Source organism: Lactuca saligna, chromosome 3 (assembly GCF_052625555.1).
Source record: "Lactuca saligna cultivar CGN05327 chromosome 3, ASM5262555v1, whole genome shotgun sequence".
Lineage (NCBI taxonomy): Eukaryota > Viridiplantae > Streptophyta > Magnoliopsida > Asterales > Asteraceae > Lactuca > Lactuca saligna.
In genome coordinates this window covers 34,969,590-35,025,000 of record NC_136419.1, presented here as the reverse complement: position 1 = coordinate 35,025,000, position 55,411 = coordinate 34,969,590, and the positions used below count along the sequence as shown (strand labels likewise).

At 36.3% G+C, this 55,411-nt stretch overlaps 1 protein-coding gene, 1 non-coding gene and 2 pseudogenes across 2 annotated transcripts; 3 read left to right on the top strand and 1 right to left on the bottom strand.

Annotated features, from left to right (window-relative positions):
* Positions 1-1,487: 1,487 nt before the first annotated feature.
* LOC145035200 (riboflavin synthase pseudogene) lies at positions 1,488-2,674 on the top strand (annotated as a pseudogene).
* Positions 2,675-34,703: 32,029 nt separating this feature from the next.
* Positions 34,704-40,640, top strand: LOC145035197 (callose synthase 12-like). Its single transcript, XM_078983786.1, has 3 exons — positions 34,704-40,066; positions 40,135-40,209; positions 40,296-40,640. Exon 1 carries the CDS (start codon positions 34,783-34,785, stop codon positions 40,051-40,053), a length of 5,271 nt encoding a protein of 1,756 aa, XP_078839912.1. The 5' UTR covers positions 34,704-34,782; the 3' UTR covers positions 40,054-40,066; positions 40,135-40,209; positions 40,296-40,640.
* Positions 37,742-37,822, top strand: LOC145038023 (small nucleolar RNA J33). Its single transcript, XR_013679126.1, has one exon. It is a non-coding gene; the product is annotated as a small nucleolar RNA J33 (small nucleolar RNA).
* A 316-nt stretch (positions 40,641-40,956) lies between the features above and the next one.
* On the bottom strand, positions 40,957-41,846 carry LOC145035349 (F-box protein SKIP2 pseudogene; annotated as a pseudogene).
* Between the last annotated feature and the right edge of the window lie 13,565 nt (positions 41,847-55,411).

Below are 55,411 nucleotides of genomic sequence, written 5' to 3'. Positions count from 1 at the left end.
AGAGAGAGAGAGAGAGAATTTTCTTTTAATCATAAAAATATTTAAAAAAAAAAAAAACTAAAAAACCAAAAAACAATGGTAAAATCGTCATTACAAATTTTTTTAAAGTAAATTAGATCAAACTTTTTGGACCAAAGTAGCAATTTTCAGCAAACCACAGGGACCATTTATGCAGTTTTGTCTAGTAACAATTAGGTCATCTCCAATGAGAGTTTAATGGGAGGTTTAACATGGAGTTTAATCTCATTAAACTCAAAATTGTCATTGTAGGAAAATGATTAGGATTCAATAGAATGGGCAATTTAATCCTCATTGAACTATATATTCTCTTTCCTCTCTCTCTCACACACACACACACACATATATATATATATATATATTAAAATTATTTTTTATTTTAAATTTTAAATTAATATTAATTTTAATTGTAGTTTTTAATTTTTAGTTTCATGCTAATTAATTTTAAAAAAAAATAAAAATAAATAAAAAGAAAATGATAAATGATATGACAATTCATTAAATTGTAAAGAATTTAATGGAGTGTAGAGTTTAATGGGTAAGTTGTATAGTAAGTGGAATGTATCAATCCATTAAAGTCATATAAATTCAATAAGATGAGGGTATTTTTTTCGTAATTTAGATATTTATTTTGTTAGCATGATAAGATGGAAGCAACATTATAGCCCTTGAAGGAGATGTGATGCTCTGGTTTCAATGGGAGCACCAACGAATGCCCAAAGGGGATACCATTGGGCCATTTTATAAATGGGCTAAGGAAAGATATAAGGGTTGATGTGAGAGTGATGGGCTGGCTATTAAAATCTAATAGAAGCTTAGCCCTAATGATTAAGTTAAATCTAGTTTTTAGAACGTTATATTTACTTCAATGCGACGATAAAATAAAATGTTGGAACTTGGACAAAATCCAATAGAGAGTCACAACAATGACAATGGGTGGTCAAACTATCTCCAAACGATTTAAATAAATATGAAGGCTAACTGAAAATGAATTGCTAGATAAGAACGAAAGCAGCTTAGAATTCATGTGTGATGAAAAGTGGCATATTACTATATTAGCCACCATTGTAGATGCAAATAAATGAGATTATACTTAAAATTTTATTTTTCATGTAAAAATTAGAATGAAAATATAATATGATTGGAGATGAATCACTATTAACTCTCTTTTTTACTCAAAATATAAAGTAAAAAATAGAGTGGTTGGAAAATACAAGTAAATATACTACATTGTTGTTAATATGGGTAAAAAAATAAAAATACATTGTCTAAATTGATAGCAATAGCAAAATACATTGTTAAGAATCTTGCATTGATGGTAAATGGTACATATAACAATTGGGTCAACAGCAAATCTGAAGATTCTTGATGAATGGAACAGTTGGAAATTTTTGAGGTCTTACATTTGATTTTGATCTCTCTTTAGTTTTCTATGAATTTCGCATTTATTTCAAAGAAATACAACTGCTTTCGAAGTTCGAACTTAGCAATTGCAGAGATAAAACTGAAATTAATTTCAGATCCAGTTGCTGTATTCGGATTCAAGAACTAAAATGTCCATGGCAGCAATGGCCATAGCTCCACGGCCGTTGACCAAAGTCAAATCAAGATTCTGATGAGCATGATTCGTTGATGGTATTTATTGGTTAAAATAGTTTTAGGGTTACGAAATGGCGACAAGGGTTTTTCCTATAAAAGGAGCCACCACCGATTACTGTCGAATCCGAATCACAATAATGGCGATTTCATCAACCTCGATCCCCAAATTCGCATTTTCCAACTCCCTTAGATTAACAAGTCTCAAACCTAAACTCCCTTCGTCTCTCATCTTCAAATCCCAGACACCAAAACCACTTACCCTAAAACCCAACCGAAGAAACCAGATAACATCCCTCTTCACCGGAATTGTGGAAGAAATGGGAAAAGTCAGGGAACTAGGTTTCGACGAATCCGGCGAATCATTCGACATGGTGATCCATTCGCCGACCGTCCTCGAAGACGTCAACCTCGGCGACAGCATAGCGGTAAACGGCACCTGTTTAACAGTCACAGAATTCGACTCGGAGCGATTGGAATTCAAAGTCGGGTTGGCTCCTGAAACATTGAGGAAAACCTCGTTGATCGAATTGGAAAAGGGTTCGGTTGTTAATCTGGAGAGAGCTGTGAAACCATCGACACGAATGGGTGGGCATTTTGTTCAGGGGCATGTGGATGGAACAGGGGAGATTGTTTCAATGGAGGTGGAAGGGGATTCGTTGTGGATCAAGGTGAAAACGTCGCCGGAGATTTTGAGATTTATAGTGGCGAAGGGGTTCATTGCGGTGGATGGAACTAGTTTGACGGTGGTGGATGTGTTTGATGAAGAGGAGTGTTTCAATTTCATGTTGGTGGAGTATACACAGCAGAAAGTTGTGATTCCATTGAAGAAAATTGGGCAAAAGGTGAATCTTGAAGTGGATATATTGGGGAAATATGTAGAGAGGCTTCTTAGCAGTGGATTTGTGGAGAGTATAAAATCAAGATGATGAGGTGCTCCATTTTTTTTTCCAGGTTGTAGTTTGAATTTGATCTTATAGAATGTTTGTTTTCTGTAACAAGTGTGTGAGTTTCAAAATAAAACTTGTATTTCTCAAATGGTATCTAGAAATTTTGTTCACATTGACTATAATGAGGATAAAACTTTTGTTTCTCCAAAATTGGTGATGAGAGATTGATACATCATAGCAATTTTGGTATGATGTATAATGAGGATAAAACTTTTGTTATTCCTGTTGGATTAGTGTTTAAGTCCATAACTATTTTGGTATGTACTTGATCCGATAGTGTATGGTTCTTTTGGGTTGCTTTCACCAAAGCAACTTGATTGGAGAAATGAATAAAGAGAGAGAGGATAATATGATTTATTAATATGTTATAAGAATAATATATTAAAGGAGAAATCATATTTGTTTAATTAATATTGGTCAATAATTAATTAAGAATTAGTTTTGTGATCAAATGTAATTAATTAAACTAGAGGGGCTGATTTGTAATTATGTGATAGTTACAAAATAAGGTAAGGATTATCTAATTTATATGGTGGACGAATTTAAGGTTGGAAAGCCTTAGAATTCGAGTATGATAAGGATTCAAGGATTATCTTATTGGTTGCTTAATGGATAATCAACTAGATAAGGATAATGACTGAAACCCTATCTCTACACCTATATAAACACCCCTAGGGTCATGAATTCGTGTATCCCTTCCCAAGAGGTCCTAGATACGAATTCTAACCTCTCACCTCTCACTTTATACCTTCTCCATTTGCTTATGGTGTTTGTAAGCCATTAGAGGAGTGACACTTGTGACTCTAAGCATTCCAAAGTCAATCCAAGGTGGAGTTGTGATTGTTATTGCTATATAACAATCAAGGTATGTTCTTAAACCTAATTATATGTTAATGTCGATTTCCATATGTTAGAATTAGGGTTTATAGTCTTGGATTCAAAGCATGTACAATAGAGAAACCTAGATCCAAGCATTAGGGTTTGTATGAGCACATAGGATGTCTTATGACCAAAACCCATCATTGGTATCAGAGCTTAGCTTGGTTTCAATTGTATTGATGCATTGTATAACTGAAAAATTCGATTTTTTGGATTGTGGAGGCTGGACTCGCCGAGTCCATGGCTGAACTCGCCGAGTCCATGCAGACTCGACGAGTCCATGCCTGACTCGACGAGTCAACTCGTCAGATAATGCTTATCTCGGGATTTCTTGCTGTTTTTGCATATGGATAGTTACCTTATCATGTTAGATCAATATAAATCCGATTTTATGATATATATGACTATATTCTTGATCTAATTAAAGATAATTATCAATTAACAAGATAATTGTTTCCTTATAAGATAATTGATTAATTATTTTGAGTAAATTGATAAATTGTTTTGCAAGAAATCATTAAATAAATCAAATATGGATAATTATGTGATTAAATGTTAATTTAAAATTATTTGTTATTTGATCCTTGTTGTTATGAAAGGTTTCATATTTTCCCCTTTAGGTTTTATAGTTTAAATTTGAACCCAAAAGTTTTGGAGTTTTGAAATTTAAATAGTTAAAACCCTAATGTTTTGAAAAAGGTTTCAAAATCTGCCCTCAAGTTTTGGAATTTAAAAGTTGATTAAAAGTTTAATTAGAAATGTTAAATTCTAAAACCCTAGTAATGTTTTGAAAAGTTCAAATCACACCTTGTGGTTTTATTAATTAATTAAGGAGTATAATTAAAAGAGGTTTAATAAATCCATAAAAGTTTAGGTTAACCATTTAATCGAATTAAAAGTATAATTCTTAAAGTTAACCATATAGTATTTTAAAAGTATAAAATACACCCTATACTATATATATAACATTAAAGGTCTAACATTATATATATATGTATGAGTAAAAGTCAGTCTTACCGTTCGTAGGCCTCATTCACGAAGCCGGTCTATAAGGGGTGTTTAAGTAAATTGCCTATAAAATGGCGATTGAATGGGTATCCACTCTTACCCACCGCACTCTTGACTAGTGGAGGGTCGTTAGCCGAACGGGTAGGATAGGACGAAACCTTCCATTATAAGTATAATGAAATACAAAGTAACTAAATGTTTTTCAAATTCCCAATCTTAGTTACTTAGGCAAAAATGAATTGATGCAATTCCATGAAATTACACTTTGTGCCCTTGCGAAGACGTTAGTGGAGCGTGTGTGGTTTACCGGCACACTAAATGGTTCTAAGCAAAGGTAGCAAAGGGTGACTCAATGTTTGTCATAGTTCGGTGGAGCGTGTATGGTTTACCGGCACATCGAATAGGTGATTGTAACATGTGAGGGCACCATGTAGTTTACATGGTTATTTACACCCGCTTTGTGATCCTCGGCATCCCAGTCACAAACAAGAGGGGCATATCGAGATTTAAACATGCCATTGAAATGTTCAATGAATCTCAAAGGATCTAGGAGTTTTCATAGATTTAAAACTTAAATTTCTTTTTCGTTCTTCATGGTGGAAACTAGTGAATCGTCATTCACTTACCTTTAAATGTTCTGCAATTTGGGTTACGGCATCCCTCTCCCGAGTTGTAGGATATTGTGTTGGGTCCTAGCCTTGGAATTTCATTTGGGTGATTTACCAAGGACTCAATCAATCAACTAACTTGAATTTGTTTTTTCTCCCGATGTCAAAGTTCGACAACTATGGTCTTCTCAAGTCCCGTGGAACAAGCATTCCACATGAAGATGATATTCCACGATTCGATCGAGGAACAAGTAATCATGCTTCACTTCCTCCTCCTCCTCCAATTATTCTCCCTAACCCACAAGATTGTAAAATTGAAAGGTTCAATATCACTCAAGCCCTTTTGGCAAGTAAACATAAAGAGGGCAAGTTGGTGTGTGCACACGTCTTAGGGATGAAGTCACACATTGATAGATTAAGAATGATGGGATCCGTTGTGGGTGAAGCGATGGCTGTTGATTGGGTTCTTCAGTCACTTCCTAACTCGTATAGTGAGTTCGTAAGAGAGTACTATATCATGAACCGCGACGTGACACTTATAGATCTCACCTACATGCTTATTGCTGCTGAATCAGCAATGGTTTGGCGCAATAGAAAAGCAAAATTGATTGGTGAATCTGCCTTCAAGACCTCTATGGATATAGACAATGGCAATGAAAAACATGCAATGATCGAAAAGTTTGATCATAAGAGAAAGGTGATGTCTGAAGTAGTTCCATGTGTTGTTCCAAAGGAGTCAATTTGCTTTTATTGCCAAGAGAAGGGGCATTGGAGACGAAGTTGCCCTATCTACCTAAGAGATCTAAGAGATGGGAGAGTCAAAAGTATGACTACGCTTTAGGTAAGAATCCACTATCTAACTCCATTAAGTTCCTATTCATTGATTCTTAATACATGATGTGATGAGATTGCATTTGAATGTTTTGAAGGATCGGTGAAAAGAAAGGAAGCTTGATAAGAGAGCAAGATGAATCTAATCACAAGAGATGGATCTCGATCTCATGGACTTGAAGATTGGATTTTGAGCTTAGATAGTTATGATAGAGTTGTTAGAAATTTTCTTTTTACATAGTTTTCAATAGATTGTGCATTGTAAGGACAAATGCTTTTCCGCTGCTTTTATAAATAAAATAAATTTTGTTTGACTTATTTATTTATTTGTTTACTTCCTTGCAATGAAATCGTTATGTGAAAATTGATGTTTGCATATTTCTACAACGAATGGATATGATTCTTAGTTATGTTATTTATGGAAATGTCAAGAATTTACCAAATAGGGAGAGTTTCTCATCGCCCAAGTTTCAATTGGACAGAAACTTGGAATCATGCAACGTGGATGCACGATGAATGAGAAATTTCGTATTTGGAAATTGGACTAATTCATTGACAAAGTGTCAAGTGAAGGACTAGGAGATCGAGTACACAAAGTTGTATGTTGATCAAGTTCACCTTAAGAGTAACAAAGATATTCGTCATGATTTACTAAAGGCTTAGTAAATATGATTACACTTACAAGATTAAGTGTAATTTTTAATTGATTAAAGGGTTTAGATCAATAACAAAACGAATAAGAAGAATCAAGTAGGCAGAAAGATAAGAGTTTCTCCATTCTAAGAAGAAGGAAGAGTAGCTTTTATGCTTTATGATAGGTCTTAATGATTAAGAACCATATCTCAATTGATCCTCTAATGAGTCTTGGTACAATTGTATGTCCAAGAAGAGGAATCAAAGATTGAAGAAATGGTCAAATCAAGAAGTCAATCATACTTCGTTCCAAAACAAGTCTTAAAGTCAAGATTGTGACATTGAGTGAATAGTATTAAGAAGGTTTATAACATTCATCAATTGTGGAAAGTTGTGATGTCTTGGATAAGACAAAGACCAACTAAGACCAAAATTATGAAGTGTTTTGTTTTGATATAAGCTACACTAACTCTTGAATATTTGTTTGTCAAGAAATGTTTTGATAAGAGAATCGTATATGTCAAGGAGTCAGTGGGAGTCTTAATAGTCTTGAAAAGTTTCAAGAACAAATCAAATAAGCCTTATCGATCATCACTAGCACACGAGTTGAGGTTTACAACCTATCGTGAAGACATTATTTTGTTTCTGTGCCAATCCAATCGAGTTAATTATACATGTGAGTCCTATGAGTTCTCATTTGAATGCATAAAAGGCAAGGACCTTGATCAATGGAAAGTACATTGATAGGAAAAGGTGAGCTACTTAACTACTTGGAAGACGTGGTGGGCAGCTGTGCTACCATAAGACAAGAAATCAAGATTAAGAAAGTTCGATCCATATGAGTTTGAATTTGTCGTAAACTTTGGTTTTTAACAAATTCACATGGATAGGAACACATACACCGTTTAAATCTAAGTGTCATAAGAAATCCTCCTTCATGAAAATGATTGTGAGAAAATGCTTTCACTAAGAAAGATTTTAAAAGATAGTGATTGTAAAAATTGCATTCTCGAATTCGATCATGGTTACGGCATCCCTTTCCATAATTTGAATTGTGAGGTTTGGCAATTAGTCTTAATTGTTAAGACACACATATGAACTATCTAAGGCAAAAGTGCATAAGTTCAATATGTCTTGATAAAAGATTATCAAAGCACTAAGTATTAGAAACATGAACTTAAGAAATTCAATAAGTATTGTTTTTCTGAAAGTTAAGAAGTTTATGAATACATGTCGAAGCTAGTGGGAGCATAAATGTTATGTTTTATAATAATCATCATGATAGTGGGAGCATAAATGTTATGATTGTATGATTATTAAGGCAAGTATTGCATAGTTGGCAATATTAATTATAGAAAACAAGAGTCATACTTTGCAAAGTTGTAAGAGTTGAAAGGTTGTTTTGCTATAATTAAGGGAGAGAATATTATGCTTCATTTCAAATCTAAAGGATTAGGTTGTGAAATGTTGATAAATTTAGTCAAAGGTACATAGTGTGTTCTTAAAGTTTCGATTATGATTACGGCATTCCTCTTCACTATTCGAATTCTGAGAACATAGAAAATAAAACATTGTGCGTCGTGTCCCATACGCTTCGGGTATAGGATCGATTGCAAATGCTTTAATGTTTGACCATTCTAAAATTTTCCAAATGTCTAGCGCATTTAGAGGGAAAAGGGACTAGAATTGGTTCTGACTAAAATAATTAAACAACTATCAAAGGACGATTCGAAGTTCGACGAGAATTGGTCGCTTGTGAGTAGTTGGAAGTATAGCATTGGAAATTATGGAAATGTTTCCATATTGGATGGACAATATCGACATCATTACGAATAGATAAGATTCTATTAAGAAATTAGTTGTCATATGGAAAATATGGAAGGGTGTCCATATTGGAAAGTAAATATTGAAAATCTATGACTAGATTAGAAACATTTATGCAAAAGGATGTTCAAAGGAATGTGCTTTGAGTGAGAGACATCGTATCTAAGGAATTGCCATGTAACAATCTCCGATAGATGACTTTGTAATATCATTGGCAATAGTCTTTGAGACTTTGGTGCAATGACATTACAAAAGGATCGTTGCATAAAGTGTTAGAATCTAGTATATTCTATAAGTAACAAAAATTTGATATTCTTACACTTAAGAAAATGGATTTGGAGTAAATGAGAATGATTGGAAATGTGTTCAATTTGTCTATTTCACAAAAGTAAGAACCATAGGTAAACATTGTGTGCATGCTAGGAGCATGGGACAAGTGTAATAATTCAAGTAAGAAGTTGATTACCCGAAACGACAAATAATGAGTAATCGATATGGTGATAAATAAAACGTGTTTTGTTTATACTCAAAGGTTTGAGGCCATATGGGATTAGTATTATTCTTGTGTTTCACCTTGCATGTTTTGACTTCCAGAATAATTGAGTTTATTAAGAATAATCGAATTATTCAAACGGGCCACAGTCGTTCATATGTTGGAAGTAGATATGAATGAAGACTGTCATGAATTGGTGTGTGGATTGTCTAAAAGAGTATTAGACATAAGCAAATGTTTGCTGCAATGTTCATGAGTGCTTATGAATATGATTTGAGCATTGGATTAAACCCACACTCACTTGGATCACTATCTCGAGTGATTAGTGAGACGATAACATCTTATATTCTTGAAACCGAGATGTGTGAGTTGTATCTTGCTAATCGGTTGCACATTGATAATATGTAAACGCACTATTAACTTGGTGTTATAAAACATATTGTTGTGTGTAATTCGGTGAGTGAGTGCAAGCAAGCATTGTATCAAAGTTTATCTGTTCCTTTTATTCAAAGAATAAAAGCGATATCTTTGGGCCCCTTGATGGTTTAGTGATGACATACGTAAATGCTCGGCCGGGCTAGGGCTAATTTGATTTGTTCAATTAGTCTGTCGTCATAAATCGGAAATCGAGATATAGTACAAAGAGAATGATTTGAAATCATATCTCATACGATATCTAGAATGGAGGAATATATGATCCCTTATCTAAGGACACGCGTATCTGATATGATCAGAGTTGACAGCGGCTTTGGAAAGCTACGATTGCAGATCAGGATCTGAAGTCATATGCAGAATAGTTGTTAGACTTATCCAAATGGGAGACTGTTGGATTAGTGTCTAAGTCCATAACTATTTTGGTATGTACTTGACCCGATGGTGCATGGTCCTTTTGGGTTGCCTTCACCAAAGCAACTTGATTGGAGAAATGAATAAAGAGAGAGAGGATAATATGATTTATTAATATGTTATAAGAATAATATATTAAAGGAGAAATCATATTTGTTTAATTAATATTGGTCAATAATTAATTAAGAATTAGTTTTGTGATCAAATGTAATTAATTAAACTAGAGTGGCTGATTTGTAATTATGTGATAGTTACAAAATAAGGTAAGGATTATCTTATTTATATGGTGGACGAATTTAAGGTTGGAAAGCCTTAGAATTCGAGTATGATAAGGATTCAAGGATTATCTTATTGGTTGCTTAATGGATAATCAACTAGATAAGGATAATGACTGAAACCCTATCTCTACACCTATATAAACACCCCTAGGGTCATGAATTCGTGTATCCCTTCCCAAGAGGTCCTAGATACGAATTCTAACCTCTCACCTCTCACTTTATACCTTCTCCATTTGCTTATGGTGTTTGTAAGCCATTAGAGGAGTGACACTTGTGATTCTAAGCATTCCAAAGTCAATCCAAGGTGGAGTTGTGATTGTTATTGATATATAACAATCAAGGTATGTTCTTAAACCTAATTATATGTTAATATCGATTTCCATATGTTAGAATTAGGGTTTATAGTCTTGGATTCAAAGCATGTACAATAGAGAAACCTAGATCCAAGCATTAGGGTTTGTATGAGCACATAGGATGTCTTATGACCAAAACCCATCAATTCCATCTTATTTGTTTCAATCCATAATTAAAGTTATTTTATCCTCTGCAATAAACTGGCCAAAAAAATTGACGGATTATTTGAAAAACTAATCTTTGCATGATAATTTTGCCTTTAGCTAATAAAATAATAAGAGAAATTAAATTGGTTCCTACCTTTTATGCCTACAAATGTTACTACCCAATAAAATTATGACAATTATCATCATTCCATATTCTTTTAACTAACTCATTAAGGTTATATTAGGAATATATCAATTACAATTAAATTGAATGGTGATTTGTCATAATTTTAGTGGGTAGGAATAATTGTAGACATAAAAGGTAGGAGGTAATTTAATTTCTCAAATAATAATGTCTTTTCTTTTTAAAACTTGCTGACAAGATCAAGCTAATTTCTTTTTTGGTATTTTCATATCAGAATAGAACCTAGTTTCCGCATGATGACCTGCACAAATTAAAAAATAAATAAATAAATAAACAATTTCTTTGTTATTTTCTGCAAGTGTTTATTGTAGATCTAAGATCGGTTTTGGGAACCAAAATCGAAAAATGAAAATTTAAGGAACCACGAACCAAACCATCTGATGAGGGTACCTGTGCTGATGTTCCGGTATGGAACCGAAAGGGACCGAAACTTATAAAAAATTAGCTCCAACAGCCTGTGTAACTTAGTTAATTTTTTACTAATTAATTTGTTTTTTTAGCTTAAAATGTAGCCAAGATATATAATTAACTAAGGTGATGTTTGCTTTCAAAAAAGGTAAAACAATTGCACTATAAGAACCACATTGTAGAAGAAGAATAGTGCTAAACATATGCAGCCTCTAAGAAAAAGATTGATTGGTTTTTTAAAATCTAAGACTACATAAAAATACACACACACAAAAAAAAAAAAAAGACCTTTATTTAAAGAATTAAGAAAATAATAATAAAAATGAAAAAGGTAAGCAAATGCATGATTTTACCACTTTGATTTAAAAAAGTACATGATTTTACCACTTTGGTCATACTACATGTTTTATTTAGAGTAAATTGCAGAAATTGTTCGTATGGTTTGGTCAGAATCGTAAGTTTGGTCAAAACTTCAAAATCCCTAATTTACAATTTCTTTACCGTCACCGTTAAGGAAATCCATATGCTCATCTTCTTGTTGCTACCCGTCGACATACACCTCTAGAAACCCTACCCTCGGTAATCAATGCAAATATCAAGTCAAAGAACAAGTAGGTCAAAATTAGCATCCATTTGTGTCGAATTTTGGTCTACACACCTTCTTGAAACCAGATACACATCAAGGAATAATGGAAGAAACTATTGTCGAGAGGTAGAAAGAACCAAACTTGTTGAAAATTGAAGATATGAATGTGGCCACTGTGTAGTGCTATTTTTTATTCTAATGTCTCATTAACGACTAGTGGTATGAGCAAAATCCATGTTTTGTTGTCATAGAAAATGTATATTCCCGTTAACTCTGGCGAAAATGGATCACCGCCCTCTCACTCCATTTTTATTCACCTGAAAAATAGATTTCACTGAATTTTTATAAAGTTTGTTTTACATTTCTTTATACGTATTTACCATTTCTCTATGTTGGAGGTCTAGGATTTTGTTTTTTTTTTTTTTTTTTATTTTCTGCTACTAGTAGTTTAATTTAGTTTCTTGTTGGTTTCAGTTCGAGTTTTGTGCGTGGATTTTGTATACTCTAATTTCTAAAGTGATTTTCTTGGATTTTCCTCGTATCGTGCATATTTGAGACAAAAAAGAAGGACGAAGGGTTGATCGAAAGACGAAGGAGGAAGAAGAGGGGTATAATGGTCGCGTCTGATGTGCAAGGATGATATACAAGAAGAGAATAGGGTAGACTGGGATGGGGTGGGTAATGGCTTTAGTATATACAAAATAGATAAATAATGGGAAAATGACTCTTGAGGGTAATTAACTTTTGAGTTTGTACTCATTTGGTCCTTTTTTTTTGTATTCAGTATACCATCGAACTTGTTGTTAGTGTTTACCATAGCCCTTTTGATCGGCTTTTGACCTGTGATAGCCGGTCAAAGGGTTATGGTGAACACAAACAACAAGTTCGATGGTATATTGAGTACAAAAAAAGGAAATGGACCAAATGAGAACAAACGCAACAGTTGGTTACCCTCCTGATTCATTTTCTCTTTACTCATTTACAACAAATCTCACATCATCTCCTACTAATATTAATGACTTTATGAGATTCATTCTTGCTTCTCTTCAAAACATAACCTACGAAAGGACATTATTCATACATGTACAACTTTGTAATACACTTGAATATTTATTAGGGGAATCTTGAATAAGTAGGCGCATTTCATGACTACATTTACATTTGCAATCAAATGATTTATCGTATCATGGATTCTAGACAAGTCTACAAACGAGTGGAATCACAAGTGCTGTGATTTTGGAGTTTACTTAGCTTTAAGATCGAACTCATGGGATAAGATAAAACATCAATATGTACAATATTATGGTGATGTGTCTACAAAAACAGCATGATATTGTACATATTGATGTTGTATCTTATCCCATGAGTTAGATCTTAAAGCTAAGTAAACTCCAAAATCACAGCACTTGTGATTCCACTCGTTTGTAGACTTGTCTAGAATCCATGATACGATAAATCATTTGATTGCAAATGTAAATGTAGTTATGAAATGCGCCTACTTATTCAAGATTCCCCTAATAAATATTCAAGTGTATTACAAAGTTGTACATGTATGAATAATGTCCTTTCGTAGGTTATGTTTTGAAGAGAAGCAAGAATGAATCTCATAAAGTCATTAATATTAGTAGGAGATGATGTGAGATTTGTTGTAAATGAGTAAAGAGAAAATGAATCAGGAGGGTAACCAACTGTTGCGTTTGTTCTCATTTGGTCCATTTCCTTTTTTTTTGTACTCAATATACCATCGAACTTGTTGTTTGTGTTCACCATAACCCTTTGACCGGCTATTACAGGTCAAAAGTCGGTCAAAAGGGCTATGGTAAACACTAACAACAAGTTCGATGGTATACTGAATACAAAAAAAAAAAAAAAAAAAAAACCAAATGAGTACAAACTCAAAAGTTAATTACCCTCAAGAGTCATTTTCCCATAAATAATTATATAAGAAAAAGTAAAACAATTAAATAAAATAAAATAAGGGGTATGTTAGTAACTGACAATGCTTTTAACGGAAGTTTTCTAATACAGTTAGACGAAAGGACCAATACTGCAATAATTAGAAACCATGGGGATGAGGCATAACAACTTTTCAAAGGTTAGACTAAAACTGAAATTTTGACTACGCCATATGGAATATTTATGTAGTTTACTCTTTTATTTATTTATTTATTAAAAGATGTGTGCAAATTTTAAAAGAGGCTTGTGATTGTATTATAGGAGAAAATGAATTGCAAATCTTTTAGGTCAATGGTTTTTTAAAAAACGCCAATTTGCAAACAAAATGTCTAACTGCTTGTAGATGAAAGAAATCAACAAATCGTTGGAAAAAAAAAAACAAATAACACCTAAATGTTTGAAAAAAAACAAATCATTCAGAGCTCATACGAAAAAGTTATGGTAGTTCAGTGTTGATTAAAATTACGTACAAACTAAAAGCAGCTCAATGGCTTAACGTATGTTGTTTAAGGATGTATAACTTAACCAATTAAGGTGGTTCTTGAGCCTAAGGGGTAACCAAGGCAAAGAATTAAAATAAAATAAAAAACAATTTAAAAAGAAAAAAAAAAACCTCAGATTATTCAGAGCTCATATACAAAAACGTTATGATTGTTCAAAGTTGACTAAAAAATCTGCATAACCTAAAAACAACACAACAACCCTAACAACCCTTGGTTAAGGCTCTGTAATTTAGCCAATTCGCATCCAATTAAGGTGGCTCTTAAGCCTAAAGTATAACCAAAACAAAAGAACTAAATATTGAAAAAATAAGCTCATTTCAACCTTGTACGAAAAAGTTATGAGGGTCAGAAAGTGGCACTTCAAATTCCGGTTCTAAACCTGAAAAAATCAAGAACCAAAGATCGGACAAAAACCAAAACGGGCTTTTAGGAATATGGGGCGGATGAACCCTACAAGATTCGTGGGTAATATGCATATTGTTGCAAAGCCTAACACCAACATTGTTTGTAATTTTTTGTGATAGGTTTTCGGAAATTGGATTGACATAGGCATGCTAATTCCTAGGGGTATGCGTGGTGCGGTTTGGTGTGGTTTAGAGTCAAAACCGTAAACCGCACATCATATGCGGTTTGAATATTTTAGAAACCGCAAACCGTACCACAGATGTTTAAAACCGCGTTATGTGTGCGGTTTGATGCGGGCGGTTTATGCGGTTTGGTTGCGGTTTGATGAGTTGTTCAACAATAAATCTATCAAAAAACCAAAATACTAACCGGGTTAAAAAGATTGATTGCTTTCATTTTATAAAAACAAATACAATTTCCAGTTAAATCGTTTTTAATAAATTGATTTATGCTACTATAGTTTTGTAAGTATCATTGTTATTGTTTGATATTACCTTGTATAGTAAACCGTGAAATCTTGATCCAATAGTAATTTAATGTTACGTTATAGATATTTGGTTATTGTAAGAAATATATTTATATACATCGTTTCTAAATCGCGATTTGAAGTTATAACAAAGTAAAGAAAAAAAAGTATGTATGTATGTATATATATATATATATATATATATATATATATATATATATATATATATATATATATATATATATATAACATGTAGTGCGGTGCGGTTTGAACCGCAGTTTTATAAATACAAACCGCAAACCACACCGCATAGTGCGGTTTGATAAAAAGATGAACCACAAACCGCACTACGAAATTTTAAACCGTATTATACGGTGCGGTGTGGACGCTTTGTGCGGTTTTTTGCACACCCCTAAATTGCTATGATGCTACATCAGATCCTTCCATATGAATGTTTAATTGCCATGGAGAGATTAAGATTTTCGGTAGTGTTTAAAAGATATGAGTTATGTATTGTCTTGGATTTTGATTAGTGTGTGTTCTAATTATCGACCATACCATCTACATAGGGCCGGCTCGATGTAGAAGTTTTTTAAGTTAGGACTTAGGGCCCCCAATTTTAAGGGGCCTTATATTTTCCAAAATCCAAAAGTTTATTCCATTATAAAATCCAATCCGGTAACCACAAAATAAATGAAGCGGAAGAATAAATCAATGATCGTTGCATTCATGAAACTGAAACGACATTGCATTCTTCTACCGATTCTATTTTTTGCGACTTATTCATCTCATCTATTTTTGATTTCCAAGTATAGTAAAGGTTAAAGGGCTCCAAATTTTTGACTTGCTTAGAGCCCCTAAAATGATTGAACCTCCATACATCCACACTATCAGAAATAAAATCATGAATATGCTCTACTTTGATCTACACAATCAAAATTCTACAAAAAATATAAGACATAACTTCACAATAATTTGATCACTTTTCTTTGTTAATACGCTACTACTGGAATTCGTATAACACTGTGATGATCCGATGAAGAATGACAAAATGGAAATATTTATTGTATAACTAAATGCACTTGTTCTTTGAAATTATTCCATAATCAACAGTATTTAATTTTGGTTATTAAATTATTAGTTCACAAGTCACAACCTTCTTGAACTACCGTAGAAGTCAAAGTGGAAATATTCATGATTGTACTTGATCTTTGAAACTATTTAATAATTAGCGGTATTTTATTTTGGTTATTAAGTTATTAGTTTGCATCCTTCCTAAACTACACTAGAAGGATTAATTAACATATTAATCTCATTTCTCAGCTAATATTTTGATCAATTGCTATTAAATGTGTTTACACAAAAAGTAGGAAACTATTTAATTTCTTATTTATATTTTAAAGAAATTAAATATATTCTTACATTTTATTTCTACTTATCATCGTACCATATTAAATGTTGACATGTGTCATATTTAATGATACATTTAATGAAATTTGATAGTATTTTAGTCCACTTGTTACCATTTAATGTGGGTAGGAGGATAATAAGAATAAAATATAGTAGGATTTTTAGTTTAACATTTATATATATAATATTTCTTTATATGTGTGCATCTTCAACCATCAACTTGTGTTTGAAAATTGTAGGTTGTGGGATCTTGACATCTTGTTAGAGCTCTAGGAAATCAACTTATAGTGGGGAAAACTTTAAGAAAAATGAAGGTAGAGAAGAGTTGTAAGGTGAGGAGAGAGATACATGGATAGATAGAGAGAGGTGGGATGAGGTTATGGATCCATTGTATATTAATTAAATATTAAAATATTAAAGAACAAAAAAAGAAAATTAAAAAATAAATATATGCGTGGTGAAACAGTGTTCCAATTTTGATAAGGACCAATGACATAAATAAACTAAATAAAATGAATTTTCTTTGAAATTTAACCAACCAAAAAATTGACGAATCAAAGAGACTTTTCGCATTTTTTTTCTATTTTATCGATACATGAACGTCGTGAACAAGCGTACTGAGTCAACTTGTTGATATGTTTGACAAGTCTGGACGGATGAGTTACCCACATTTTTATAAGGATAATAATTGATAATTACAAAATGATTATAAATAAAAGAAAAATCTTCAGAAAAATCTTAAAATTTTAGTTTAATTTATGAAAAAAATCGTGAACTAATTTTTCTTTACAGAAAAGCATAGAATGCCGGTTAAAACTTCGAAAAAAACCCTTTTTGACCGGTTTCGTAGATTTAGCCGGTATTCTGTCATTTTTCGTTAGTTTGCTCAAAATATTATGACTTTTATGAAAATTACCTGATAACTAAAATATTGGAACTTTTTTGAAAATTACTATGAAATTAATGGATATTATTATTAACAAGTCATTTATAAACATAAAAAATATTTTTTATTATAAATAAAGGAAATATATTTGTTGCTAATTTCTATGAATAGAATGGTCAATTATGTACTTCTCTATTGTTTGTTGACCACTTCAAAGCTTTATGTTCTTCGTATGTATCGTAGTGGGTGTCATAGTAAAAAATACTTTGTTAGGCTTGACCAATACAATAGTTGATAATATTTATTAATACACAATCAATAAGTATCTACTTGTTATTAGGCATGATGCTATATGATCACGTGTTATTAAAAAATATCATTACACGAACATATAGATCTTTTATTATGTTCTTTAACCTAACTACCACCTAACCTCCAAACATTACCCGGTAACAACCATAAAATTAGACACATCTATCGATAGTGAAAAATAAACTTTGAATAACAATTTAGATAGATAATCAACATTCACTTGTTTCCATATAAATTATCATTCACGGTTCACTTTTCTAATTTTATAGATGTGTGTTAGCCAATGGTTGTTAACATGTAAGGTATGAATGTTGGTTGGTAGTTAGGTTAAACAATATAAGAAGAACACCAACATTAGAGGAATGTTAACTAAATTCATCTCACCATCATACCCACAAAAAGGCATAGGAATAACGTAGAAGGTTTGAGTGGTCAGGAAGCAATAGAGGAGTACTTAGACCACCAATTTATTCATAGAATTTAGCAATAAATGTATTTCCTTTTTTATAATAAAAATATTTTTTATGTTTATAAATGATTTGTTAATAATAATATCCATTAATTTCATGGTAATTTTAAAAAAAAAAATCACAATATTTTGGTTATTATGTAATTTTTGGAAAAATCCCAAAATTTTGAGCAAACTAACGAAAATGACAGAATATCGGTAAAATCTGTGAAATCGATCGGAAATGGTTTTTTCGAAGTTTTAACCGGTATTCTGTGTTTTTCTGTAAATAAAATTTAGTTTGAAACTTTTTCATAAATTGTACTAAAATTTTAGGATTTTTCTGGAGAGTTCCCTAAATAAAAATTATTTATTTTTAGACGGCTAATCACAAAAATAACCTATATAACGAATGATTATATTTCACAATTTACAATAACCAAGGTCATTTTGTAGTTACAGCAAAAAAAATCGTCTCATCTTAGCATTTTTGTGATTATTATTATTATTATTTTTTTAAATATTATTAAACCACAACTTAAAAGAATAAGATAGGACAGAAAAAAAAAAAAAAAAAAAAAAACAATCACTACATAATATGGATACACTATTTGCCTAGTATCTATCAATAATTTGATATATGTAAATAATGAAGATTATTTTTATTTTTATTTTTAATTTTATTTAAATGGAACTATCCAAATCTACTTCTAAATATCATTTATAACTTTGAACCTTCTAAACCATGACTTGAACCTATGATTTAAATACTTTTCACAAATATAATGCATAGAAACAATAACCTACCTTATTATGTAATCAAGTTTATACTAGTCGACAAAACGAACCTAAACAATAAAACATCATTTATATATTTAAATATGATGATCAAGTCAAATGTCAATGAAATCAAACATTATATATGAATAAATCTAATCTATTAAATCTACCGTCATATTCATTGTATATTCTTCGACATTTCAAGATACCTTAAATAGAGATGATATCATAATTAAGCTTACCTCATTCTTAATATACATCTAGTAGGCTACACCGTTTTTGGGGTAATACGGGAGAAATCGGCAAACTTTAAAAGATATGTGCTGAAATTGTAAATCACCACAAACAGGGGAGAAAGTCGACAACAACTAAAGTTAGATGTCAAAAGTGTACAACCAATCTTTATGATGAATCTCCTTACAACATAATCCCAATCAACAATTTACTAGCAGATCACCCGTCCCTCCGTTTCCCAGAAGTTCGTGCCATCACCGCTGCTCTACAGGTTGTTGGTGACCTAGGCAGACCGCCCTTCATTCCATGGCAGCCTCACTACGACCTCCTCAATTGGCTTGATGCCTTCTTTGGTTTCCAATCGGACAACGTTTCAAACCAATAAGAACACCTCATGCTACATCTCGCCAACGCCCAGATGTGGCTCCAGCCACCGCCAGACAATATTGATACTCTCGAACCCTTCGTACTACGCCACTTTCTTCGTAAGTTACTCAGTAACTACACCCACTGGTGCTCCTTCCTCGGCCATAAATCTAACATCTAGATCTCTGACTCCCCCCGTTAATTCTTCGCCTCCGACCACCTTCGTGAGCTTCTATATGTTTTACTTTATCTACTTGTTTGGGGTGAGTACGCAAATCTACGCTTTATACCTGAGTGTATTTGTTATATATTGTCTCATATGGCTGAGGAGCTGAACAAAATTCTAGGATATTACATCAATGAGAACACAGGTAGGCCTGTTTTTCCCTCAATTTATGGGGAAAATGCATTCCTGAATAGCATTGTTAAACCAATTTACGATATTGTTAAGGCCGAGATAGCGAACAATAAGAACGACACAACACCACATTTAGATTGGCAGAATTACGATGATATAAATGAGTACTTCTGGAGCAGATGGTGTTTCGAGAAATTAAAGTGGCCTATAGATATTGGGAGAAATTTCTTCACAAAAACAACCAAAGGGAAGAGGGTAGGGAAGACATGTTTTGTGGAGTAGAGATCCTTTTGGAACCTGTTTAGAAGCTTTGATAAGCTCTGGACTATATTGTTTCTGTTTCTACAAGCTATCATCATTGTTTTTTTGGAGAGATCCAGACCCTCCTCCATGGAAGGCGTTAAAGAACAAAGACACCTAAGCAAAAAGTTCTAAGTGTGTTCATAACTAGGAGTTGTTTACGGTTTCTGAAAGCTCTTCTTGATGTTGCGATGCAGTATAAACTCATTTCCAGAGAGGCGTACTGGCTTGGTGTAAGAATGGTGTCGAAGATGCCAGCATTAATAGACCTCCTTTTGAGATGCTTTATGGGAGGAAATGCATAACCCCAATATGTTAGGGTAAGGTCGGTCAGCGAGTTATGGGGAGTACCGAAGTGGTACTCAAAACTACCGAGTTGTCAGCCGGTTCAGAGTAGACTCCAGACATCTCAGAGTCGGCAGAAGAAATACGCCGACAAGTGATGATCAGCTCTGGAGTTCCAGGTTGGGGATATGGTTCTCTTGAAGGGGTTACCTTGGAAAGGTGCCATCCGATTCAGGAAGCGGGGTAGTTGGGCCCCAGGTATATTAGTCCTTTCAAGGTTATAGCCCGTGTGGGCAGGGTTACGTATCGTTTGGATCTTCCAAATGAACTCAGTCAGATTCATAGCACATTTCATATCTCTAACATCCATAAAATGACAGCCAATTTAAAACTTTTTAAATCATTCAAAACCATTCAGTTATTACAATTTGTTTTCAAAATAGTCATACGTTATATAATTCAAGTGGGGGAGAGTTGTAACGCCCCATTTATTTAAATAAATTAATAAAGGTAAGTCCTAGGCAAATTGGTGAAGAATTTTAAAAGTCAAGGGTTAAAAGTGTTCGTTCGGGACTTAAATTGAAAATATTTGAAGGCTTAAGGGTTTATTGGTAAGTTAGGGATTTATTATGAAAGGAAATCATAGAATCAGGGGTAAAAGGGTAAATAATGGATTAAAAATGACAAGATCCCATGGGGAAGGACCATACTTGTAATTATGGTAAAGTTGTCATATGGGCGGGTATATTGTAACAGCCGGAATTTCAGGTATTTCTTTAAATTATTTTTGGGGCATATTTAGGAGGGGACTCGGCGAGTTGGTGCCTGACTCGCCGAGTAGGACCACGGTCTTGGTCACAGATTCGCGACGGGACTCGGCGAGTCGACGCTGTTCAGCTGAAACCCTAGCCGTTTTGATTCTGAATCGTATATAATGTCTTTAGGGCCGTCATGTCTCGTCTTTTGGCCGATTGAAGATAACTCAGGAGTCTGTGGGCATCTGGAGCAAGGGTGTGGGCTAGGGGAAGCTTGAAGAGGTTGTTAGACAAGGAGAGGCAAGGTGGTGATCAAAGGAGGTTCAAGGGGTCGAGTTCTGAAAGTTGGGGACACAGGGAACACGTTTCCAGGTAATCTTCGGATCATATCTGTAGCTTTTACGTTGTATGCGAATCTAGGGTTTAGGAAACCCATTTAAGGATTTGATAGATTATAGTGTTGTTACAAGAGTTTAAACCCCTGAAATAGTATATGTGAAGGTCCAGGAAGCCCCATATCTATATATTATGGAATCATGCGAAGTACAGGAGGCAGTTGATTGATTGCATGGCGAGGACTCGCCGAGTCCAATGATCAGACTCGGCGAGTAGCTTGAAGATTCACTAGGACTCGCCGAGTTGTTCTTCAGACTCGGCGAGTAGCTTGAAGACCTACTGGAACTCGTCGAGTCGTTCTTTAGACTCGGCGAGTGGGGTCGGGGTGTCTAGACTCGCCGAGTTGCCTTTGCACTCGACGAGTCCGGTCAAGTTGACCGTTGACCTGTATGTAATTTAGTAGGGTCAGTTGTCTTGTTTGATAAGATCATTAATAAAGGTATGTGGTATTATAGGGAGCCTGCAGATTAGTGGATCGAGTGCGAGTAGCTCGAAGGGTTTATAGCTTGCATACTACGAGGTGAGTCTTCTCACTATACTTCACCCGGAAGGGTTTGACTGCGTGACCGGAAGGTCGTATGTGTTATATTTATGCTATGTCTAGAGAGGTAGATGCTTTATATGTGATGTATGCTTATACGGGCCGGAAGGCGAGACTTTATGTGATAGAAAGAACGGTATGATGTATGACTTATGTGTTATGTGTGATATGTTATATGTGTTATGTTTTATACTACTATGGGCCGGAAGGCAAAATACTATGGGCCGGAAGGCAATGAAATACGGGCCGGAAGGCGATATGTTATGGGCCGGAAGGCGATTATGTTACGGGCCGGAAGGCAATGTTATGTGGACCGAAAGGTCCGGGCCGGAAGGCGTATGTGGGTAAGTCGTATACTGGGGAACTCACTAACCATTTATGCTTACTAGTTGTGTTTATGTTTTTCAGGTACTAGCGATGACCGTGGGAAGGCGCCGGCGTGACACGTACACACTGCCATTGCTGAAGATCTTGAGGACTTATTATTTATACTTTTGCAATAAACTTGGAATAAACTCTTTTGTCGAATAATGATGTTTTATTTTAAATGAAAAATTTATTTGAAAATCTGAGCTGTTACAATTGGTATCAGAGCCTTGGTTTGAGGGATTCGGGTGTACTTTCGGGTGCAACTGAACTCAGACCGGGGATTTGAGGAAAAACCTTTTTAAATAATAAGGACACAACATTTCATAAATGGTAAGGCGGTAAAACAAGAATGGAGCAGTGTGTACGATCAGCCAGCGCCCGAACGGTAAAGATCCCCAGAATACCTTACAATGTTATATTATGCACTGAATTATGAATTGTTATGCATGCTAGAAGACTAGGTATACATGATAGGACTAGAATGGCCTGTTTTGTGATGCCTTGTCTAGGGAGATTGCTTATATGAGATATTTGGTAGCGTGCAAGTAGATAGTGCATACTAGAGGTAGAGTACTCATTATTCGGGATTTGGGGAGGAAGATTTGGGACGAATACTGATACGGTGTGGTCGGTAGTATTGGGCCCGTACTACCGAAGACACCGGATCAGTGGAAGACCCAAGTAAGAATCCCTGGAAATCGGAGACTGAGTAGGGCGCGTATCGAGTACAATTGTACTTGGTGGAGTCTCTGATGATTTTATGTTGTATTTCAGAGACATCATGGTCATCACACGCAATGGTGCGAGTTCGAGCGGTGCGAGTGACGAGGAGATTCGTCAGATTATTCAGGAAGAGGTAGCTGCGGCGGTTCGGGCTGAGATCCCGGAAATGTTTGGGTCTATTAAGACCACTCTGATGGAAGAGTTTGAGGAGCGGTACGCCGCACTTACTGAAGCTGCAGTCGCTGCCGCTACCGCAGCTGTGGCTGCTGCTAGGCCGCAAGGGGGTGATTCATTACTATTCAGGGAATTCAGCAACACGAAACCCCCTGAATTTGATGGGACGCAGGATCCAATTGCGGCTATGAGGTGGATCGCCGACATCGAGGGGTGCTTCTATACTTGCTCATGCCCGGAGCACTTGAGGGTACGGTTCGCCTTGAACCAGCTCCGTCTGGGAGCGAAGGATTGGTGGAAGTTCGTGACGGCGAACTTCACTCAGGCAGAGATTTCAGCGGTGACATGGGAGAGGTTTACGGAGATGTTCAGGGACGAGTACGTTCCCCCGGTGGAGAGGGAGCGATTGATTCAGGAGTTCTTGACCCTTAAGCAGGGTACTGATTCCGTGGCAGTGATCACGCGGAAGTTTCATGAGAGGGCAATGTTCTGTCCTGAGCTGGTATCTACAGAGCAGTCGCGGATGAGCCGGTATTTGGGCGTTTTGAAGAGGGAGATCCGGGAGTTTGTGTCAAACTCCACCTATCGTACTTTCACTGAGCTTCAGGCGAACGCCAGGAAGCGCGAGATCGAGTTGGAGACTCAGGCGAGGGAGGAGGCTGAGTCTCGGCAGGTGGATCGACGGCCGGCTCAGTCTCAGCCGGCAGCCAAGCGGACTAAGTTCGCTGATTCGAGGATGGGAGGTCCGAAGGGTCGCACTTGCGTGAAGTGCGGCAGGAGTCACGAGGGGGTGTGTCGAGCTGGTGGTTGCTACAAGTGTGGCAAGGAGGGACATATTGCCAGGGATTGCCCTAAGGGGTTTATGGTTTGCTTTCACTGCAACCAGACAGGCCATCGGAAGGCCGAGTGTCCGCAGCTTCGTCAGGGAGCTACACCTACTACCAGGACTACTGAGACCCGACCGGCGAAGGTCGAGGCCCCGAGGGCTCGCGGGAGAGCCTTTCAGCTGACTGCGGAGGAGGTCCGCGCTGCGCCCGATGTTGTGGCAGGTATGTTATCATTCACGTATTTACTTAAAGGTCGAAATGCCATGCTTATGTTAATGTATGTGTAGGTACTTTCCTTGTGAACTCTATGCCTGCTCTAGTGTTATTTGATTCGGGTGCGAGTAGATCGTTTGTATCGTTAGCTTTTAGTCAGCACATCGGCATTAGTCGTGAGCCGTTAAGTCGGCCTTTGAGCGTTTCTATTGCGGCTGAGAGGGTGGTTTGTGCTACGGAGGTTCTTCGAGGATGTGTGCTAAAGATCTTCGGGGTCGCGTTCCCGATTGACCTAATTCCTATTGCGATGGGGGATGTCTGTGTCATCATAGGCATGGACTAGTTGAGCCGATTCAGCGCTGTCATCGACTGCGAGCGTCAGCTGGTGACTATACGAGACCCTAGTGGGGGAGTTCTTACGGTATACGGCGAGGGTACCCGTTCGGGATTAGCCTTTTGTTCGGCCGCTAGGGCGAGGCAATGCCTACAACGGGGATGTAACGGTTTTGTGGCTTATGTGATGGATACGCGGGAGACTTCCGAGAGACCGAAGACTCTGAAAGAGGTTCCAGTGGTGCGCGAGTTTCTAGATGTTTTTCCCGAGGATTTGCCGGGAGTACCTCCTGCGAGGCAAGTGGAGTTTGGTATCGATCTAGTTCCAGGGGCTGCGCCTATTGCGAAGGTGCCTTATCGTCTTGCACCTCCAGAGATGCAAGAGTTGTCCTCGCAACTTCAAGAGTTGTTGGGGAAGGGATTTATTCGGCCGAGTAGCTCGCCGTGGGGAGCACCGATTCTGTTCGTCAAGAAGAAGGATGGTTCACACCGGATGTGTATCGATTACCGGGAGCTGAACAAGGTGACGGTCAAGAACCGCTATCCGTTACCGAGGATTGATGATCTATTCGATCAGCTGCAAGGGGCATCTTGGTTTTCCAAGATTGATTTGAGATCAGGGTACCATCAGGTAAGAGTACGGGATGAGGACGTCCAGAAGACAGCATTTAGGACGCGGTATGGGCATTACGAGTTCGTGGTGATGCCTTTTGGGCTCACCAATGCCCCAGCAGTGTTCATGGACCTCATGAACAGGGTATGCAGGCCGATGCTGGATCGGTCCGTGATTGTATTTATCGACGACATTCTGGTGTATTCGCGGTCTAGAGAGCAGCATGAGGGACATTTGAGGGAGGTCCTTGAGGTACTGAGGTCGGAGAAGCTATATGCAAAATTCTCCAAATGTGACTTCTGGTTACGGGAGGTCCAATTTCTGGGGCACGTTGTAAATCAGGCAGGGATATTGGTCGATCCGGCCAAGGTGGAAGCGGTGATGAGTTGGGAGGCACCGAAGTCACCTTCTGAGATCAGGAGTTTCCTTGGGTTGGCGGGGTACTATCGGAGGTTCATTAGGGACTTCTCCAAGATCGTGGTGCCGCTCACCAGATTGACCCGGAAGGGTGTTATATTTTCATGGGGACCCGAGCAGCAGACTTCCTTCGAGACACTTCGTCAGAGACTGTGCGAAGCCCCAGTATTAGCTCTCCCGGAAGGGATGGAGGACTTTGTCGTATATTGCGACGCATCGATTTCAGGACTGGGTGCAGTGTTGATGCAGAGGGGCCATGTGATAGCCTATGCATCGAGGCAGCTGAAGCCTCACGAAGCGAGATATCCCACGCATGACTTAGAGTTGGGGGCAGTAGTGTTCGCCCTCAAAATTTGGCGTCACTACCTGTACGGGGTTCGTTGTACCATATACACGGACCATAAGAGTTTGAAGTATTTGATGGATCAACCCAACCTAAACATGCGTCAGAGGAGATGGTTAGACGTGGTTAAGGATTATGACTGTGAGATCCTATACCACCCAGGCAAGGCTAATGTGGTAGCCGATGCATTGAGTCGTAGGGCGGAGAGCACTCCATTGCGGGACGTATGTTTGAGATTGACGGTGATGACTCCGGTATTAGATGCTATTCGTGGGGCACAGGCCGAGGTTGTGAAATATGGGATGCAGAAACAGGAGCGGGTCGTCGGGTTGATTTCAGAGTTCGTTATGGATGGACGGAGACTTCTGACGTTTCAGGGTCGGATCTGGGTACCATTCGTGGGCGGTACACGTGTTACTTTGATGGAGGAGGCACACAGATCGAAATTCTCGATCCATCCCGGTGCTACGAAAATGTATTTGGATTTGAGGAAGGAGTATTGGTGGCCTTGCATGAAGAGAGACGTCGCTTGGTTCGTTGAGAGGTGTTTGACCTGCCGTAGGGTTAAGGCCGAGCACCAGAGACCGCACGGTAAATTGCAACCCTTAGAGATTCCTGAGTGGAAGTGGGAGCAGATCACGATGGATTTCATCACCAAATTGCCGAGAACTGCCAGGGGAGTCGATGCGATTTGGGTGATTGTGGATAGGTTAACAAAGAGTGCACACTTCCTTGCCATTAGCGAAAGTTCATCAGCAGAGAAGTTGGCAGAGTTATACGTGAGAGAGATAGTATCTCGGCATGGAGTGTCGACCTCGATTGTTTCGGACCGCGATGTACGTTTCACTTCCAGGTTTTGGAAGAAATTCCATGAGGAGTTGGGTACTAAGCTGCATTTTAGTACCGCATACCATCCCCAGACCGACGGTCAGAGCGAGCGGACGATTCAGACATTGGAAGACATGCTTAGAGCGTGTGTGTTAGACTTCGGGGGTAGCTGGGATGCGCATCTGCCGTTGGCTGAGTTTTCCTACAACAACAGCCATCATTCGAGCATTGGTATGCCACCTTTTGAGTTGTTGTATGGTAGGAGGTGTCGGACTCCCATTTGTTGGGGAGAAGTGGGACAGAGAGTGATGGGCAGTACAGAGATCGTACTTCAGACGACCGAACAGATTCAACGGGTGAGGCAGAGGTTATTGACCGCCCAGAGCCGACAGAAGAGTTATGCGGACAGACGCCGGTCCGAGCTCGAATTCCAGGTCGGCGACTTCGTTCTCCTAAAGGTTTCTCCTTGGAAAGGAGTGATTCGGTTCAGAAAGAGGGGCAAATTGGGGCCCCGGTTCATAGGTCCATTCCGGGTAATTGCAAGGGTAGGTCGGGTAGCTTATCGGTTGGAGTTGCCAGCGGAGCTGAGTCAGATTCACAATACCTTTCACGTATCGCAGTTGAGGAAGTGTATAGCCGATGAAGCGGCAGTGGTTCCGTTAGGGGATATTCAGGTGGATGCAAGCCTGAATTACGCTGAGAGACCAGTAGCTATCAGGGATCGGAAGATCAAGGTTCTACGGAACAAGGAGATACCCCTGGTGTTGGTTCAGTGGCAACATCGGAAGGGATCGGAGATGACTTGGGAGCCGGAAAGTGAAATGCGGGAGCAATATCCGGAGTTATTCGCAGAATGAGACTTCGAGGGCGAAGTCTAGTTCTAGTGGGGGAGAGTTGTAACAGCCGGAATTTCAGGTATTTCTTTAAATTATTTTTAGGGCATATTTAGGAGGGGACTCGGTGAGTTGGTGCCTGACTCGCTGAGTAGGACCACGGTCTTGGTCACAGATTCGCGACGGGACTCGACGAGTCCATTAGGGACTCGGCGAGTCGACGCTGTTCAGCTGAAACCCTAGCCATTTTGATTCTAAATCGTATATAATGTCTTTAGGGCCGTCATGTCTCGTCTTTTGGCCGATTGAAGATAACTCAGGAGTCTGTGGGCATCTGGAGCAAGGGTGTGGGCTAGGGGAAGCTTGAAGAGGTTGTTAGACAAGGAGAGGCAAGGTGGTGATCAAAGGAGGTTCAAGGGGTCGAGTTCTGAAAGTTGGGGACACAGGGAACACGTTTCCAGGTAATCTTCGGATCATATCTGTAGCTTTTACGTTGTATGCGAATCTAGGGTTTAGGAAACCCATTTAAGGATTTGATAGATTATAGTGTTGTTACAAGAGTTTAAACCCCTGAAATAGTATATGTGAAGGTCCAGGAAGCCCCATATCTATATATTATAAAATCATGCGAAGTACAGGAGGCAGTTGATTGATTGCATGGCGAGGACTCGCCGAGTCCAATGATCAGACTCGGCGAGTAGCTTGAAGATTCACTAGGACTCGCCGAGTTGTTCTTCAGACTCGGCGAGTAGCTTGAAGACCTACTGGAACTCGTCGAGTCGTTCTTTAGACTCGGCGAGTGGGGTCGGGGTGTCTAGACTCGCCGAGTTGCCTTTGCACTCGACGAGTCCGGTCAAGTTGACCGTTGACCTGTATGTAATTTAGTAGGGTCAGTTGTCTTGTTTGATAAGATCATTAATAAAGGTATGTGGTATTATAGGGAGCCTGCAGATTAGTGGATCGAGTGCGAGTAGCTCGAAGGGTTTATAGCTTGCATACTACGAGGTGAGTCTTCTCACTATACTTCACCCGGAAGGGTTTGACTGCGTGACCGGAAGGTCGTATGTGTTATATTTATGCTATGTCTAGAGAGGTAGATGCTTTATATGTGATGTATGCTTATACGGGCCGGAAGGCGAGACTTTATGTGATAGAAAGAACGGTATGATGTATGACTTATGTGTTATGTGTGATATGTTATATGTGTTATGTTTTATACTACTATGGGCCGGAAGGCAAAATACTATGGGCCGGAAGGCAATGAAATACGGGCCGGAAGGCGATATGTTATGGGCCGGAAGGCGATTATGTTACGGGCCGGAAGGCAATGTTATGTGGACCGAAAGGTCCGGGCCGGAAGGCGTATGTGGGTAAGTCGTATACTGGGGAACTCACTAAGCATTTATGCTTACTAGTTGTGTTTATGTTTTTCAGGTACTAGCGATGACCGTGGGAAGGCGCCGGCGTGACACGTACACACTGCCATTGCTGAAGATCTTGAGGACTTATTATTTATACTTTTGCAATAAACTTGGAATAAACTCTTTTGTCGAATAATGATGTTTTATTTTAAATGAAAAATTTATTTGAAAATCTGAGCTGTTACATATATATGTATCCTTTTGTGCTGGAAACCCTAACCCGATGGATCATTGATGCAACTGCCACCTTCACCTTATGCCTCCCATCTCCGGCGCACCTCCTTCTCATTCTCCCCAGCCGCCGCCATTAAAAGCCTAGTCTAGCCGCCATGCATGAAGACTGCCGCCACCACCCACTCCGTTCGCTGTTCCAACCAGCAGGGGCCCATTTTCGCCGCTCCTTCGCCGCAGAACGCCACAATATCCTCATTATTGGAGACGCCGTGTGCATCAGAGGTTTGCTGAGATCGAGGAATACCGACGGCGTCGTCACAACGTGATTCATGAGCAACAGGGAGCTCTCGGTGTTGGAATTAATCGATTATTTACCAAGGTCACGTGATTATGCATATGGTTGGGTTTAGATTTATTTATAGTTTTATATGTTATGTTTTTATTAATAGTTTATTAGGTAGAATAGGTATTTTGGTTTGACTGAATTTGTTGGAGTTGTACGTTGAGAAAGTAACGTTGGAAGATTGAGTCATGGGTGTACCGGTTCTTTAGGTGAAGTAATGGGTAGATCTATATGGCTACTTTCATGCTCACGTGGTACTCTGTAAGGCTATATATTGCCATCTCTTTTCATGAATAAAGTGGGTGTTTTTTCCTCTGTTAACTTCTGGACTCTTCCTCTTTTCTTTTCATTAACTATTTTATATTGTGAGCTTCCTTTCATCCGTGAGTTCTGACATTTGAGTGGGAGACTTCAGAATTCAGAATCAACATTTGGTATCAGAGCACCAAGGTTCTGTTGAAGGGGGTGTAAGTTCTTATAACAAGAAAAGATGCAGCTCCATCCTTGATGATCCTTGTTCCGGGTTAAAGAGAGCCTAACCAGAAGCGGGGAAGAGAAGCGGAAAGAAATCAGAACGGGTGAGTTTTGATTTTGCTTACTCATAGCTGGTAAAAGAAAACAGAAGAATCAGGAGCTTGGTTTTCTTGACTGGTGGAAGAGGAGTCTCAATTGGAACGGGTTGGATCTGAAAAGTTTGGGGCTGTCATAAGAAAAGAAAAATGGCGTTGGCAGTAAAAGATGGTGGTTCAATGTCATATCAGATTCCGGTTTTGACCCCAACCAACTATCCAGTATGGGTAGTCAAAGTAAAGTTCATCATGGATGCACATGGCATATGGGAGACTGTTGAAGCAAAGACATCGGGTGGAGAATCGGATCCAAAGAAGAAGAAACAAGCTCTTGCTTTCTTGTTTCAAGCAATACCAGAAGAGATGGTGTTGCAAATGTCCGATTACACCGATCCAAAAAGGGTTTGGGAAGGATTAAAAACTCGGTATTTGGGTGTGGATCGGATAAGAACGACTCGATTAGCAACTTTGAAGAGGGAACTAGAAAGCTTGCGTATGAAGGAGGGAGAAACCGTTGATGATTTTGCAGCCAAGTTGAGTGGTTTAGCTTCGAAAGCACGGAGTCTCGGATATGAACTTGAAGAAGTTGACTTGGTGAAAAGGTTACTTGATTCTATGCCCAAGTCCTTTCTTCAAATTGTGGCGTCGATTGAGCAATGCTTTGAGTTGGATACGATGTTTTTTGATGAAGCCGTCGGTAGACTAAAGGCATATGAAGAGTGCATCAAAGGATCCGAGAAGGTGGAGGACATTTATGGTGGGTTGTTGTTGTCAAGAGAAGAAAAGTCGGATGGTTGTATGCATTGTGGCGGTGGCGGTTCGCATCGGGATGGCTTTGGACGTGGCCGGGGAAGAGGTCGTGGGTTCGGGAGGAACCAAGATGGTAAGGAACGTGTTCGGGACAAGAGTCACGTAAAATGCTACAAATGCGGTGAATTCGGTCATTACAACAACGAATGTCCAAAGTGGGAAAAAGAAGCAAACTTGATCATTGAAGATGAACCGACATTATTGTGAATGGAGTGGAAAAATAACCGATTAAGGGGGTGATTGTTGGAATTAATCGATTATTTACCAAGGTCACGTGATTATGCATATGGTTGGGTTTAGATTTATTTATAGTTTTATATGTTATGTTTTTATTAATAGTTTATTAGGTAGAATAGGTATTTTGGTTTGACTGAATTTGTTGGAGTTGTACGTTGAGAAAGTAACGTTGGAAGATTGAGTCATGGGTGTACCGATTCTTTAGGTGAAGTAATGGGTAGATCTATATGGCTACTTTCATGCTCACGTGGTACTCTGTAAGGCTATATATTGCCATCTCTTTTCATGAATAAAGTGGGTGTTTTTTCCTCTGTTAACTTCTGGACTCTTCCTCTTTTCTTTTCATTAACTATTTTATATTGTGAGCTTCCTTTCATCCGTGAGTTTTGACATTTGAGTGGGAGACTTCAGAATTCAGAATCAACACTCGGTTGGACCATCTCCTTCCATCTACACCTTCTTCTTTGTTCTTTTGGTGGCCTGACATCGTGAACGTTGGTTGAGATCGACGGTGGGTCTTGGCCATCGTTTTTGGGTTCCGTTCCTCGCATGCCATTTGTAGTGGTTGAGTTAGGGAATGCTTCGGTCTCCAGATTGTATTTGCAAGTATGTGTGGTGTTTACTCGGTTGGGAAACAAGGAACCACCGCCACCATCGCGAGGTGGTGGTTGTGGTCACAAGACCACTCTTGTCACCACCAAGAGGGCGGAGGTGCTTCTCTTCCGGGCAAGACTTATGTGTGGCTGTGTTTTTGTGTAATTGCATGTTGTGTGGGTAGTTTCTTGGCCGGAAAAAGTCACCGCCACCGTCGGCCGCCACTAGGGTGGCTGTGTGTGTGTGTGTGTGTAATTTTGGATTAAAGCTTTGTAACTGTAATTATCAATGAATAATAAAAATAATAGTAACCACCACTGTAAGGTGGTGGCAGCCGCCATGAGCTGCCATTGACCACCATTACTCGAGGTGGTAGTGGTTGGTGCCCCACAAGCAAAACCCTAATGGACCAGCTAAAACCCTAACAGGCTTAAAGATTAATTTTGGGCCTATTGGGCCATGTTGGGGTGGAAAACCTTAATTGTAAGTATTTGGGCCTTGGACTTATTGGACCCACTTTTGGGCCACTGGGATTGGATTGTGAATTAAGTCCAAACTATTCCATGCCATTTATCTAGTAGAGTAAAGGACTTAATGGACTAAGTCCTTAATGGGCTAATTGAGAAAATCCTAATATTTGAGAAATTATCGGACACACACATGAGAATTATTTAATAAGTAAAATATTAAATAATAATCATTGGCAGAAATTAATCTAAGCAATAATGGACTTAATGGATTAAGTCCTTAGTGGGTTAAGCCCTTAAAGGGTTAAGTGAGAAACCATTGTTTCTTTAATAACTAGGTGTATTGTTTATTTAATAACTAGGTGTATGACCCGTGTACTATACATGTTTATTAAAAATAAAAAAAGTTTAATATCAATATGTAAACATTAAACATTTTATAAAGTAATTGAAAAAAGAAAATAAATCAATGAGTTTGTAATATTTATGTGAATTTATTCTCAAATTACTAAAATGATAACCTTACATGAATAGAATGAGAATCTTTCATATGTATAATCATAAATTCTGAAAATTTAATGTAAGAATGAAAAACCTCAAAAAATAACAAGTGGAAAATTAAAAAATGGAAAAAAAAAACCAAAAAAAAGTCATGTGACAAAATGAAAGAAAACAAGACATATGACAAAAAAAAACATTCATTTATTAAAAATAATATTAAAAAATATAAAAAAAGTAAAAATAAATCTATACATGTAAAAACATCTTTTCAATTTTGATAAGGATTGATGTGAAAAAACCCCCTAAATTTTTATGGGTCACAACACCTTTTTCCTTATTTTTCTTTTCTTCACATAAACCCAATTAATGGGTGGAAAACTTGTTTCACTATTTTATTATTATTATTTTTTAAAAATATATTTCCTACAAATATTATACTTATTTTGTAGGGAATTAAAAACCATGAGTTTTGATATATATATATATATATATATATATATATATATATATATAATTTAATAAATATTAAAAAAAATAAAAAAAAAGTTGGCTTATAGGAATAGGAGAAAGCGTGCGGCAATGGGCTGCCTCACCACCTTTCCTTCTGTTAATGTGCGGTGTTCAAGCTCGCCCACACACCTTATTAGGTAACTAACTTAGGGTAGATGATTAGGTTTGCAACTTAGCGAAAGTAAATAAGAAACCACACATAGGATCTTTGCAATTTTTTCTATTGTAAATATGCCGAAGTATAGATATTTTACCAACGTTTTATAAATAAATGAACGTCACAACGTAATGAGTCAATTTGTTGATATATAATATTATATATGACAAGTTTGGATGGATGAGTTGATTACCCACTTTTTTTTTAATGATAATAAATACTACAATTGATAATTCCCAAAACATGAGGCACACAACTAACCCATCAAACGAGTTTCAACGAATGAAAATTTACCCTAAACATTTTTTTCTTTCCTATACTCATTCAGAACCTTTCACACATAAAACTTAATCATGAACAAGTGTTTGTTTAGATAAAACTCATAAAGATTTTGTTTTAGATAGATGATGATAAATAAAAATTATTTATTTTTTAGATGGCTAATCACAAAAGTGGCATATACATAACAAATGATTATATATTTCGCAATTTACATTGACCAAGGTTATTTTGTAGTACGAGTAAAAAATTTGTCAATTCTTTAAATTGATGTGTCATCTTAGTATTTTTGTGATTAGTCTTTATTACTTGTGTTAAACGATATGACCATAAAGTATCAGGTGGATATACTATTTGCCTTGTATCTATCAATAATCGGATATATGTAAATAATGAAGATTAATGATTCAAATACTTTTCACACATATAATGCATAGAAACATAATTAATATTAAAATAACCTACCTTATTATGTAGTCAAGTTTATACTAGTCGACAAAACGAACCTAAACAATAAAACATCATTACATATTTAAATATGATGATCAAGTCAAATGTCATTGAAATTAACATTATATATATATAATCTGAATCTATTAATGTAACGTCATATTCATTGTATATTTTTCACTTATCAAGATACCATAAAGATGATATCATAATTAAGCTTACCTTATTGTTAGTATTAATATAAGTATTTCATAATATTTAACAAAGTAAAATATACACCCTAAATAATATCTAAAGCTTTAAATAAATTAATTCAAATTTGAATCTTAGAGTATATACTAATATAATATACACCTGTATTTGAAAATTTGGGGCAAAGAAAAGATTTAAAGCGCGGAAGAAAAGGTCTAATCACGCGGTCACATGGCCCCACTACCTCCTGCTTTCTTTTGTATTCGTTTCTCCCCAATGTAACGTTTACAGCTCTCACTCATCGCATAGTCAAATTGTGTTCTCCGATCCCCACCTCCACGATGACTCACCGGCAGCGTCCTCCGTCGTCGCCGGAGCCTGACCTTTCTGATGAATCTCCCTACAACATAATCCCAATCCACAATTTACTAGCAGATCATCCGTCCCTCCGTTTCCCAGAAGTTCGTGCCGCCACAGCTGCTCTACTGGCTGTTGGCGACCTACGCAGACCGCCCTTCATTCCATGGCAACCTCACTACGACCTCCTCGACTGGCTTGGCGCCTTCTTTGGTTTCCAATCGGACAACGTTTCAAATCAGCGGGAACACCTCGTTCTCCACCTCGCCAACGCCCAGATGCGGCTGCAGCCACCGCCGGAAAATATCGATACTCTCGACCCCTCCGTGCTACGCCGCTTTCGCCGTAAGTTACTCAGCAACTACACACACTGGTGCTCCTTCCTCGGCCGTAAATCCAACATCTGGATCTCTGACTCCCGCCGCCAATTATCCAACTCCGACCAACGCCGTGAGCTTCTGTATGTTTCACTTTATTTACTTATTTGGGGTGAGTCCGCGAATCTACGCTTTATACCTGAGTGTATTTGTTATATATTTCATCATATGGCTGAGGAGCTGAACAAAATTCTTGAAGATTACATCGATGAGAACACAGGTAGGCCTGTTTTGCCCGCAATTTCTGGGGAAAACGCATTCCTGAATCGCGTTGTTAAACCAATTTACGATACTGTTAAGGCCGAGGTAGCGAACAGTAAGAACGGCACAGCACCACATTCAGACTGGCGGAATTACGATGATATAAACGAGTACTTCTGGAGCAGAAGGTGTTTCGAGAAATTGAAGTGGCCTATAGATATCGGGAGCAATTTCTTCGCAACAACAAGCAAAGGGAAGAGGGTAGGGAAAACAGGTTTCGTGGAGCAGAGATCCTTTCTGAACCTGTTTAGAAGCTTCGATAAGCTCTGGACCATGTTGTTTCTGTTTCTACAAGCTGCCATCATCGTTTCCTGGAGAGATCCAGACCATACTCCATGGAGGGCGTTAAAGAACAAAGACGCCCAAGCAAAAGTTCTAAGTCTGTTCATAACTTGGAGCTGTTTGCGGTTCCTGAAAGCTCTTCTTGATGCTGTGATGCAGTATAAACTCGTTTCCAGAGAGACTTACTGGCTTGGTGTAAGAATGGTGTTGAAGATCATTACTTCTGTTATCTGGATCATAATCTTCGTGGTGTTCTACACCAGAATCTGGAATCAAAAGAAGGACGATGGGCGTTGGTCAGCTGCAGCCAATAAACGAGTGGTAACTTTCCTTGAAGTCGCGTTAGTGTTCATCCTCCCTGAAATTCTAGCTCTTCTTCTCTTCATTCTTCCATGGATTCGCAACTTCATTGAAAACACAAACTGGAGAATCTTCTACCTCATAACCTGGTGGTTCCAAAGTAGAACTTTTGTAGGCCGTGGTCTCCGTGAAGGTCTAGTAGACAACATCAAGTATTCTTTATTCTGGATCATTGTTCTCGCCACAAAGTTCTGTTTCAGTTACTTTTTACAGATCAAACCAATGATTAAACCCACTAAAGATCTTCTAGACCTCACAGATGTCACATACGAATGGCACCAATTCTTTGGTAACAGCAACAGGTTTGCAGTAGGCCTTTTATGGCTACCAGTTGTCTTAATCTATCTCATGGACACACAAATCTGGTACTCCATTTACTCCTCCTTCGTGGGTGCTGCAGTTGGGCTTTTTAGTCATCTGGGTGAGATCCGAAATGTCCAACAACTAAGATTAAGGTTTCAATTTTTCGCAAGTGCAATGCAGTTCAATCTTATGCCTGAAGAACAGTTGTTGAACACAAGAGGGACTTTTCGGTCAAAGTTCAAAGACATTATCTACAGATTGAAGCTAAGATATGGTCTTGGGAGACCATTCAAGAAACTCGAATCAAACCAAATCGAAGCTCATAAATTTGCTTTGATATGGAATGAAATCATCTTGACATTTAGAGAAGAAGACATTGTTAGTGATCTTGAAGTCGAGCTTCTTGAATTGCCTCAAAACACATGGAACATTAGAGTTGTACAATGGCCATGTTTGTTGCTGTGTAACGAGTTGCTTCTTGCTTTAAGCCAAGCAAAAGAGTTAGTTGATGCTCCCGATAGATGGCTATGGAAGAAAATCGGGAAAAACGAATACAGAAGATGTTCAGTTATTGAAACTTATGATAGCATCAGACACATGCTTCTAACAATTTTACAATACAACACACAAGAACACTCAATCATCACAACCCTATTTCAAGAAATTGATAACTCAATCATCATCGGAAAGTTCACCAAAACTTTCAACATGTACGCCCTCCCTACAATCCACACAAAGCTCATCACCCTCGTTGACCTCCTGATAAAGTCAAACAAAGATGTCAACAAAATAGTCAACACATTACAAGCACTTTACGAGGTTGTGATACGCGATTTCTTTAAAGAAAAAAGATCCATGAAGGAGCTGGAAGAAGACGGTTTAGCCCCTCGTATTCCACTTTCAGGTGAGGGTTTACTTTTTGAGAATGCAGTTTCACTCCCCGATCCAAAAAACGAAAGCTTTTACAGACAAACACGAAGACTCCACACGATTTTGACTTCCCGTGACTCCATGAACAACATTCCCGTGAATCTTGAAGCAAGAAGACGAATCGCATTCTTTAGCAACTCATTGTTCATGAACATGCCACATGCACCCCAAGTGGAGAAGATGATGGCTTTCAGTGTTTTGACACCTTACTACAATGAGGAAGTGGTGTACAACAAAGAACAGCTTCGAACTGAAAATGAAGATGGGGTTTCCACTCTTTATTATCTTCAGACAATTTACGCAGATGAATGGGTGAACTTTTTGCAACGGATGCGTCGCGAAGGGATGGTGACCGAAGAAGAGTTATGGACAGAAAAGTTAAGAGATTTGAGACTTTGGGCATCTTACAGAGGGCAGACACTTGCCCGAACTGTTAGGGGTATGATGTATTATTATCGGGCACTTAAAATGTTGGCTTTTCTTGATTCAGCTTCTGAAATGGACATTCGTGAAGGTGCAAAAGAATTAATTCCAATGGGGGGTAGTGCCCGGGATTTAACCCGGGCAGATAGTCGGGTCAGTATGATGTTCAAAGGGCACGAATATGGAACAGCTTTAATGAAGTATACTTATGTGGTTGCGTGTCAGATATACGGGACCCAAAAGGCGAAAAAGGACCCACATGCTGATGAGATTCTGTATTTGATGAAAGAGCATGAAGCGTTACGTGTGGCGTATGTTGATGAGGTGGCGACGCCTGGTGGGACGGATTATTTCTCTGTTTTAGTCAAGTTTGACCAAACTCTTGGAAAAGAAGTTGAAGTTTATCGGGTCAAGTTACCGGGTCCGTTAAAACTCGGGGAAGGTAAACCCGAGAATCAAAATCACGCCCTGATTTTCACCCGTGGAGATGCTGTTCAAACCATTGACATGAATCAAGATAATTACTTTGAAGAAGCTTTGAAAATGAGGAATCTGTTGGAAGAATATAAACAAAAATACGGGATCCGTAAACCGAATATCCTAGGAGTTCGCGAAAACATCTTCACGGGGTCCGTTTCCTCGCTCGCGTGGTTCATGTCAGCTCAAGAAACAAGTTTTGTGACTTTGGGTCAACGGGTCCTCGCTAACCCGTTGAAGATCCGTTTACATTACGGGCACCCGGATGTATTCGATCGCTTCTGGTTCATGACACGTGGCGGAATCAGCAAAGCTTCAAGATTGATCAACTTAAGTGAAGACATTTTCGCAGGGTTTAATTGTACTTTAAGAGGCGGAAACGTAACCCACCATGAGTATATTCAAGTAGGAAAAGGTCGCGATGTGGGTTTAAATCAAGTCTCCATGTTTGAAGCCAAAGTTGCAAGTGGAAACGGGGAACAAGTTTTGAGTAGAGATGTATACAGATTGGGTCAACGCCTTGACTTTTTCAGAATGCTTTCTTTCTTCTACACCACAGTCGGATTCTTCTTCAATACAATGATGATTTCTTTAACTGTATACGCGTTCTTGTGGGGCCGATTATATCTCGCATTAAGCGGGGTTGAGAATTCGGTTTCGGAAAACGCAAATACAAATAACGCGTTGGGGACGATTTTAAACCAACAGTTTATCGTCCAGCTTGGACTTTTCACAGCCTTACCAATGATTGTCGAAAATACCCTCGAACACGGTTTTCTCGCAGCTATTTGGGATTTCATCACAATGCAGTTACAACTCTCATCCGTTTTTTATACGTTCTCGTTGGGCACGCGTTCGCATTACTTCGGGCGGACGATTCTACATGGTGGAGCGAAATATCGGGCAACCGGGCGGGGGTTTGTCGTCCAACACAAATCATTCGCTGAAAATTACCGATTATACGCGCGGAGTCATTTCATAAAAGCGATCGAACTCGGTTTAATCCTGACCGTTTATGCTGCTTATAGCCCCGTGGCTAAAGGAACCTTCACTTACATCGCGTTAACCATTTCAAGTTGGTTTCTCGTGGTTTCATGGATCATGGCTCCGTTTGTGTTCAACCCATCCGGATTCGATTGGTTGAAAACCGTGTACGATTTCGATGATTTCATGAACTGGATTTGGTTTAAAGGAGGCGTGTTTGCAAAACCGGAAGAAAGCTGGGAACGATGGTGGTATGAAGAACAGGATCATTTAAGAACAACGGGTTTGCTCGGGAAAATATTCGAAATCATTTTGGATCTTCGATTCTTTTTCTTCCAATACGGGATTGTTTACCAATTAGGGATTGCAGCTGGAAGCAAAAGTGTTGCGGTTTATATTCTTTCGTGGATTTACATTGTTGTGGCTCTTGTGATATATTCGGTGATAATGTATGCGCGCGATAAGTACTCTGCGAAAGAGCATATTTACTATCGGCTTGTGCAGTTTCTTGTGATTGTGATTGGGATTTTGATAATTATCGCGTTGTTGGAGTTTACGAGTTTTCGGTTTCTTGATATTTTGACGAGTTTGTTGGCGTTTGTGCCTACTGGGTGGGGGTTTCTGTTGATTGCTCAAGTGTTTAGGCCGATTTTGGAGAAGAGTTTTATATGGGCGACTGTTGTGTCGGTTGCAAGGACTTATGACACGATGTTTGGGGTGGTTGTCTTGATGCCTGTGGCGGCTTTGTCGTGGTTGCCTGGGTTGCAGTCGATGCAGACGAGGATCTTGTTTAATGAAGCGTTTAGTAGAGGGTTGAGGATATTTCAGATTGTTGTTGGGAAGAAATCCAAAAGTTGAAGTGTCATTCGAGGTAAAATTTTTTTTTATAAATGTTTTGTAGTTATGATGATGATGATGATGATGATGGTGATTTTGCAGGGTTTGTTTGGTTGGGTATATGCGGGTAGAGTTTGTAGAGCGGAAGTGGTGGAGGTGTTTGTTATATAAACAGAGGTTTGTGTTTTATCTGGATGTTAAAATAAAGGTGAAATGAAGTAGTGGAATTAATAATGAATATATTTGTTGTACATGTGGTGTAGGTTTGTTGGATGTGGGGGATGATATGATGGAAGGAGTATATATATACGAAATATAGAAGTGGAGACGATGGTGTACAGGCTTGTTGATTTTTTCATTAGCAGCATGTGAAAAAAGTCTACTTACTTGTGTAGTTAAAATGAGAGATGATCACTAGACAATATTTTTGGTAAATCTGATTTGTTTATTTGTGAATTTTGTGTATTTTCTGTTTAGTGAGAGGACTTGACGATATTTTTTTTGGACAGATAGTTGTTTTGTCAACAACTTTGAGTAGATTGGAGGCTATTCTATTTCTATATCTAATTCTATGTGTTTAATTAAATATCGTGATGACTTTTGCAGCATTTAAGGATTGGTTGGGTGCTTTGTTGTCATAATAATTTCTATCTTCATAAATCAATTTTGTATGATAGTAAATGCTTCCTGGACCAGGTGTCGTGGGGCAGGGAAAGTCGAGATTTTTAGCTCATAAATTAAATGCTTTCTTAAAAGGGGAAAATGACGCAACGGCAATGTATTTTTGGTCACTGCATGGTTTATTATTTGCAATTTTTTCAGTAAAAAAACGAAAGATTAATAAAAATTGGGGCCCACCATCTCTCTCTCATACATACATACATGATATTGTAAAAGAATCCAACCACAACACTCTCCTCACCATTAAAGCGATGTTGACCGTCGGTTATTGCTAGAACCACCATTAACACTGCCTCTGAGGTCACTAGTTGCCGGTGGTTGTTGGTCCTCCACCACCACCTCAACGGTTGCATTCTGGTTTTGATTTTCAACCACCAAAGCATCCAACTTGACAGCTAATGATTCCCGGCTAGCCCTCAACCAACCAACACCATCACATGCGACTCCCTTGCATTTCTTCACCTTCACCAAATTAAGGCACCCAAGTACTAGACCTTCCATTCCATGATCGGACACATGGCAACTGTTGATGCATAGCTTCTTCAACTCCGTACATTTAGCAGCTATGCAAGAAATCTCGACATCACCTATGGTCTCAATCCTACATAGCGCCAATCGCTCTAGCTTGTGGCAGTTTGAAGCCAATCGCGATAAACTAGCATGGGCGCGATTTACATCGATAAGGACCAACTCTTGAAGGTTATGGCAATATTTTGCTACACCAATCAAACCTTCATCGTCAATCCTGTTTGTTTTCCACCCGTCAATATGAAGCTTCCTCGTAAGCTTACACTTCACCACCATAGACGCTATACCAAAATTAGTACATTCCAGTATTTTAGTGTTTTTATGAGTTGAAGGATTTCAAGATTTACACAATTGGAAAGGGATGCAAGGCTGATATCGGTTACATGAAGTCTCTCCAGATGCACCTCATTCAATCTCTTGATGTTATTCGTAGCAAGTTTCAGAACCCCATCCCAATCTCCGAAACATCTGAAAAGTCTCATGGTTCTAAGATTTTTGGATCTGATTATTAGCGGCGCAAAACATTATCCGTTGTAGAGATTCTTCAAAGAAATCATCTTAAGGGACGATGATTCTGAACCAAGTCTAATCGGTGGGGCCCACATGTTTTATGATTTAGCCATAATTTCAGATTTAAGATTAATTTGAGAGAGAGAGAGAGAGAGAGAGAGAGAGAGAGAGAGAGAGAGAGAGAGATGGTGGGCCCCAATTTTATTATTATTTTTTTATACTAAAAAAGTTCCAAATCATAAGCCACATCAGCTTTAACCTGGTATATTAGATCGTAGTGGTAAAAAAAACAGGTCGACATCAACTTTGTTCCTTTAAAGGGTACGAAAAAAATTTTAGGGATTGAAAATGTAAAGTCGAAATACATGGTAGGGCCATTGTGTCATTTTCCCTTTCTTAAAAGTTAACAAATTATTTGTTTATTGTCCTCATAATGGTTTCACATCTTCCATTAAAGAAATGGAAAGAACGCTTTCTGTTTGTGTATGAGATTTCAGATATCTTTATGAATGAGGCCTGCGAGGGAATTCTATAGAGTTTAATGAATTTCCACATTATTTTTTACATTCCATACAATTTTAACAAATATTTTCTACAATGCATTGAACTCTATAAAGTTCAATAGAAAATTACAAAAGCTAATTTATAGTATATATTTAAGAACTAAACACTTTCATTTTTTTTATTGAAGAGTTCTATGGTTATTGAACTTCAAATCCGTTGAATGCTAAGATGACATCTTACTATGCTAGAGTTTAATCTATTGAATGACAAATATACTTGTCACCTCATTCAACTTTCTCATTGAACTCACCATTGTGGATGCTCTTAGTTTGCTTTGGGAGAAAGGTGTTGGAATTGGTCACGCTAATCGTGTCTTCTTGTGATTTTTGAAAAATTATTGTGAACAAAACCAACATGTAGTGATGTTTGTACTAGGGCGGACAAAGTTATATCATAGAAAACCAATCAACATGTTACCAACCTAACAAAAAAAATTGGTAATTAATATATTTGGCAGCCAAAATGTTTTATCAGTTGTATCGTACCAATATAATGGTGAATATCATGGTAATACTGTACCAATCAAATCATTTATTATATATATATATATATATATATATATATATATATATATATATATATATATATATGAAATCGTATATTTCAATTATTAATTGTGTTTAGTGTTTTGCAGTTTTAAGAACATTATTCATTTGGTTTCATAAGTCAATAGTTATTATCACCTTAAATCACAAAATTAAAACGTTATTTTACCTTAAATCACAAAATTAAAACAAATTATTAGATTCGACAAATTATTAGATTCGGTTCATTGGATTTTAAAAGCTTGTATGAATATTTAATATATACTCCAATACAAATATACAATATGTTTCATTCGTTTAAACAAAATGGATATTACTGTAAAATAAAAAAAGGTGTCTATTATTTTTTATATGCATGTCAATTTAATACTCATTTACAAATAATCATCATGAGATTGAGTTAACTATTTTCTTTTATTTTATACTATAAATTTTTTTTTTTATGTTTTTTTTTTACTCTCACAATCAATAGATGTATAAGATGTGAATATTTTTAGACTTTTAACACTCTAATCCCTCATATCATATACACGTTTCACCTACACCATAAAATATTACTTTTTATTATTCTATGAGTAACTTTACTAATGTTGTGATATTTATATGTAAAACGATGTCATTTTGTGTATTTCGGTTCGGTTCGTTTTCTTCTTTCGGTTTTTCGATATAGAAAAACCAAACCGAACCTAAAAAATCTGTTTTTTTCTAAAAACAAAAACTAAACCATCGGTTTTTCAAATGGTTCGCTTTTTTCAGTTACGTTTTTTCGGGGTTTTTTTTTTTTTTTTTTTCTTTTTTTTTTTTTTTTCCGGTTTTTGTTTGGTCTAGTTTTGGTTTTTTAAACACCCCTACCTATATCTTTCGTTTTCTATGGTTAGATTTTCAACTTCATAGGTTAAGTTTGTACTATAGAGGGTTTTAAAATTTTGACTCAATTTATGCTTGAGTGCTAGTTAAACATTTGAAAAGTTATTTTGCACAAATCTGACTAACTAACAGTAAATAGTTTGCTCCATAAATCATTTATCTTTTAATTGTATTTAATAGACATTTTTTTAGGTTTTCATTACTCTATTGAGGTATATTCAATGGACATTGAATCCTACGTGCCATCCACTGTGACATTAAATACAACAAAATGGTCTATCTAACTTGACATTGTGTCCACTGTGCCATTACATAATTACGGTTTGGAACAAAACATTTCTTTTTTCATGGGTGATGGGCGCAGGACAGGACAGTCAATCGAGTGGTAGTCTTGTGTATTTTATTCTTATTTTCTAATTTCTACATGCATCTCTCTTTCTTTTTTCTCTACCGTTTAACAATTTGTTTCAAAAAATCTTAACGGAAAATTATTAGAAACTAGGTGTGAATCTCATGTATTACATGGGTGTATTTAAAACAATTAAATATGTATAAACATTTGAGAAATTTGAATTTATATGAAAAATAAGAAAAATATTGAATTATTAAAATTAAAGTGTTTTTTTTTCTCTTTTAAATTTAAACAAATCATTTAGATAAATTAATCAAAGCAAATTAATGAGATTTTTTATTTTAAGATTTTGAAGTTATAAGGAAAGTTTATTAATGAAATTGATATGCATTTATTATTAAATTTAAACACCATATGGAATTTAATAAAATAGGAAAACCATAAAATTACATATGGAATAAAAATTAATTGAAAATAACCACAAAATGACATGTGGCAAAATGAATGAGAGTATGACAAGTGATAAAAAAAACCTTCATTTATTAGAGAAGATGTATTTCCAAAAGTAATGTTCTTCTTTCCAACACTTTGAATTTGAAATAAACTAACAACATGAAAATTGCAAATAACTTCTCTAACATAAATAATATATTCAACAAAAATAAGTTTAAAGTGTGAATTTTTGTAGCAGAAAATACCATTCTAAAAACATGATACAATATAAAACATGAATTATATAATTAAGCTAGATTACATAGATTTTCTATTAGAAGTTGCTTCATATAAAAATTAAATGTACATCGAGTGTATAATAAACCTTCATAATTAATAGCACCTTCCAATTGATGACCTTCAATTGCTATTCTTTACATTAAACTTGTTTGATCACATATACAACATATTATAAGGTACCATTAAGGCATTAACACAACCACACACAGTATCTTACACTAATAGAGTTATCAAATTTGAATGAACTTATTTCTAAAAATCTCAAAATTTCAAACGTCCAGACTAACCAGGACTTTGGCGATTAATTAAATGTAAATATTAAAATATAGATCATATATAACACACATCAACTAACGATAGATTTGTCTAAATTACTATAAGAGACAGGAACACTTGAATTGGTCAATCAAAATATATAAAATATCTTAAATTGAATATATGCAATTAAACAAATGAAATTGTACATCAAACTGCTTCTTCTGCTACGCTGAATCATAATATTCTACATTCAAGAACAATGTCATGGAGATCGATCGATGAACCCAAGAACAATTAATTCCATGCATATTCCGCTGATCATTTTTCTCTAAGCAGCTCCATGCAATAGCACTTATACTCGTTGCATTAAGCATACCAAAGCTCACTTAATTGGTGATATTGGAATGTCTTTTATATTTACAAACGTGAAAAGTTTGAGCCGATGGGGAAATAAGCAACCGGAATTGGTGCGCTTTTTCTGCTCTTCTTCACCTTTGCATCGTGGTCACCATCAATGTTCTTAACTTTTCTTGATACACTATTTTTATCATTTCCTTCATCCATCACCTTGTTTGCACCGGAGAAACAACTAAAGAAACCTGATATAATAGCCATCTTTACACAAAACATCATATTTTGATTCAGACATTTGAAACCTTAGTGGCAAAAAATCAACATGTAGGTACAGGTAGTGATGTTTGTACGAACCCTTGGCCACTAAGGGAAAGCGACTCTCTATATATTGAGTGAATATCGTTCGTATTTCTGGATATTTTTACAACATTAGAGGTTCAATGTGCACATATAAACTATTTCTATAATTATTTGTGCAGACCAAATTTAGCCCTATCCTATCTATCCTATATATAAGACCCTATGTAAGTATTTTAGAGGTATCTTAATTCTTGAAATTCAATAAACAATTCCTTTCAAAATACTTTTGTTACTCTTGCTTTCATATTGAGCACTACATATGCCAACATAATTCACGTACATGTTAGCATATGTACAAATGATCATTGCATATATTATATATGCCTGACAATTGGGTTGAGTTCGGGTTAGCGGGTTGGTGGGTCAGAATACATTAACCCAACCCAACCCATATAATATATGGGTTAGTAGGTTGGCGGGTTAAAAACATCAACCTAACCCAACTCATATAACTCGTATAAGTATATGAGTTCGTGAGTTCGTGGATCAGTGAGTCGAACCCAACATGTATAACCCATTTAATAAGCAACACAATTTAAAATTAAATTAAAAATTACAAATCAAATGAAGTCAAAAAAAGTCTTAAATGTTCAACATAAAGTCATAAATAGGAGTGACAACAACAAGTGGTGTGCGACAGCCGAAGGACAAGAAGACGAGTGGTGTGCATGCGACACTGTGACAGTCAGTAACTGATGCCTTAATCGACGGAGATGGGAGATACGAAGTCGTGAGTTTGGAGATTGAAGACTGAATTTCTTTTTAATTAGGGGATTCTTAGGGGCTAACTATGTTAATTCGACTCGAAGATGTTTTGCAGTTTTGGAATTCGAAAAACGATTAAACGATAATTAAATATTCAAAACTGATAAATAATTAAATATATATTTTTAAACTATATATATATATATATATATATATATATATATATATATATATATATATATATATATAATCGGGTTGGCGGATTTACCTGCGAACCTAAACCGATAACCCAATCCAACCCATAAAATAAATGGGTTGGCGGGTTGGCAGGTTGGCGGGTCAAAAATCTCAACCCAAACCTGTTTATTTTCGTATTGGATCAGTATCGGGTTACGAGTTGGATCAATGATTGTCACCCGTAATATTATGATTTATAAAATTATAAAAATACGAATTTGTTTAAATAAGTCACGTCACATGTTTCACAAATATAACATAGAGTAAATTACATGAATAGTCCATGTGGTTTGGACTAATCTACAAATTTTATCGTTATATTTTGTTTTTTATTTGGCCAATCCATAAAAGTTTAATTTGTTGCGTCTTTTATCCCTCCCATTAACAATGTTTCACTTTTGCCGTTAATCCATGGTAAAATGAAAAATTTACTTTTTGTTTCTACATTTATTTTTAATATCATGTTTTCTGTCATTTCTTATTTCTAGGCCACGGGCTGGAAATCAATTTTGTAAATGGTTTGGGCCTTAAGGATTCAATGTTTAAATATTTTGGAAGTAGGTAATGATGGTTGCAAGTTCTTAACCTTTGAATTGTATTTTGGACCGAAAGGTAAAAAAAAGGAAAAATCATAGGTCGGGCTCGCATGAAATTTGGATTTTTGTTCGATAAGTTTTTAGTACAAGATATCTAGATAATATTCTGGGATTCTTCAATACCTTTCCGTGGATACAAAGAACGCCAAAATCGGAGTTGAAATGAAGAAGATGTAACAGTTTGAATTTGGTCTTGGAGGTTGGACGTACTAGCTAATTGAAATGCGTATTTAAGAGCGTACGCGATCAGATGCCAAACCATAATTTGAGGGTTTTGATCCCTATTTAAGTTCCTTAACTCCCCCAAAACCTTTCCATTCCCAGCCTCTACCATTCCAACACATTCCCTTGAAATTCTAACCCTAGTTTGAGTCTTGTGAGCAAAAAAGGCATTTTTGAGTGGTTTGGAGTGCTCTTGGTGCATCTTGGAGAAGAAGGAGCTCATTGGAGAAGTGTTTGTTGGACGGGAGCTTATAGATCTAGACATTGTTCACTTTGATCATCTTTTAAAGGTATAAAGTTTGAATCTTGATGATGCATTTGTTAGATCTAGCTAGTTTGGATGTTATGAGCTTTTGGTCACTTTAGTGTATAAAGTTTAGATCTTGATAGTTTGTAACATTGTTATGGATAAAGTTGGAAACTTTATCCATCTAAATATCATTTTGATTGAGATCTGAAGGTTTGAAACTTGGACTTAATGGATTAAGTAAGAAAGATGCACTTTTGGTTGCTTTGAAACTTAAAAGACTAAATATTTGTTGCTTGGACCATTATAATGGATAAAATTAGAAACTTTATCCATTATGGAGCTATTAGGAACCATAAAAATGTGATATTGGTCCTTCTATCCCTTCCATGAAAGAGTTATGATATCTTGATGGATTAATAAGTTAGGGTTTTAGCTTTTGGACCTTTTCTAGCCATGGGAAGTCATAAAGGTGGAAACTTTATGACTTAAGTCAAAGTTTTGAGTCTAATCTAAGCTCTACACAAAAGGACTTAAGGAATAAAGTGTTTAATGGAATGTTGGGATCAGCCAGAGTACGTTGGGGGTACCTGGGAGTATGCTTTGGGCGTACGCAACCAATATTGGACTTTGACTTTCACTGACTTTCGTTGACCTTTGACTTTTGACTAAGTTTTGAATTTGGGTCAAACTTGAGGATTTTGGGCGATTGATAAAGATTTTATTTGGTTTTGGTGCTAGTGGATTCACGGGTGCAAGCAATATAGAAAAAGGGATCGTATCGCAGTGTTTCAAAGCTCTTCGATTCAAGTAGGTTTTCCTCACTATAGTTGTGGGTTGAAGGAACCAATACCGGCCCACTAGGTTGTGTATCCTGGTATAGGGGATGTTGCTGTGTTGTAGTGATCTGTTAGTATGTTGTAGTGATCTATTAGATTTGTCTCCTGATATATAGGGTGTTGCTATGCGGTAGTGATCTGTAAATCTGCCTGTTTGTCTGACTAGTTATATCATTATTTGTTTGCTGCATACATGTTATTTCACTACAAACTAAATGATGTTTAGTGGCACAATCTTTAAGTGGCATATTTATTTTGTGCCACTATAGTATACTTTTAGTGGCACTTTGTTTATGTCACTATAAAAATTAATAGATATAATGACATTAGTCGTTTTGTGACATTATTTTCATATTTGTTAGTGACATAAAAATCATAAAAAAATTATACATCATATGTTAAACCAATTTAATTTTTCATAAACTATAAAAATAAATTAAATCATTATACTATTTTTTTTACTAGACAAAGGGAAAATCCTCCTTCATTGCCAGAGGGAAATAAAATCCCCAGGAATTAGAAATACCCGCCAAATTTGTTCCAATACACGTTCTCAGAAAATTTCATTTTTCATTTTGGCGTTATTATTTCCCCCTCCTTTACGCAAATCAGACACCCAAAGCATAGAATCGACTTCTCACTTCCTATTCCAGCTTCCAATCCTCCTCTAAGAGGACAACGATTCCACACATAGAATTGATTCCTCACCGGTGACTACCATCGTAGATAGGTAATGCAAACCCACATCAAACTGACATTGGCTTCTCGGCGGAGGTGCATCCCCATCATCGGTGTTGGCTTCCTGGTGCCGAAGCAACTTTATGGTTTTTTTGGTTCAACTAATACTACAAGTAAGGGTTGTCCTTTCTCCCTTCTTCCTTGTGCTGTTACATTGTCTGAACAAAAACGCACATAATTAATAATTTTTGTAAACATTGCTTTGGTGAACTCAACAGTTCTTCTTGTCCTTCTAGGGTTTTATTTTATTTGTTGTCTATAAGCCGTCAGAGAGGATTATGTTTTCCATAAGCGGTTGTGAAATTGAATATGTTCGTGTCACTTGAATAACTATAATTTTTGTCATACACGATCAACATATGATAATATACCTGACATTTGTTGAAGTCTTCAAGAAAAGGGGCGGCATTGCTTCATTCTTTTTTTTTTTCGTAATCTTCCACAGAATGGTTAGATAACACACATCTCCTTGTAAACCATTTATGACATTTTTGGAGTTTCATTTATGGAATTTTGTATTTTTTCCCAACCAACCTCAATTATGTTCAACTAACCCCTGCTTTCGGAGGTATGATTTATGCTTTTTTCATTCATATCCAATATACTTAGGTATCAAATACATGATTCAATAGTTCTACTTATAAGTATGTTTTTGTCTGGTTGTGTTTGAATGTGTCTAAAAGTGAAAAAGAGCAAGCAGGAAATCTGGTTCAATCCCTAGGTGAAGATCATAACGAGTTCAGTTAGAATAAAGATTTGTAGTTACCATCATTTAGTTTGGCTAAAATAGATAAATATATAGATCACTTCTCAGACATCAATAAGCTTTGAGAAGATGATTTTTGTCTAGTTTACAAGGTACATACTTATACATGTCTGTCTTGTTTGAATGGTTATCTTTGAAATTTTAGTTTTGGCCTCTTATTCTAATACTTGTGTTCCACCCATGTTCTAACATATGCAAATGTTTCTTTATCATCCACATTTTAACCATCAATATCATGATGTGCAAGAGAAATAACTTTTAGAAGATAATGTAAAGGATCTATCGACTGATTTAGAGGTGTTTAAACTGTTTAACATGTTTCCTTTTTAGCACAAATATTATTTCATGTAAAAGGTTTATGTTTCTTTTTATCTCATGTTTATTAGTGGTATTTCTATATGTTTTCATATAATGTATTATATTTATATGATAGGTAATTTTTCGTAAAGTGGATAAACAAGAAGAACAATTATATAAAGATCGAGGTCAATCAAATGATCAACTATCATGTTTCTTCACCAATATGTATTTAGTTTGATAATATTATGTTTTGACTACTAACACAACATTTAGATGTATTCAACTTTTTTAAAGATGTTTATATTGTAAATATATTAAGGATATTGTTGTTAGATAAATTTAAATCGATGTAATGATATTGTGTCTCAATTTATCATTTAAATTGTCTTATTGTTATTTTAAACTCCATTTAAAATTTTAAAAAATAGACATTTATTAATATAACTTTTTATGTTAAAATAAGTACCACTAAAAGAATGAAAATAATATTTTGTTTTAGTAGTTAAATTGTGACACAAAAATAGTGTCACTAACGCTTAAAATTGCTACAGAGACACAATTAACACGTGCCACTAAAGGTCTTTAGTGGTAATGCTTTTAGTAACACTTTTTTTTTTGTCGCTGATTCCCCAAGGGGTTTTTAGTGCATTTTTTTGGTTTTTAGTGGCATTTTTTCTACGCCACTAAATGTCATTTTATTTGTAGTGTTTGTTATGTATATGTCAACATGGTGGTTGAGTTGAGGCAATTCTGCTCTGTGTTGAAGCCAACAAACCTGGGAGCAAACCTGACATAAGCTGTGGGCCAGTAAGACAAACCAGACTTATGTTGTGGGCTCGAGAGCAAGCTAGATATGAGTTGTGGACTAGAAGACAAGCCGTCTACTCATGCTGTGAGCTCGAGGGTAATCCAGTCTGTTAGATGTGGACCCAATGTGCATGTTGTTATATATTTGTGTGGTGGTATTTGGGATGGGGGGTCGGGGGACTCACTAAAGTTCGTGCTTACAGTTTGGTTTCATGTTTTTAGGTACTTCGTATGATCAGGGCAAAATAAAGACTTGATCGTACACATCCTTTATTTTATTTAAAATTTGATTTTGGGATGCTTTGATTTGTGACTATTGACACTTTTTTAGTTTTAGGTTTAGGTTGTTTTTATAATTTTATTTAAAATTTGATTTTGGAAAACCCTGTTTGTAAACATTTTTAGTTTTAGGTTGTTTTTAAAAAATGAAAATTTTACCGTGGAATTTGGGATGTTACATAATCGATGGTTTTTTAATGTTACTATAACATAAAGTCAAACCACGTGGATCCCCACCCCTTCCACCGTTTTTCATCCTTCCCTAAAACCTCTCGGCATGTACCATCACAACCGCCGTCGTGTGATGGTCGTCAACACTATGTACTCATTTAACTTTGAAAAATATGATAATAAATAATTTCTTTGTAGATTTCATGTCACGATCTTTAAAATGAAATACACTGTGGAAAAAACGAGATATTATGTTACTAAATAAAACCAATTAGCCAAACTAATTATTCACCTTAAAGTGTTATGTACATATATACTTACTAGTTACTACATAGTTTCTCTCATTCTTCGTTATAAGCAACTCAATGCATTAATAGCAGTACTCGATTCATTATAGAGCATAGTAAAGCTCACTTCGTGATGTAATTAATTGGACCGTTTTTTTACCTTCACAAGCAAGAGAAGTTTGAGCCGATGGGGAAATAAGCAACAGGAAATGGTGCGTTTTTTCTGCTCTTCACATTTGCTTTATGGTCATCATCAACGTTAGCTTTTCTTGATGCACCATTTTTACCATTTCCTTCACCCATCACCTTGTTTACTTCGGAGAAACAACTAAAGATAGCACTGGTAACAAACATGATTTACCTTCTTTCTTTCATTTCACTGAAGATTCTTTTTTTATGCTTTAATTTGTTTGTCGTTAAAAAGGTCATCCCTAGTCCGCTGTAACATTATATATTACAAAATTGCTTCATCTAGATCTATATGGTACTGACATTGCGTCCACTATGCCATAACAAAATTACCATTTGAATTGCCTTATAATGGTGTAATGAAGACATCGATTTTTTTTACTCACCAATTGTGTAACAAACATGAAAACAAAATAGTTATAAGGAGAAAATAAGTTTCCTTCCTTATTCTTAGAAGATCAGAATTGATTAGGATATACAAGATTCCTAGTAAATTATCTAAATCAAATATAGAAAAAAAGTTGTCTAATATAAAAAAGCAGAAAAATGCGTTTTTTAAACCTTAAACGACCCCAAATGGCAAAAAAAACATCACGCGTTATAGCGAATTAATTACTTCAGCATATTTATTGTTGATGTCATCGCACTTCCATTCATACTAGTGTTGTTATTATCAAACCCATCATCACTTGTACCACGTGCATCAAAGCGACTAGAATTGGTGCGTTTTTTCTGCTGTTGCCCTTTGCTTCGTGGTCACCATGAATGTTCGGAGCTTTTCTCAATGGAACATTTTTATCATTTCCTTCATCCACTACCTTGTCTGTACCCGGAAAGCAACTAAAGAAACGTGATATAATAGCCATCTTTATCAAAGAAAATTGGAAAAAATGGATATTTTCTTGTTAAATTTTGTTCTTGCAAAAAGCTATGTTGAAGTGCGTTCTCACTTCTCAATATTATGATTGATATCCTTAAATCTGCAATATTTATACACTAAAAAGAATCAGTTTCTTGTAAATTTCCCACTAATTTCCTTGGCGCGTGAAGGATGATGATGGAATAAAGTAAGAAATGTATGTTCTTCACTTTTCTAAAAATTTTCTTTTTTAGTCAAACATATTGTACCCAGATGGGTTATATATGCTGATTTAGTCAAATAGATTGTACGCAAATGATTTAATATTGATTTAATAGTTATCAAACCATGCATCATGACTTGGCAGCCAAGAAAAATAGTGGACCTCAATTTATCTTAGTTTCAATATTAATATAATTTCGTTTTATAAACCGTGTTATATTGAGGTTATTTTTTTTTCTGAAAATTAAAATAAATCCAAATGAATTTTAAAATTAGAAATAGTTTATTTCAATTCAAATAAATCCCCAACTAAAGAATTCTATTTTTTTTGTAGATGTGTGAGACAGCAAGAAGATCCCTCTCCTTGTTTCTTTTTATTCTTGCTGTCCTTATGGATTCGACTTTAGAGAAGAATATTTTTCATGATCGAATTGGAAGACTAGTTAGTTAAATGTAAATACTAAAATATAGATCATATATAAATTAAACACATCAACTAATTAGAAATAGATTTGTCTAAAGTGCTACAAGAGACACGAACATACGGTCTATCAAAATTTAGAAAAAAAAAAAATCTTAAAATTGAATATATATAAAAACAAATGAAATTATACATTAAAATGCTTCTTCCTACTCTGAATAATAATACATACTGAGGGTTTCAAGAACGTGGAGTTGAACCCATGACCATTAATTCCATATATATTCGATCCTCTCACTTTTCTCTTAGTAGCTCCATGCATAATGCATCTATACCTGCACTGGATCCATTAAGCATAGTAGAGCTTAACTGGACTGCTTTTTTTTTTTTTTTTTTTTGTTTTCTTTTTCTTTTTTATATTTACAATCGAGAAAAGTTTGAGGCGACTGGGAAATAAGCAACTGGAATTGGTGCGCTTTTTCTGCTCTTGATCACTTTCGTTTTGTGATCTCCATCAATGTTCTGAAGTTTTCTTGATGCACCATTTTCATCATTTCCTTCGTCCATCACCTTGTTTGCTGCACCCGAAAAACAACTAAAAAAACCTGATATAATAGCCATCTGAATCAAAAGAAAATGAAGAAATGGAAATTTTCTTGTTAAAACTTGTTCTTGCAAAAAGTTTTCCTGAAGTGCGTTCTCAATTTTATGACTGATATCCTTATTAAATCTGCGATATTTATACACCAAAAAGAATCAGTTTGTTGTAAATTTCCTAATAATTTCTTTGGCGTGTGGAGGAGGATGATGGAATAAAGTAAGAAATGTATGTCTTCACTTTTCTGGAAATTTTCTTTGTTAGTCAAACATATTTACGCTAATCACTTTCTAATTAAGGCTTGGCAGCCAAGAAAAAAAATAGCGGACCTCAATTTAATAGTTATTTCATCTTAGTTTCAATATTAGGGTTACATTTTATGAAACCGTGTTTTATTGATTTTTTTTTCTGAAAAATAAAATAAATCCACGTGAGTTTTATAATTAAAATTAGGATGAAGTGTGAATTTTGATCCAAGTTTCTCATTCATTTATTAAATAAACAAACTTAGTGCTTAATTCGTTTACAACCGTATATAGAGAACCTTATCCATATAATATTTGCATGCATGCCAACCTTTTCTTTTCTTGGCGTGTGGGGAAGAGGGTGATGAAATTGGTCACACAAAACATCTTAATGTGATTCAGAGACATTTGAAAAGTTAGTGGCAAAAACCAACATGTAGGTAGTGACGTTTGTAAGAACCCTTGGCCACTAAGGGAAAGCAACTCTCCATTGAGTCAATATCTTTCATTTTTTCTGGATATTTTTTCAACTTTAGAGGTTCAATGTGTACTACCAACTATTTCTATAATTATTCGTGCAGACCAAATTTAGCCCTATCCTATATATAAGACCCTAGGTAAGCATTTTAGGTATCTTGATTCTTGAAATTCAATAAACAATTTCCTTTAAACACTTTTGTTATTCTTGCTTTCTTATTGGACCCATATAGGCATATACCAACATAATTATCGTGCATGTTAGCATCTATACAAATGATCATTGCATATATTATGATTTATAAAACACGAATTTGTTTGAATATATCACGTCACTAAAGATTGGAATATGTAAACACGATTGTTTTAATCAAAATAACTCTTTGATTATATGAGAAACTCTCTCAAAACTCACGATATTAC

Coding starts and splice junctions, on each gene's coding strand:
- LOC145035197 (XM_078983786.1), top strand. CDS start 34,783: ATGACTCACCGGCAGCGTCCTCCGTCGTCGCCGGAGCCTGACCTTTCT.